Source organism: Pollicipes pollicipes, unplaced genomic scaffold (genome assembly GCF_011947565.3).
Source record: "Pollicipes pollicipes isolate AB1234 unplaced genomic scaffold, Ppol_2.1 Scaffold_3216;HRSCAF=3773_pilon_pilon_pilon, whole genome shotgun sequence".
Lineage (NCBI taxonomy): Eukaryota > Metazoa > Arthropoda > Thecostraca > Pollicipedomorpha > Pollicipedidae > Pollicipes > Pollicipes pollicipes.
This window is the reverse complement of record NW_023596251.1, coordinates 2,502,884-2,574,644: the sequence shown is the minus strand read 5'-3', so window position 1 is coordinate 2,574,644 and position 71,761 is coordinate 2,502,884. Positions and strand designations below refer to the sequence as shown.

Here is a 71,761-nt window from a genome sequence, read left to right as displayed (position 1 = left end):
TCGCTACATCCGGCTGCCTCCCGACCAGGCTGCTAGCTCTTCGTGGGGCCAGCGAAGACGCAGTAGGACTTCCATGGCTTCACCTGACTGACGAGCGTACAGACACTGAACAAGGGACACACAGGGTTGCACGGCGGCAGGCAGACGTCGCCCACGAAGGTCGGACAACACCTCCAGGTGCCTTTGTGGTGACTGAGGTTGCAGTCGCAGTCGGTGCTGCACAGAGTTCTTGGGAGAGAAAACGGCGAGATGAATGTGGGACACTGGCCTGGCCTGTTGAGGCCTGAAACAGAGACACGTTAGAGGTCGGCACCAATGAGTCACCACGTCGACGAGAGCTAGAGGAGGTCATCAACCAATGCTTCGATGACGTCATGCCACGTCACGTCATCAATGCCAATGTGTCGTCAAGGAGGTTATCAACAAATACGTCACGTGCTGAGCGACATTTTCTTTTGGATGCGTCAGAACAGCATTACAAAGCTTAAAGCAAGGGTGATGCATTTCGAATGATCTGCAAGAGACAGCTGCAAGGTCTTGACCAGCTGGCATATGAAAATGATCATTTTGAGATGCCTGGAAGACATGATACACGAAAGGAACGATACAGGAAAACAATGGTCTAGAGGGGGCGCTATTTCGACTTATATAACTGGCCAGAAGTGCACCATCACACGTTTGGTGCCATATTAAGCTGGATTCGCAGAGTAAAGCTTTGTAGGTAACTTAAATCTATGGGGGTCCAAAATACCCGAAACGGACTCTTGAGGCCAGCATGTAGTCAACCTGAAGTATAGAACGTCTCGTTGTCTTTTGGTGTCATGAGGTCAGCATCCAGTCTGGAGTATTCGTAATGTTTGGGGGTGAGGAGCAAAGGCAAACTTGAAGGAGCCAAAAAAATAAGTTTTTCCAAGCAGTAGACATAAAGCCTTGTACAACTCACTCAGCGCAAGGCAATAACTGGGGATGGATGAAAGGTCATACAAGGTCATCATAAGTCACTAACGCAGGTTGACATTTGTTTTGTCACTGGTCCATCGAAAGTAATCTTTGTGAATATAGACTATGATTATATACGTAGGTCGTGCCTCATAGTCCATACGCCATCCGCTGATGAGAGTGATGTGAGACAGGTCATGCGTGGTTGTTGCAGCGATAGCTACGTACGAATTCACATCGCTGTCTTAACGAGTCCGCCGTTATGCCCTAAACGTCACGCTAGGCTTGCGGCCCTCTTTTATATTATTGCGGCCCTTAGTTTATATTTCAAAATAGACAGCTGTATCTGTGAGAGAAATATGTGACTATGGCCGAACTGAGTTACCAGAAAAGGCTTGAATATCATTTCGAACCGCGTGGCAGGTAGGATTTTCAGTAAAACCTGATGTTAAAAGGAAAGAGATTTTTGACATACAGAAAACGGAGTGCAAGTATGACCGGCGATGAGTGAACTTTCCAGACTTACAAACTTTTGCAAATACGGCCAGACTGAGGGCTACCACTCCCAGCAGCACGAGCATGGACTTCATGCTGAATGTGCCGCTCCGCTGTGCGGGGCGCGCTTTATACAGTCCGCCTGTACAGACAGGCAACACCAGCGACACCTCGATTCAGGTCAGCTGTCACATTCCTGCGGCTCAGACGCGAACGACATGACCATGTTGTCGTGGAAAGCAAAGGTCAGCATGATGTCATGCCGGAACGGAGCGTCCGTCGGTGGCGGGTGTTGCGCTAGACGGTTTAAATGTCACTGGGCAGATCGATTGCTGCTCATCACGCTTTGGGGGCCCTTCCAATTCAGCATTTCATGCATCGCCTAAGAACAGGCCGTTTGGCACATTTATCGTGAGCATATATGTATATATACACATATATACATATAAATGCATATATATATATATATATATATATATATACATATCAATGATAACATTTCATTTTTTGGAACAAGTAATGGCTTCCTCTCTAACCCCAGTGAAAGTACTATCAACAAATTACACTTTTCGATAGATGAAATCCAGATGCAATCTTGGCTTTTTAAGGTTCAAAAAAGCTGGTGATAACGGTTACTTATGGAACTTTCTTCGAGATGGCGGCGACCTGGTGACAGCAGTTAAGGCATGGAAGGTTTTTGGCTTGGCACATAAAAGACGCTTGGCACATAACGGATCTGGCACATAGCACGTAAAAAATCAAATGTCATTTTCATGTGCAGCGGTGTTGGGCGCTCTGTTGCAGGACGTTGGCGATACGTGCGAGGCTTCTTGTATTGACCGTGGAGATTCTTGCGAGCCATATGGCGCTCGTGGAGCTGAAAACATGGATCATAGGTGGAAATATGGCAAGTGCGTTGTTTTTGGTTGCAAAACACGAAAGCCGTTGACGCAGATACCATCTTCTTTTGACTTCCGCGGAATCCAAGCCGGTTTGCGGAAATCTGTGCGATAAAAATCAGGATGAATGCTACAAAATTGGGCGAAAAGTTGTTTTACGTATTCATAATGTAAGCTTTGTACCCAGCTCTGCCACCGGATTTGCACCGGTACGGCTTGATGCAGCCAATTGCTCACCTGGTGGATATAAGTACGTTGTTATCTTTGTAAAGAAACTTTGGTTGTGACAACAACATTATGTTTTTTTTTCTTGTAACATACATAACTCAAAATTACAATGTGGTTAATCGGGCACCTGACCATGAAATAAGCTATCGCTAAAGTTTGTTCCATGGCGGAATGCAGTTGTAGCTTGCATAGCACTTATAGTCCGGGCAGTTGATGATGTCATGGTACGAGCAATGGCTTATGGTATGTTTGATTGTCTGTCATGCTCCTACCACAAATTGCTCGCTTTGTATTTATGTGTTTCTTCAGTCTCGGCCCACGGTTTTGGTGCAGCAGCCGGCAGGGGCTTGGATGAGACATGACTTGGAATTACAATACATGAGGGCTTCGTCCATGTTCGCTTTGATGGACTGATGATCCTGATGAGCTATTGCAATGTAACGCGTCTTTTAAGGGGCATGGTCCTCGTTGCCGTGAAACGTCCCAGATATTTCGATAGGTGGGGTTAAATTCGTTGTTTTGGGGACGGTGCTTTTTTGGTGGCGTATTTATTGTAATGAAAATGCACTGTCAACTAAATTTGCGGATTTGGGGGCTGTCCATACAAATGTACCAACATGTTTCCTTTATTATTCACTCAGCAGGCCAGGTGAAAGTGGCTCCGGTTCAAAGTGGCTCCGGTTCAAAGTGGCTCCGGTTCAAAGTGGCTCCGGTTCAAAGTGGCTCCGCTTCAAAGTGGCTCCGGTTCAAAGCTAGCTTCTGTTTCAGGATTTTTGAATGGGGCGAAAAATGTCCCCGCATTCGTCGGGGGGGGGGACATTGGGTCATCCCAGTAACAAATCCGATCCCTAATATGGATTCACCTCCCCCGAAATTCCACTTTCTTCTGGGACTTATGGCACTTGGTATTGGCACTCAAGGCACTTATGGCATTTCGTGACCAGATGGAAAGTAACAGAAAATGTATGGCCATTTGGCTGCGATATACGATGGGCAAGAACGGGGTCAGAACAGCCTCGAGTGAGTGGGGATGGTGGCGATTGGGTGGAGGGTTCGAGCGGTACCTCGCCGTTTTGGGAGGGAATGCGGCCGGGTGCGGGGGGGGGGCATCTTCTGCACTACATTTAAAGTTATGAAAAGGCCATCGGCTATAACTGCGTTGCCATTGCGAGGGTAGATTCAGTGCATTCACGCAACCTTTGGAGAAGAACGACAGGCATCGCTTCTGGATTTAAACCCCTGACAAGCTTCTTGGACGCTGATAGGCTTTCTTGAAAAGCTGAGAAGTTTAATGAGCTCCGTGTCAGATATCGTATAAATAAATATAAGTTAAAAAGTTAATCCGCAGGAGCGCATCAGGTGACCTTAGCATTAACAGTTTATCTAAAGCACTACACCAACATAACACGCAAATATGGAAATGAACAACATCGTTTTGTGGCGTGTACACTAGGTCAGTATGCAAAATCATTTTGTCATGCAAAAAGGTGGAACAAATCAATATTTTTCGTACCAAAAGACAGCTCTTTTTATTTAAGTAACCTGTATTTGTTCTGAGGCTAGTTCTTAACTATCTTCGGAGTAAAAGACCAATCATCAACTGAAGCGGAATCCTTTTCATAGAACCGGAGCAAAATAATCCCTTTGGGAAACCGAGAAAACCATGTGAAGCCCGGCTGGCCGCCAAACAAGCGGAGTATGCCCCTTGCGTTGACTAGACAGTTTGTCGCTGGGTCGTTGTGACAGATATGCGACGCTTCCAACAGTTGGAGCTTCCACACGACAGAGCAAAAGGCGAGGATGATGGTGTTGTAAACCATCAGTTGTCTGTTCAATTGGCTGTCGTGAGCCTCGTTGCGATGAAGATGAAAGTCACATTTTGTCACGCGCCTGCCAAGGTCGTGTGACCTATGTTACCATTACCGTTACCGTTACCGTTATCGTTACCGTTACCGCTGGTAAGGCACCGCTGGGACGACACTCACAGTTGCCGGTAGTACGTCTGAAAGGTCGATTCACAATGAAACCGTGCGATGGACATTCAGTAGAGGAGGGGAGGGGGATCTGTCGTGAGCATTATGCGCGAGTGCGTCGCCGGCGACATCGGCCGAGCATAGAGGGCGCTGGCGAGCTATCACGCCTGACAAAGATCACGAACCTAATGGCTCCTCTGTTAGTCACCAGCTGGAGCGACACCTGTCCGATTACGCACCAAGTGGCGTTTCTCTTCCCGACTGTGCTAGATTGTATATGATTATGATGTTTGGTATGGAGTGACGGCGGGCGTGTGTAGCCTGGATGGCAGCCGCTGCCACCTCGCACGCTGATCAAGTTTCAGTCTTATCTCGACGACTTCCAGGATCGTGTAATAGCGTATTGTATGGATGTTCGATGGCAGGGAGCTCATTTCTGTAGTTAGTTCTTATGTTTGTGGTCAGAATTAAGGTAAAGCGAAATTCGTAGGTCAAACTTGATCCTCAACCATCAAAACCCCCTCGACTACGCCACGACTATGATCAAATTCCCCTCGGTTCTACTCGCAACAGCTGTATGTGTTATAAACTATAACAATCTAAACATGTGTTTTACCTATGACGCACGAATTTTGAAGACTAAAATGCATACATAGACATGTTCTATCGGATGTACTTAAGTGTCCGTCCATAAACCCATCGCTGTGAAGCGATACGCTGTGAGTAGCACGGTAACCGGACAGGAAGTCAAAAGTCAAGAAGTCAAAGGGCAAAAAGTGGCATGAGATAAAGTCAAATGGCAAAAAGTCAAAGAGGAAAAATTGAAATGCCTAAAAGGCAAGAACCCAAAAATTCAAAGGGCCAAAAAAGTCAAATGGCAACAAGCCAAAAAGATAAAAGTCAAACGCAAAAAGTCAGTCAGGCCAAAAGTCAATAGGGGTGAAATCAAATGGATTAAAGTCAAACGGCAAAAGCCCAGTGAATAACTAGCCAAAGGATAGCAAGACAAAAAGTGAAATGCTTAAACTAAAAATAGAAGCCCAATGTAGCAGGTCAAAAGATAAAAATCAAATGCAAAATGTGACAGGGGTGAAAGCCAAAAGGGATAAGGACTACCACAATAATAGACTTACCACTTGCCTCCCACACCCCTGTAGCCCTCCTCACCTGTATGTAAAAAAGTAAAAGACAAGTCTCAAAGATCCAAGTCAGAATGAAAGAAGTGCCTGGGAGCCCTGATGCAAGCGAGCTAAAAGAGCTCTCGTCCATTGCGAAGGGCATTTTCGACTCAACTCCAGGGTACTCCATGACCTCTGCACATCCATGAGACCTGTGCGTCTCATTTACCTTCAGGCTGGGCCTCCTTATATGTCAGTATGGCCCTTTGCACGCCTGCAGAGATCCTTTGTTGTGGGTGTAGTAAGTGACGGCCCAACAGGGAGGGAGCAAGGGGGCAGTTATCCAACCCCATAACTGAGCTAGTACATTCAAATTCGTGTTTCTGACCCTTTCTGCAACAGGTCGTAAATTGGACTGAGGCTTCTACAATAAATGTGTCCACATACAGAGCCCATGGAAAACCAAGTAGCTAATCCCAGGCCAATATCTGCCCACACAATTCTTAAAACTTTATCGCTTTATCGGACAGCTTCATAAAACCAGCCGAACGCCTTTAATAGACGCTGTTGCTTTTTACGACTTAAACCTGTTCAATCACGACTGACTGTTCACCCTGTTCCTGTACCCTGTTCAAGTGACTGCCTACAAAGCAACGAGGTCCGTTTACAAATTTTAGTAGGCACGTTACGTCTAACATTGCTTTCTGTTTCTTTCGCTAGTCTCAGTCACCCCACAAATGGGGTTATCTATACCTTCCCAAAGCCCGAGATGACCGAGAAACGTGACATGTACTTTCTCCGAATTAGAAAGGTATGGTACCGTTCAGAGGAGTTTGAATAGAGAAGGGCGATAAGGTTATTGTGCGGGTTTCCTTTTCGTCTTCCCACCAAAGCGCAAGAGACCCATTACATAGCCTCGCCCAAGAGGATCCTCTGAAGAGGCTCCATTTCGTCTAGAGCGTTCGAAACTACCTGAAAAGGTCTTCCGTAGCTCAGACTCCGTGGCACTACTCGTCGGAGGAATGTCTTTTTAAGGTCACGGTTTCCTGTGTTTGAAGGGATCTGAAACGGATAAGCTAAAAGACATGATGTCGCGAAAAATCATCGTGATTTAGAACACTTACCCAGTGGGGCGGTTTTCTATGCAGTTGGGGAAGGGGGACTTCAGCCCCTCAAACTATTTGTTGACGCATTTTGTGGTAGGCGGGTTATTTTTTACTGTTCAGCTCCAACCCTGTTGAGAAACGATTCCCCTGCTCTTTCATCACGCAAAAAGGCCTTTTCGATCCGAAGCTGGGGCCGGCCCGTGCTCCTTTTGGGGAGCTACAGAGACGATAACTAGTTTATACGAACTGGCTGAGCGAGGCGAGCTTTTCATTGCCTTCCCCCCTTCCCCCCCCCCCCCCAGTTTAGCCTTCCACGCGAACGCCTGACCAAAGGCCTTTGGCGTGATTTGAAATCTTGTTAAATCCAGGGAAGTGATTTTTATAGCATGTGCCGCCGTTCTCCATTTTGCATTTATCCCCTTTGACCTTTTGTTTTTTGACTTCTTTTTCTTTTTACTTTTATCATTTTTAACTTGCATTCATTTTACTTTTGGCCCGTTCTCTTTTCGCCTTTTGCTTTTTAGCTTTTTAATTTTATCGTTTTTGACCTTTTGTCTCTTTCACTTTTTGCAGTTGACTTTTATTCTGCTTAAATTTTTGCCATTTGACTTTTTGTCATTCGACTTTTTGTCCTCTGACGTTTTGGTCCGGTACTGAGGGTCGTCGGACTAGACCAGGCCTGCGGTCTGATACAAGTGGAGGTGGCCTATGGGATGGGTGTACTGCATCCCGGAAGCAGTCCTTTCAAGACCCCCAGGCAGGGGTGTCACTTACAAAATTCGGTTGGGGAGGGGTCTGAGCCAATTTAGTTGACATTTCCTTTCCCTAATGCATCTACATGCACGTGAATGATATGCCTCTTTACTGGCGCTCGTGCTCCTGCGTGGATGACGTAACGACGGCTTCCCTCTTCAGTAGCAATGTCTCAAGACAATACCGATGTATTCCTTCGTGGCTGGTAACCACTATTGTGCTCGCTAACTGACATGACATGTGAGCACAGATGAAGCACCCTCCCCACCGTTCCAGGGAGCCGTTACTGGCGGGCGTGTACGTCTGCTGACAGACAGCGAAACAGGCCCACGGTGCTTCTTGAAACGTCCGCTTTCTTTCGGCCTCATACTGACCGCAACTGCCGGTTCTTCAGCCAGCAGCTTGATGCTGGCAGCAGGCAGCATCTGCCAAGCAGCAGGAGCAGCAGCAGCGGCAATGGCAGTAGCAGCCAAAGTGGAAGTAGGGGTATTAGCAGCAGCGGGTAGAGCCGACGGACCCTTTCGAGGGGCCGGTGGACCCCCCATGGCAGGTTGCTCTCCTAATGACCCAACGAGGAGACCAACAGACTGAGGCAGTGAGCTAGAATTGCTTTTGAGCTAGTGTGGGAGTGAAAAATTGCATTGCAAAAAGACCGTACAGGAGTGAAAAATTCAATTCACAAAAGTTGGAGTTTATAAGTCAGTGAGAGATGCTCCAGCAAACAAACACATGCATTTCAAGTTGGCATGGATGTAATATCACAGATATGACAAATTCGATTTTTTGTTTCTTTACATCTTAGGTCATTACACTGAAGCAGAATGCGTTAGAGAATTGTTATTTCATAATGGTGGGACGAGCACCAAAATATATGCAACACCAATGTTTCGATGCTGCACTTTGCACTTCCCTTTCACAGGATTTCTTAACATCAAACAAACCAATTGAATTCAACATACAGAACAACAACCAAAACTTCAAGAAGCATAAAGCATTCCAACGAAAAAGTATTGAACTCCTGCACATCAACTCATCACCAAATCAAACAAACGACATACTTTTGGCTTCTGTTAAGATGGAATCAGGAAATGCAAATATAATGTCACTGTTTTTTGCACAATACCTATGCTTATTTCAATGAAAGTAACCTAACTAAGCCTAACCCGAAAAAGCCTTAACTCATCTCATCCTGTTATCAACACTGTGGGCTGATAATTTCTTTGGTTAAATGTCATACTAGGTGTATACCCAACATTGCATCGTAACACATGATTCCGTTATCTTAAAGTATCATTCATTTCTCGGTAAATACATCTAATGCGGTCGTGCAGCTGTGCCGAATTGATATAATTGCTTCTTGGCTGATTTTATGGGTGGTACCACCTCTGCAGATAATGGTGCAAGGTTATCATTGCATATGTTGAATATCCAAAAGCCAATCGGACAACAATCCCAGTATTCATACCTTTAAAAATAACAAGATTTCCAGCTCCAACATAAATATACCTGAGAACACCTTAACCAGGCACTTCGCATGCAGCACTCAACAGTCGGTAGCCTATGCCACAATATTCATAACTGATTCGCTGTGCGGTAACAGAGTCATTACGTAGTCAGGTATGATGCAGAACGTTTAAAGTGAGTCACAGTATGTAAACCGAGACATAATGTGACTTGGCAAAGAACAGGATACATCGGATTAGTCTGAAGGCAATCTTAAACACAAACTAATCCTACAACCACAAGCCCCAGTACCACGCCGCACTTCAAGCGTTTTGCGACTGATAAACACGATTACACTTGATCGTCACAAGCAAACAAGGTATGCCGCTAGCATAGCACTGCCAACTTTTCGCACAACGTACTAAACCTGATGTTACTGGCATACTTATAATATGCGTCGATACCTTCTAGTCAAAACTTTTGAGTACCCAGTGTTCTATTGCTCTGGGTGTCCAGGTTCTGTGGAGCCTTGTTTATGCTTGATGGTTTCAAGCGAGCTCTTTTTGTATGCCATTTTGAAATATCTGAAAGTGAAATAGGGGTTTGGTATGTGTGGTTAGACAATATCAGGCAGGAGTGAAAATTCACATGAGATATGGGAAAAGGAGTGAAAAATTCTGCTCATAGAGAGTTGCTTGACACCCAAAGTCGGTAATTATAGGACACTGGACTGAGGTCCAAGCCAGGTTTACCTTGTGGTCCGCATTGGGTGGGTGAGTCCATGCCCATCTTTATCATGAATGTCATGTAAAAACAGGACAATGGATCGAGCTACCGAGAGGCAAAGGTTAGAAAGAACTATTAATTGAGCATTCATCATGTGTAACGTACAATATCTCGTGATTATATTGTTTTTTGACACTGCATAAAAGCAGTGGCTGGTGCACCAGCTGACACTTGAATGTTTCTGCCCGCAGGCTAAGCGTGGCATCGTGCATGTCTGTTGCCATGTTTATCTATACAGTTGTTGGCCATTTAATAGCACTGGTAGGTCTCTGCTCATGTGGCGCGAGGCGTATCTATCCGCCTCGGGCAACGTGCTTTTCCAATGTGCGAGTACGGTTTTTGTTTGTTACGTTTGGCCGGGGTGCGCGTCCCGTGCATGCACGCCGGGACGATCAACAGGGGGGGGGGGGGGGGGGGGGGGTCCGTTAAAAACACCGACCCCGCCGGGTAAGGAGGCGTTCAAACAGTACATGGGCAGGTTCAGACGGTACAGCAGCAGTGACAGTCGGCTGTCGGAGGGACATTGACACGGCGGCGGTGGAGGGAGACCGTATCGGCCTGGCGCGCCGACGGCCGGGCGCTCGGCGCCTACACCTCTGTGAAGCGTACGCCCGGTGGAGCAAACGCCGACCCTTCGGCGATTCTGAGATCCCCGGCGCTTTTCCCATCTTTAGACAACCAAGAAGCGTTCTCTGGAGATGTTGAGCTCGCGTACTCGCACATTAAGTCTGACCTGTTATACGTTGAGCTCGCGTACTCGCACATTAAGCCTGACCTGTTATATGTTGAGCTCGCGTACTCGCACATTAAGCCTGACCTGTTATATGTTGAGCTCACGTATTCGCAAATTAAGTCTGATCCGTTGTATGTCGTGCGCTGTTTTCGTGCTTACGTCGTGTCGCAATAATTAGCATGTCTAATATATAAATATGTCGCTCTTGATGTTGTTATATGTCGTGCCGACCCCAACCTGGTATTTTTCTATGCGCTTAAATGGACTGTCTGTAGTAAAATAGCAGATCAATGAATTATGTGCGGCCGGAATTTGGAGCCATGGGGAGGGGGGGGGGGGGAGGACGTCCCCCCCATGGGGAGGGAAGACGCGTCGCTGTTACGTCCATGTTTATACGTCAACTTAAATATCTTGTACAGCTGGTGTAACGCGTCCAGCTTGGGTCGGCTGTGAGTTTTCCACGAGTGTAGTGATTTTTTGTTGTTGTCACAGCGGGCTAAATGCGTCACATGCTTTGCGTTTTGATTCCTCGCGGGGAGCGATGGAAAAAGTCCTATACGGTACGCAGGCAGTTGTCCAGCCGTGGGTTGAAAGGTCCCACTCCCTGCAGAAATTAGTGGGTTGGCTGTTGGTTGATCTCTCCGTGACTCAAAGATGAGGGGAAGGCATTTTTGCACGTCGCTGTTCGCTAGTGCAGCGGCATTAGCACGTGTAACATACCGTTAACGAATTCGCGACTCGCAGAACGTGAGATTCGCTTTTCAGCTGCCTTCTTGCGACTCCCGAAGGTGGAAGTCGGAAAAGGGCGTTGGGCCGTCGGAAAAATTGGCTGATTTTCTCCGTTGGTGGATCGACATGCGGCCGCAGAACGGGGTTTGCTGAGATGACCATGAGTAACTGACCTCAATTAGCGGCAGTGAATCCGGTCACTCAGGGCACCGTTGTTAGAGTCATTACAGCGATTCTGGGAGACGAGGTTCGCACATATGATCGAATGAGGGATTCCGGTGTGCCGACGTGTGATTCGGGCGACAAAATATTAAGAGCCGATGGGGACTCCGGCCACTGAGCCGTCGTGAGCTGACGAGGAATTCCGACATTATTCAGTGACGACAGAGGGTGGGGGCTATGTGGTGATGCCGCGGTGAGCCTTGCACCAGGTGGCAACTATTTACTGGGGATAAATCCCGAGGTCTGTGCGGTGTACGACAGCACGGTTCCGTTAATAATTGAGGGAGTCTGGTCCTTGCATACAACCTGCGCAGACTGTGTGCAGCGACCACACTATGGGCTTCCCTTTAATATGACCGGTAGCAAGCATGCATGAGATGGTGGGAATGTATGAATGTTGGTTGAGGAGTCGCAGTAAAGCGACGTTTGCTGCCCATGTTCGGACGAAAGCGCTTGTTTCGTAATGTTTTTGCCATCATTTGCAGTCGTCCCAGTTAGTCGGTTTATTACACAGAATTGCCTCGATGGTAATTACCTGCGGATCAATACAGTGGGCCAGCTAGCCAACAGCCACCATTAACAATGACATACATGATTAATCTGAGGAAATATGGCTGTTGCTGGTAGACGGCTTACACCCAGGGAGATTTTTTCGTGAGGTTATTATTAGTGAGTACAGCCACTATTTCTAAAAAGGCATTTATGACATTATGCATTACACAAGGTCATGCGCGGGTACGTAACTTCAAACACCATACAGAAACCTCATCTAAATCATTGAGTCAGCCACGGCGCTTGATAGTTTTATGAAAGCTTTGAGGATCGCGTGATTGCCGTTTGGTGTCGGTGGGAGATACATCGGGTGAGCATGACAATATTGCAGAAAAATGAGGAGCCCTTGCTCCGAGTTACACGGACGGCGAAGAAGAAATCATCGAGAATCTAAAGTTACGATAACTGCAAAATCCCCACTCATATTAATTTCTTTTTTAAATCCCCACCCACATAAAACTAAATCCCCACTCATATAAACACGCATAAATACGAGTGGGGGATCACGCAGCCAACGACTGCTTTGCCCTGACATCTAGCGGTTTTACGTCATACACAGGCTACAAGCTAGCTAGGTAGGTGGCGACTCTGTGTTGAGGGTGTGGTGGCATCGCATTTGCTTCAATGTAGATTGATCGCATCAGAAACTTGTCGACGATGTTGTTCTCTGTTGACAGCATGTGTTCAAGCATGTCTACCTTACTATCCACCCTGCTTTGTACCTTGGTGCCTTATACGCCTGACTTATACCGATGTCTGACGCCTCCGTGTCAGAATCGCGACACAGGATTTTATCCGGCGGAGGTTCTTCGTCCGAAATTTCTGCTCTCATTCGTTTTCCGTATTCCTTTCGTGAATATTTTGTGTCTGATGTCTCATCCTTAGAGTTTGATTCTGGATGACGTTTCGTCAGTGGTTCCAGTTCGTTTCGGATTCGAATCTGTTTTGCCAGTTCGGCAAAAAAACATTTTCTTCCTCATTTTTTTGGCCGACGGGAAAATTCTGAGATAGGATATCATCCTCTTTCGTTTGCACTTCAACAATCTGCCATGTGACTTCTAGTTCTTGGAGACATTTCACAATTGGGGTTGAATTGCAACTGGGAGCTGATGCCTTGAGAGAGCTCACTTGCAACTCACATGTCTCTTCAAAAACAGCAAGTTTTCAACTTGCTGTTTTTGGTAGAGATGTATGAAAAATGCACCTTTGGAAGTTCGGAAGAAGGGTCCAGAACGATCTTTTGATTACCTAGGTCATCTATTTCTACGCTACGGATTTCAGCTTCTTCTAACGTTTCAGCAGTGCCTATAACGTGTCGGGCTGGCAACTACTTGTGATATTAAACAGGATAGTCGGGACGAGTCCATTTTTATTCGGACATCCAACTGGCTGTTCACTAAGATACGGGGACATTATCAGAGGTCCAATAAAACAGATTTTCTTTATAAGCTGTGCACGGTTGATGTAAGCTGGCCATGCGATGTAAGACTGTGCGGGAATTGCCGTTTTCGGAGAGAACCGAACTAAAGATGTCTCTGATTGACAACTAAGTTGTTGAAGGCATAGAGAAAGGATGCTATCATGAATGTTAAGATATTTTTTGCAGAAATCCAATTTTGCACCAAACCTACCGAGAAAATCAGGTCCCAAAATGCAGTGGTTTTTCAGACCTTCAGTAATTTGTGGCCTTGTGACCAATTTCAGACCTTCGCACATAAGTGTGGCCCATTTCTGTGCGAATGGCGCATATGGGACGACCATCACTTGTCATACGTGAGCGTGCATCATATTGCTTGTTCTGCAAGTTTGGGGTTTGGCGCGGGCACTGAAATGAATGTGGGCCGAAATTTTGGAGATTCCGTTGCGGGAAGCTGTTATTTCCCGGCCGTTGACACAGCTGAAACGGACGTGATTGGGCAAAATTTTGTGATTGTCCTCCGCGACCACCCGTTTTTAGGGTATACATCCTCGATTTAGCGGATGACCTTGACCCTCTGGTAGTATGGATGTGAAGTCTGTCTTGAACCTGAAACCTGTTTCGAGACTCTGTCCAACTTTGAGCCTAGTTCTTTGAGTCATCTATTATTTTTCAACTTTTTTCAGAATCGGGTACATTACGGGCTGTCGATATCCATGGGTTCCTCAGTAGGACCTATGGTTCCTCTACACATTTCGAATGTGCGGCCAGTTTCTTGTCCGCGCATGCAGAAGTGACGTCTTCTTGAAGTGTTGATAATTGTTTACGAAATTGGACCGTGGACTAATCCTATCGCCAAGTGCCTCTTTTTTACACTTCCACTTGAAAACGTTTAAATTCGGGACTAGATACATCATCAAAAGCCTCGGATGTTGTGACATCCAGCGACTGACGTCACTCCAAAGGTCCCACATACCCACCAACATGAAGTCGATGTGTACGTCAAGAACTACCTATCTTCGGCTAAGCTGAAAAGTCTTCTGAAGGCAACCGATGCCACCCCTAACATGTATTTGCATTTGCGATCTTTGCCTTCCCTGCGAATTGCCAAATGCAACAAACCTGTCAGTGATATACTGGTCAAGTTTGCCGATAGCTGCTCATTGCTAGCAACTGCGACTCTCACTTAAATTGGCAGCTGCTTTCGTGTGGGACTGGCAGCTGCCTGGTTCTTTCATTAACCTTTAGAGATTGTTTTCCCAAAACGTGCGGTCGATCTGAAGGCATGTATTTCACATCAGAAGACATCTAGATATGAACAAGGCTGAACAGCATTCATGTTTTGTTATTCAGATCACACACAGGTGTAGCAGCAAAGCTAGGCGCGGACAACAGGGCATTGCGACATTATGAAAACTGACCTTAGTGCCGTAATACACAAACTACCTTGAAGCTCCCAGCTGTAACAGCTGTGCCACGACAACTGACACTATCTACCAAACGTTGATCCCTGCTCTCCAACTGCAGGAATCCGAATGCCTCTGATCGCCGTTGCTCCTGCAATTCTAAATGCAGCAGCTAGCCCTCCCTTTGGTGATGGGGAATGCTAGAAGGAATGCTACGGAATCGTGTGGGCAATCTTCTTCTCCATCCGGGAGAAGAAGCAGCCGGGATGGCACGGCGACAAACACAGTTTGAAATTCCTGCCTCTTTCAAAAATTCGTCATCGGGTCGGCTTGAACTAAGATGTATCTTACTCGGCTTAATACCGAACGTTGATAATGTGAAAACATGCATGTTTTGTTTTTCTGGGAATAATCCCATGTAAGGAAGGAAACAATCAATTGCTTTTCTCACTCAGACATGGGCCCAAAACATGGTGTATTATTTCGGTGATATTATGTATATCATTTGCAGAGCGTTCGTTTGTTAATAAGCATACGTAACATGCGTTTCCGGTAAGCAATGAACACGACCTTAAGGATAACTACGATACAAAGCTGAAATGTCGACTCAAACCATGTAGTTGGATGACATTTTCACATATAAGCTCTTTTTAGGAAAGTGCAAATACACATATAAAAAACGGAATTGTATGCATGGCCAGCAGTGAAAATAAAGTTAATCCGGACTCACAGGTTTGGGCGGTTACGGCAGGACTGATGACCACTGCCCCCAGGAGCACGACGATGAGGGTCATGTTGACTGGTGTGCTCCTCCGCTATGCTAACCCTGCTTTATACCTGCGCAGACAGAGACCAGCACTGACAGCCTGATCCGTGACTCAGACTATTGCGTTCTGTCCGTACGAAGGTGACAGGGGCGTCGACAACCCGCCAACGCAGGAGGCGCGGGACCGCCAAACGTCAAAGGTGGGCGGTGTCAGCCGGGAAGCCAGCGCTGACCGGCGGCGTAGTGTCACTAGACGGCTCAAACGTCACAGGGCTGATCGGTATTAGTCACGATCGGATCGCCCTGTCACCCGTCGGAGGTGGTGCCGCCTCTGTGACCCATGCAAAAGGTCAACTACGGAAGCTACTACAATAACCAGAAGGTCCAAGTAGGAACAGTGTCAAGTTACAAACATGTAAGATGACAATCAAAACATGTAGGTAGATATAGATATATACATATATACATACATACATATATATATATATATATATATATATATATATATATATATATATATATATATATATATATGTGTGTGTGTGTGTGTGTGTGGTGTGTGTGTGGTGTGTGTGTGTGTGTGTGTGTGTGTGTGTGTGTGTGTGTGTGTGTGTGTGTGTGTGTGTGGTGTGTGTGTGTGTTGTGTGTGTGTGTGTGTGTGTGTGTGTGTGTGTGTGTGTGTGTGTGTGTGTGTGTGTGTGTGTGTGTGTGTGTGTGTGTGTGTGTGTGTGTGTGTGTGTGTGTGTGTGTGTGTGTGTGTGTGTGTGTGTGTGTGTGTGTGTGCATTTGCGTGTGTCAAATAAGGTCAAACTCCAGATCGACATCCAAGATGCCTCCAGACCCACCCATCCAACCGCTTTGATCATAGACCTGCTGCAAGTAAAGTAGTCACTGGTGTTCACTTCAGGGACGGTGATCTAATTTAAATTTAAGAGCGGTCAGGGTGATGATATCTATTAAATACCTATCTAAATATTTGAGTAAAGTGCGTCTGTTTGTCGTCTTTTTGTTTCGCCCTATGTGCAGGTCAAACGACATGACGTATAAAAGTGCCAATTTGACACGGTGCACGTGCACACATGACCGCGTGCCATGGCAAGTTTGGTGCTGGTGGTGTCAACGAGTGGCGCGTGGCGCGTGTTGGAAATTGCACTTTTTCCATTGGTCTAGCATAGGCGGCGCGAAAAATCGACCGAGTCGAGGCCCGCGAGCGGCCGTTTGAAACTGCTGCCGCATCTCGTCAACTGCGGTTCGGAAGCGATGCAAAATCAACACGGTTCGACAGGGCTTTAAGTAGAGAGTCGCGTGACGCCGCGTGTGACGCCGCACACGCCGCGTGCCACGTGCACAGCGCTGGTGAAAATAATTTTTCTGTTTCTGACCGTTTTCCACGCTTAATGCCACATCTCGGCAGCCAAAGCCGGAGGAGGGGTGAATCCAACTTAAAAGCGTCGGCCCATGCACCGTCTGCAATTCTTACGGCCAACACGAGACTGGGCGACGTAACGATGCGCCGGTAATCGTCGTCCATGCCGGGCTTGTCGGGATTCGGGAAAATGGTGCCAAATGCAACACGTTGTACTCGAAAACATCGCTATGTTAGCAGCAAAATTAACAACACCGCATGCGCGGAATCATCGACCGTAAGAACCGGCCATTTTTTAATAATTTTGAAGGCCTATTTAGTTTCCCAAAGGGGCTACAATTTCACTTTTTCGCGACGTCGAAATGCCACGAATTGACCGCCAGTCACCACCGCCGACTAATTCAGGTAAAACGTGTGAAAACGCGCGTGTTTTTTTCATCTGCCGTTCATTCACTTGGCGCGGGCGAGAGAACTGAAATAATCGTGCCGTGATCTCTGACGGTCAGCGGTATTCCATTCATTTTCCGTTCATTCTTTCGGTGCGGGCGGAAGGGTTGGGGAAGGATCTGTAGTAGGGGCCGCTCCGCAGATGGAGGACAGCACAGGAGGAGGATCTGGAGTCGGGGCTGCCCGCAGATGGAGGACGGCGCAGGAGGAGGATCTGGAACAGGAGCTGCCCGCAGATGGAGGACGGTGCAGGAAAAGGGACAGGAGGATGAGCTTCACCGCGGCTGGAGGACGGATCAGGAGGACGGAGCAGGAGGAAGAGGAGTTCCACAGATAGTAGGTCGTCTGAAACATAGAGCATGGGTAGGTCTAGGAGGAGGAGCTACCGGATTTCCTTTTCCAGGTGTTCTTGTGCAGCGAGAGACCAAATGTAACAACACATTTGCAGATGTAGAAGTGTCAAAGTGGCAGTCAGCACACCGTAAAATAATCATAACAGCCGCCAAGCGGAAGCGGGCGGGCCTCACGCGCACAACATATAAGCGTATGTACGAGTGTTGAGATTTTTTAATGACACAAGCATGAAAGACTAAGTTAGGTAGTGTGTTCATAAGTTTGGTTGATATAGGACATTTAGGGTCAGTGCCCTCCTCTGAGCTGCAAGAAGTCCCCAAAATGCGTGTTGACGTCCCTGTTGATTAAGAGACTCGAAAGGAGTGTTCAAAAACTATCCATTAAAATTCGTTCTTTATTGACAAAGAACTATGGTTTTGACCTCGGTATTCCTACCCAAGCTCAATGGCATTGTCTTTACCCTAATCTCAATTGGCTAGTTGCTTAAGAAACTATTTCAGAGATTATTGCTTCGTTCAACATTCCGCTGCCGCACCGGATTGCACGATTCCCCAGGAACTGCCTTTGCTGACAGTCATCACCTGATATTGGCCTGCCATAGGTCAGCAACCTGGCCATGTACATGCAATTCGATGTACCTAAAGCTCCGTTATTCAATCGCCCACAGCTACGCAAAGTTTGGCCAAAACTTGATCGTTAGTGTGGCCGGATGTTTACATCTCTATAGAAACGCACGCTTGTTGTTCCCCGTTTTGAGCGCGCGGTCGCCCCCTTCAGGCGCCTCTGCAATATATGTGTATTCGACATCGAGTACATGCCGCTAACAAACAAAAATCAATCATATAAACAAGCATGCAAAGATTTCAGCGCCACAACCAAAATCGATTAATCATGGCTTTCGTTGTCTTAACAAAAAAAGGATAGCTATCAAATGCAAATTAAATACAGCTGTAAGTTAGTTAGGCTCCTTTCTCCACTTACCTACACGAGTGACGATTTGTATTCGTGTGTGAGGGCCCTGGCCCCGCTAACTCTGAGTTACTTCTCCCCTTCATAAGCTGGCTTGGGCACCCATTATTTTCTACTGGGGTGCTATAAGAGCGTAAGCAAAAGCCGACTATCTCAGAAAACTATCTCTGTTTGACTCCTGCTTAACCCGGTCAGATTGTCCTCGGAGATCAGATAAGCAAGCCAAACAGCACCAGGCACAACTGAAAGCTTCTGGTAAAAGAAATACCCATATGGAAGCCACGGATACATTCCAATGAAAGACGGCGAAAAACTTCCAAGGTCCACTTCCAAAGTTATAATCAACGTTTAAAGACGTTGTACGGTATGGGGTTTATCGACGTTTGTGCCGCTGTATGGGGCTGATCTGCACAAATGAGGTTTCATTAGAAAGCCCGTTTTCAATTCCAGCCAAGGCTCCCAAACACCAGAGGCAACGCCAAAATCGGAGCTCAAATTCAAGGTCAAAGGACGAAGCAGCGCTGTACTGTCGCTGTATTGGACCGATCTGCACCAATCAAGCGTTATTAGAAAGCCCGTTGTTGATTCCAGCCTGAGCTATAAGAACGCCAAACGTTAACATCAGTTGTGGTAAAAGGCTAAAAAAAACAGCCTTTTAAGGTCAATGCACGACGTAGCGCTGCACTGTCGCTACACCGGACCATTGATGATCAATATGTTGTCATTTGAGAGACACATACTTTTTCACATACCGGGCTAGAAAAACGCGTAAAATAGTGGCAATATTCAAAGTCGCGTTTAAAGTTAAAGGACGGAATAGCGCCGTACCACTGCTGCCCTGTCCTGATGTCCTTTAACAGGGTATTATGTGAACGCCAGTCATCAGTTCCAGCCTGGGCTCCCAAAAGCATCAGAGTCAAAGCCAAAATTTAAGGTCAAATTCAAGATTCGGGACGGAATTGGACCGTACTGCCGCTGCATGTGACCGATGTGTGCCAATCAGGCGTCACTAGAGAGCCTGTTGTCGATGATTGCATGGACTATCAAAACGTCAAACTCAACTTCTGATGAATAGGGCTGAAACTACTTGAGAAGTAAATCTTTAAGACCATGCACAGACGTTATTTGTGACCATAGTAATAAATACGGTGGCCTCTGAGAGACACGCGTCCATTTCACCCGGGGCTGGAAAAAACGCGCGAATTGGCGCCAATTTTCAAAGTGGAAGGACCGGGTAGCGCCGTACCACTACTGTCTATTTTTGATATCTTTTGATAGGATGCCATCTAAACGCCAGTCATTAATTCCAGCGTGGGCAACCAAAAGCACCGGAGTCAAGTCAAAATTTAAGGTCAAGTTTGGGGTCACGAAAACACCACATTCAAAGTCAACATTCACGGCTTAATTCAAGGCCCAGTGACGGGGAAGTTCCCGACTGCTACTGTATGTGACCGATGCATACAGATGAGACCAAGCCAAAGATAAGAAGACAAAGGTCAAAAACTAAATCCAAAGGTCAATGCCAAAGGACGGTGAATGGCAACGGTTTAAGGACGGGGTAGCCCGGCGTCATAAGAAAGCCCGTTGTCGATTCCAGCTTGGGCCCCCAACAGCATCAGTTTCGAAGTCAAAATCCAAGGTCCGTTTAAAGGAAAAAGGATGGGGTACCGAAGACGCACCGCCGCTGTATGGTACCGATCAGTCCCAATCAAGCACCCTTAGAAAGCCCGTTGTCGATTTCAGCCTGGGCTATCAAAATATCAGGTTTCATGGTCGGTTGCGTTGGTATAGAAGTAATGCTTCTCCGTTCTTTGGCCCCGAAAATCAGTTCTTGCTTTTTTTGCCACCACAATCGACCTTGAAGTTATGTGCTTTGATTACTCAGGTTGAAATTAACTGCAGCTTTTCTATTAACGCCTGCTTTCCCTTACGGCACCATGACGGTGCTGCCCCCTCCTTTGACCTTTAATTTCACCTTCATTTGGACTTTGGCTCTGGTGCTTTTGGGAGCCCAGGCTGAAATTGACAGCGGGCGTTCTAATAACGCCTCATTTGAACAGATCAGTCCCCGCAACGGCAGTTCGGCGGTTCCCAGTTCTTTGATTTTTTATTTGACCTTACATTTTTACTTTACCTTTGGTGCTTTCAAAGCCCAGGCTCAGAACCACACAACTGCGATACAGTCCTTCCTAGAATACAACTTTTGAAGATTGGCATCAAGTTGCGTAAAATTGCCAACCCAGGCTGGAATGGCTACTTGTCTCCCGGTCGACGTTATATTTTCATTACTACACGCCCGCGAAGATGTGCAGGCTATTTCAAGGTCAACCAGGTATCCTTGACATCAAAAAACGTCATTCAAATTCCGCTTGGCCATTGACCACGCGGCAATGAATGCAAAGAAAATCAAAATTATCGAGTCCTTCATATCTAGCGTTCGTGAGCACGATTTCCAGATATAGCGTCCGTCAATTGGCTCTCAATCATTGTGGTGTAAGGTACGATGACGCAACCAGACAATGACGCCTTTAAAAACCTATTTACTAAATAGAGAAACTGAGTTGTCTAGAACCGTCTTTTCCGCTCAAAAGTATACCAGAAGCTGTAAATGTGCTTATTTCATCGGACAAGGGGTCCCTTTTATATTGCTTATTGGAGTGGTCGAGCCGAAGTCGCAACAACCTGCCCCTCCCTCATTTTGGCCTCACCGGATGTAGCTCACATCATTTTGATTGTCGGCTACATGTTTCAATTTTTGTATATCTGTAAACAAAGTCTTTACTTTATGCATAACATGTTCATGCAGTGGAGATACAGGGAGCAGGCACGGGACCATGTGCTTCTTCTGATCGGCAAGTGAGGGCGTCCGGCTGGAGTGTCAAAGGCGATCTTATATGGCGACCATGCGAGGTCGCCTTATTAACCTAAACCTTAAGGTTAAGCTAACCCACGGATAACGAAGCCCTTAACCGTGTTTTGGTTGCGGGGGCGGGGATTAGCTTTAGTTCTTAGTTCATAGAATCTAGTTCATCCCCGTGCTCCAGAGCTTTCACCCTAATCTTATAAACCTTTGCATGTCTTATGGCCCCAAGTGTGTAAAGTTTATTGCCCCGTTTATCCGCTCAGCTGTTACGATCTGATCCGGTGGGAAGAGCGACCACGGTCTTTTCATTATGAGGGGAGGGAGTGTCTAGTGTTAAGATAGGTGCACAGCTACATACGAGAAACAATCGTTTATATGTGGAGGTAAACATCTGGCTACGCTAACAAATTTAGTTGCCGGGTTTGGGGGGCAAACCATCCGTCCGAACTACACGGCCTACTCAAATGTTGGTTTTTGTGCTTGATCACAACGTGTCCATCCCCCTGCAGAACGGTGCTGCTTTATTCAACTTAATATTTTCTGTGCCGTGCGAGGGGTGCGCGAAAATTTTGGTTTCAATGTGGCGCCGTACCCATTTTTCAACTTAACCTTTTGCTATGAAATCAATGGGCTACATCGATCAATATTTGTATTGGAGCGATACTAAGAATTAGCTACTTGCCTTACATATATAAAAGTGCGCTGTGAAAATGATGAAGATGAGTTCACTGTAGCTGTGGTGTAGAAAACGCAGATATCATTAATAGCACTGCACCATGTCTGCTTATGCTTAACACGCGCTCGGGCTGGAGGTCAATTTAGCTCTGTTCCCCCCCCCCCTCCACCCAAAGGTTTTACAGAATATTTTCGACCGGCGCGGCGAAGCCGTTCTAGTGTTGGTGGGTGCCTTATTTATTCCAATTGGATGTACGTGGTCACGTTACTGACATATCACAGACCAAAGTCAGGCCTCGAATGTCAGCAAGGGCAATTCCTGAGGAGTCGTTTAATACGATGCGACAAAGAAATATTAGACAAAGCCATGCATCTCTGAGATAGTTTTTTAACAAACAGCGAATGGACGTAAGCTGCTAAGTGCATTTCCGAAGAACATTATGCATATAGATAAGTGAATCTATTATATATGAATGTTATATGTGATTATTATTAAATGTATTAAACTAGTATTAAATGCATTATGTATGATATGCGCATATCAAGTGAGTTTTTTTTTACAAAAATATGATATTATATGCATTATGTATAATATGCACACATCAAATGAATCTATTTGTATAAAACGTCGGCGATCAAACCATAACTTGCAGGGCTCATCATGGCCGATTATGCGAACATGATATGTGCCCTGATGTGTGATGTGTGCTAGCTTAAAATCGCTCACATGTATAAGTGATGCATGATGCGTGATGGGCGATTCATATTTATTTGAAATCGTTTACATGTATAATTAATGTGTAATTATGATACCTGTTTGCTTGAACTCGCTTGCATGTTTGAATTAAGCGTGATATGTGATGCCTGTTACTTTAGTTCACTTGCAGGTTCGCGTATTTCTTGCCCACTCTAATTCTTGGTTAGACATGCACTGTATCGTACTAATAGTTGGTAATTGCTCGTAGTATAACCCCTGAATGTTAGTGTTGTATGAAAACTGTGGCTCGCTGTCCCAAAGAAAAATTGAAAAATCGAGTAGGATCATCGGCGGCAATTTTCAATGCACTTCTGCCATTCGTTTTGATGGCGGCATGTTGCCAAAACATCAATGTATCCAAATCTCCGTTCTCCTGGTTGTTCTCCGAGGTATAAGGCCATTACTACTGCTCTATCTAAACAGCCAATTGAGATTAGGGTTATGACCAATGTCATTGAACTTGGGTAGGTATACTGAGGTCAAAACTAAAGTTATTTGTCAATAAAGAATGTGCTCTAATGGATAGTTTTTTATGCTCTTTTCGAATTTTTTAATTGGCGTGGACGTCAACAAACATTTGTTTACTTCTCTGAGTTCAGAGAAGGTCACTGACCTGAAGCGACCCGTATGTTTTTATGAAGATACTGCCTACCGTATTATTTCGTGATTATATCACTAAAAAAGACAAAGCATTCTTACATGGGCTTATTGGTTCCAAAGGTTTTCAATAGATTGTATCACTCTGGCCGTCTTCGAGTGAAATGAGGTCACTGACCTGAAAGGAACACCAGCGAGATTTTGCTTAGGGTAAGTTTCTATAGTTGGTTGGGTAAGGTCTGGAGGCACTTCGGATACCATCTGGAGTTTGACCTTATTTGGCCCAAAGGTCAAAGGCATTTTAACCTAGTCTCTCTCAAAGTTTGGCACAAGTGAGCTCATATAAACCTCACTACCTTGCGAATTTAGTGATTCTGGTTCCCAGAGATTTTGGTGCACCGCCTCCCACCCCCGCAGCTTCACACATCTGACCCTTTGTTGTTGGCGTCTTTGCGATGGTGCCTCCACCCTTCTGTCCTAATTGTTGCTTCATTCTTTATCCTCGTGACAGTTCGTGTACCGGGGACAGGCTGCACGCACCAGCCATGAGTAGGCCTGGGCCCCCCCTCCCCCGCTGGTGAGAGCCCCCGCGAGCGACGAGCACAAACTCCGACGAGAGGTCCTTATGCGGGCTCAGTCCCAGCGATGGACCCTCAGGTCCGTGAAGATCTGCCCACCGTTATCTATTTTCCCTCATCCCATAGCTCTGAAATTGTCGGACTGGCCGAAAGTGCTTGAATCCAAACAACCAAGCAACCAAACTTGGTAGTGATGTAATATTGGAGTCAGGCGCGTTTTCGGGTCTCACTTGGTCAGCATGTGTTCCGTGACCACACGCAGACGAAACGATTTTTGTGTGACCAAGCGCCAGCAGATTTGTACAACGTGCCTTCTGTTTATCCGTATTAGTACATTTGGAATTAATTGCGCTTTAGGTTATCTCGTTATGCCAAAAAGAAGTCGGCGTTTCCTCCGCATATGTTGCGTGGCAAACGTGCACGAAGCTCCAATGAAATCTTCCTGCATGTGGTGCTCATCAAAATTATGTTCGACACAGATCGCTCGCTGGCCCAAGACATCTGTCCACGAGCTTAGAACGGCCCCTAACAGCCCGTGTTGGCTTATGTCGATGCTGTAGCGCTGATGGTGACATCTAACGGCGAGAACCGATACTGTCAGGCCAAGCGTCACGACATGCCACCGTTGCATCCACTTCACGCAGGCCCCAACTGCCATGTGCGCGGAGAGGTATCCTGAATCATACCTGATGTTTTATAGAGACAATGTTCTGTTTGCCTCCAAGTATGCTCCGCTAAGGGCTGATGTTACGTCGTTATTTGCATAGTTGGATATCAAGTGGCTGCTGATGTGATTATGACCTGGGTGGCCATTCCAATATGGCTGCCGACGACCTGCGTACTTGGGTGGTGTGTCTGCCCCATCAATAGATTGTAACAGGACAGGTAGATATACTCACTATGTGTGCTGTGCACTGATATAACATATTCCCGGGTTTGTGCAGACCTACCGGACCGGACACGGCTGCAGCTGGTGGGTCGGCCACTCGGCCTGCCCAGCGTGTAGGGCTGCGGGAGCGGGCCGTCCCCGCCACCGCCGCCGCCTCCTGGACAACGGCCACGGCGTGCCGGTGGCGTGCCAGCGCCGGCAGGCAGGCGCCGCGCCGTCACCACCTGCAGGGCCGAGTGGTGCGGCCGCAGGCAGCCGGTCGGGGTCACTGGTCAACCGGGCGCGAGGTGGTGCGGCCCTCTGCCACTCGGCCGCGGCTTGAGCGGCCGCTGCGAGCTCGACCTGCCGGACGGTACGGCGGTCAGCGGTGGCGGTAGCGACGCGGACGGTGAGCGAAGCAGCTCGTGCGTCGGCCCAGTGTCTCAGAGCTGCGCCGACCGGCAGAGAAACGCCATCGACTCGCCCAGCACCTTTATCACAGACGCAGTAGCGCGACACGGAGACGGACACGATGAGCGCCGGCGAGGCGGGCGAGTCGGCAGCGGCGGCGGCGGCGCCGGGCGAGCTGCAGGTGTTTGCCGCCTACGAGACGGGCCTGGTGGCGGCACGTCGGTGCGGCTGCACGTGACGCCGCGCACTAGCGCGCGCGAGGTGGTGGATCAGATGGTGAAGCAGCTTAACATGGCCGTCGTGCTGAAGGGCCGCCAGGGCCCCGTGTACGCGGCCGAGTAGCTGCGCGCCTTCTGTCTGGTGGCTGTGATCGGCGCCCGAGAGCGCTGCCTGCGAGACGACTTCCGGCCGCTCCAGCTGCAGAACCCATGGCGGCGCGGCAAGCTGTTTGTGCGCCGCCGCGCCGGCGCGCTCGCCGCCATCCAGCAGAACGCTACTCGCGGCGCGCCGCTCGTCTGAACAGTGACGTCATGTCGCGACGACCCGTGACGTCATGACCTGCTGTGATCTGCGATCGGAGGATTGCGCGATGCGTCGGCTTGTGAGTTGCCGGTATGAGGACTCGAGGTTACGTCAGCATTTCAAGCGCATTGCAGCAGGTCACTTGTGCTGTCATCTGTGGGACGCAGGGTGATACTGCGCTTACCAATGGAAATTAGAGAGGCCGTGATGCTTCGGTGCGCGGATCCACGACACAAGCGCTTTAAAAAGTGTGTTTTCGGATGTCGATTTGTATTCTTTTGGGTGGGCCACTGCCACCCCCCCCCCCCCCAACGATGAGCTTGGCCCCGAACTCTTTGGCGCCGAAGTAAAGCAGGGTATGAACGATGAGTGATCAACATCATATCAGTTGTAAACAAGGTTTCTACTGTTTTACGGGTAAAGGAATAAAGAAAGTGAAAATTGCAAGGTGATGTTCAGTTGATAACTATCTGTTTTTCGGCATGATGCATAATTTTAAGGTACACAATTAGTATGCCTTGTTGACTTTCGCCCACTTCTGTGCTATTGTCTGTTTCGGTATTGATAAGCGATGTTTCATATTCGACAGACTACAGCAAGTTGCTTGATTTTGTTCCGAAATTGTAAGATGAAAACAAACTGGTCGAAATTAGAACTAAAAAACGCGACCCAGTTACTAGCCGCATCATTCGGAAGAACCATTGAAATGTGCTGACCTCCACTTGGACGTGAATACTCGATCGGACAGTTTGGGGAAGATCGACGCCAGCCGGCTAAAGTGATAGCGGCAATCGCCCGACAACATGCCTAACGCGAGCATTGAGTTACTGCCTGCACTCCGCCTTGCAGCTATCAGCCGGGGTTTCCGTGGCAGCTTTTAAAAGTCTCACACATCAACTTGCACTCTTTACTCCCGGGGCCGCGCGCGTTTAAGAACGTCTGAAGCCACCTAACAGCGACCTTCCGTCGATTACCGGAATCTGGTTCCGGCGATCGGCGCCAAGCAGACTGATAATGATGCCCAACGTCTGCAGCTTCCCCCAAGAGTGAGGAAACGTACCAGAGCTGGGATGTAGTTTCCCTTTTCGGTTGGAGGGCAAGACTCCAACTTGATAACACCGAGAGAAAAGTGGGTCGAATCTGGGGAGAAACTTCCTGTTTAGTGTATTTATGGTCAGTTTTTCCCCTCTTAGCTCCCAAGGCCTATTTTGTGCAGTTACACCCCGGTAGTGGAGCCGGATTCGCCGCCAGACTACTCCAGCGTTCGGTATAGGGCCTGGGCCCATTTCCCAGGCAGAGGTAAGGTCGGGCCCGCGATTTACATCGACGGGCCTGGAGTCAACACGGGGCCCGTGTCGGTCTTGGAGTCACAGTGTCTCACGCGCTTCCTGTGTTGGCAAGGGACCCCAAAGCGGTCAGGAGAAGTGTTCGCGGGGTCCGGTAGGTCCGTAGCTCACATTAAGGGCCCGATCCACAGGGCGGGGTCCTCAATATCAGTCAGAGGGCCTTTTGCACTGATGTGGAATACCCTGGGACAATGCAGGACTCCGTACGGGTCAAACGTCAGTTAGTGGTGACGCACGATTTTGTACAAGTCAAATTGATTAAAAAGTCATAATGTAGTGCTCGTCATGGAACGAATTGATGATGAATTCGCAACAGACGAGGAGCGCTTTCCACTTCATACGGCATTCCCAAGTCCCATGTAAGTGTACCGAAACATCCGAAACTGTGCGTATTATCGGATGTGTTCTTATGCTGAGCTTTTGACCTTTAATTCTAGCCGAAGTTCAGATGTAGCAACACTGTAGCTAAATCACTGCTACTACTTACAGTGCCGATGTTTGAAGATGGGCTCATGATCCCGTTTGGAAACAAAATATTTTTAGCTGGACGCCTACGCAGTCATCTTTGCACGGAAACTTTCTAGCGTTTGCCAAAACTATAGAGATTGCATTGCAGTGATTTGTCAGATGAGGTTTTAATGGCAGTGTATGAGATTTTTCGCCTGAAATTGCTTTCTTGACATGGCAGTACGGTAATTCTTGACTCTTTGCAAGTGTTGTATGCTATCAGTGTAAAGCAATTTCACAAAAGCGTGTTATTTTTTGCTCAGGTAGACGTCAAAATGAATCAGATCAATAATGAATTCGCAGCGTCTTAGCCATCGCTGGGTTTTAGTCTGGCTTTCGTATGTCTTGCTCCTTTTAGGTAGTTTTATGATGAGCTCTCTGATTATCTCCCGTTCACATTCTGTGGTTATTTCTTCACAGCTGTGGGTTTGCCTTGTTGCTACTGAATTCAAACATTAATTGACTCTCTGCTGGTGTGTGTTAATAATCTGGCTGATGACCACGCTTAATGTGTCCTGATTGCGAGCCAGAATGCAAAAGTTGTAACTTCGAAACTTGCAAACTTTTCGTATTTGTGCTTGATAGGTCTTATATCGACTCCCTACAGTACATTTTGGAATGTCTGCCCGCCCGTAACCTGCAACAGGGAAGTAATTTGGGAACTGGTCCGGGTAAATTTTGATTGGAACACCCGCCACCTATTTGCGCTTAAGGCAAACGTCAGTTCTGTCACCCTCCGCATGGTGACAGGTGAAGTGATTCGGATGCACTGGGAAGTGTCAGCGATGTTGGTCTGATCGCGCTACCAAGCGGTTGGCTTACGAAGTCTCCCAAAAAATCTCCGCCTTCTTTCTTAAGAAACTCCGTCTTGTCCACAGGTCACCGGAGACGAAGCACGGTTTACTGAAGACCGGCCCTGGAGTCGGTCTTCAAGGTGGACGACGAGATCATCTTCCTGCCGCATGCGATGCGACACTACTCTAAGAGTGAAGGCGGTGTCGTCACCACCTGGCCGAAGGGGTGCTGTGTGGCGAAGGAAGAGCTCGGCGCTGCCGTGGGGCCCAGGCGGCCATCGGCGAAGAGGACGTGCCTTACGCTCAGCGATCGCCCATGGGGAAATGCTGAATACACGTGGAGTGAGACGGGAAAAACAGGACTGCCTCTGTCCGGTCCGGCGCCGGCAGCTACGAAGGTGGGTCGGCTGTGCGCCGCGCGTGCGGAGCTGTCACTGCACGTGTCACACCGCAGGTCTGACCATGGCATCACAGCAGAAGACCTGGTGTACCTGGCGCTATGGTGACCAGTCTAACGCTGTCTTTCCCTGCTGCAGTGATAATAAGATGACGGGAGATAAGATCACGAGCTTTCGTTTCGCTGATGTGTGCGGGATGCTTATGTCCGGCACCGATTGGGTCGAGGAGCCAGCGCCCGTCGTCACCCGCGGCGACGCGCCGGCCGCGTGGAGCACCTCTGGCTGTATTTCTGCCGCTCTTGTTGTGGTCGTAACTGTGGCTGTGTCGCTGGAAAGCATCCTGTGCAGGCCTCAGCCTGCTGTACCTGGTAAACTGGTAGGGCAGGTGCCCTGGCAACCAGCCGCGGCGGTATTGATGCAGATAAGGAAAGGTTGCGCTCCGTTTCGGACTCAGCCACGAACCGCGAATGGTTCGTTTCGAGTGCAGTGTTTGGTCTGTGGGGTTTTCGGGAGGAGACTGTGTTGACCCAGTGTATGTATGGTCATCATCGAAGTGTTTTATCTCAGCAGACGTAATGGTACATGCGATGCAGAGTTCCGTAGTATCTTTCTAAACGTACGAGTTGACAGCGTTGAAAGCTATTCATTTTAACACTATGAAATGGTCTGGTAATTCGTCTGGAGCGTGCTGTGTTTCCTCAGGTTACCATATCCATTTCAGCGTGATAACTCACTGACACGACATTGTTTAGAAATGATCGGTCCCCATTTCAGTTCGTGAAAGCTACAAAGAGAGTGATTTAGCTCATCACACAAAGTGGCGTTTTTCCTAGCGAGCCGGCTCAGCTCGCGACTCGCCACAAAGCGATTGATTCGTGAACCGACGCATTATTCAGCTCGAGTCGAACACAAGTCTGCACAGCGGGCAGCAAAAAGCCGCCAGATCGTGTAGCTGGCGCCGCACCATCATAACGCGGAGGAAGTGTTCACACGACTGTGGCTCGTTGACTGTGCCTTCGGGATCGCCTGACATCTGGCCTCCAACGCAAGTGATGGGCGAGGCACGCCGGCGGCTCGCTGACGTCCAGCGCACGTCCAGTCAAAGCAGAAGAGCGTGCTGACCATCGGAGAGGGTTTGCCAACGATCGCCGGCGCTCGGTCCCGCGACGCCACGACGACGAATTCGTCATGGATGATGACGTCACGGATGGGCGACCCTGCGGGGTCAGGCACCCACAGAAGACAAAGAAGAAGTTGGCCGATTCCTAAGGGGCGGGTCCACGGCCGCTTGGATGTGCCTTGACCAACGCCACTGTCCAGGCAGATCTGAATCTGGATCCGTTGCTGTCTCTCGCACCTGCAAAGGGCTCACTATCACACTGCACGATATAGACGGTACCGTCGTGTAACATGGCTTGCTTGCCGTTGTGTAAAATAATTGGATGATGACTGATTATGGTTTGAAGAAGTTGTGCGAACGGTGGGATGATTGATATTGTCGAATCTGGTCGCGTTGTTGCCATTTTTAATATTGCTTTCATACCATCTTTGTGCTTGTACCGAATCAAATAATAAGCCACCCGTCGGGATGATTCGTGAATAAAATGAACTTGGATTTTCTTGTTTGTTTCGTTGTAATCATATGATCACTATAGACACGTTAAAGAAAATGTTCTGTGTTTTTGTATGTTGTTGTAATGAATATGTTGTAAATGTTAACAAATAAATACATAAAAATGTTGTAAAAAATAAAGAAGTGTTCCACATTTGAAGATATGGAAACAAACATCATGTGTGATGAAATAAGCTCATTTTTCATTGCTGGTATACTTAAAGTGGAAAAGTCTGCCTTAGACAAAAAATGATCATCTGTGTAGTATATGTGCTCTTCAGCACGTCATTGCTTGATTATATCATTGTACCTTGCACACTATTGGCTAAGAGCCAATCGAAGGCCGTTATATCTGAAAATCGTGCTCACAAACGCCAGATATGAGGCTACTCGACAATTATATTTTCGTTGGCGTTGATGCCGCATCGCTAATGGAATGCCAGCACTTAAATCACGCTATCATGACGCCATGGTTAATAGTCTCCTCTTAGTAGTCTGCACATCTTCGCGGGCGTGCAGCGCACAAGCTAGACAGGGTTAGGTCATAAGAAGAGCACGGCTGTGTGCTGCACAGCATAACTTTCGATACGGCTATTTCATCTCAAAACCCCATACAAATGTAGACCACTCCCTTTAAGTTATTCTCAGTTGTTTAGCCAAAGTTACACTTAACGAAAGATTGAATAGCCAGAAAACCAGTTCCACGATTTAGCTGTCACCACAACATGTTAAGGTTAAAAAAGAAAAAGGTAAGCTTAAACTATCGTTACATTTCATTTGCCCACCTTCACTATCAATTACCCGCATCACACCAACATTAAATTCCTCATTACCGCGCTAACACCCGGTCATTGCATGTCCCGTTTCTTTCAATATCTTTTATTTTCTGTCGTCCTTGTGTTATGTGTTCATTATATCACACCCCCAATGAGTCTACTTACGCATCGTTGACCACTTGGTCACTGACGCGCTAATTCAAGTATTATACAGCTCCTGCTCACATTCGCACTCTTATCTCCCTTCTTTTTGCCTCCCATCTCCTCTCTCCCCGCCCATTCATCTCAACATCTCCCCTTGCTGTTGTGGAGATATTATCAGCCGAGGGGGCACTCCATCCTAGGTAGGTAACTCTGGCCAACTGCCCAGGATTTACCTAAGGAGTGCCTCCCTCCCCCTGCTCACCCTCTCCGTCATTCTGCTCCCCACAGAATCGCGTTTAGTTTCGAGCTGCGAAATGTCTCAGCCATTCATATCACGGTTGCGAAAGCTCAGAGGCTGTAGAGCCTGCAGATTCGCGGTGTGAATGCCTCTGACAGGTTTGTGCGCTAAACTGTTTACCAACATGGTCAAGTAATGCTGTGGTTCTCAAACTGTGGGTCTCAAACCGAACATCGTAGTAGGTGTTGCAATTTGATAGCTAGGTTGTGGGCTATCTAGACTTTCCTCAGACCTTTTTCACCCAATTATGAGTGGCATAAGTATGAATGCAAGTATTACAGTTTAGACTATTAGTACCGATTGTTCAGCTACATTGCCGGCTGAACTCATGAATAGTCCGCTATATGGCACGTTTAGGTTGCATGCTTTCTGGCTTCCGATGCACATAACCAAACCGCGGCAAAACGCATGCAATGCAAATAAGCGCGTGCTCCTGATCACCGAGAGCACCTGATGAACGTGAGGGACGATTAGCATTGCTATAGAAGACTGTTCATTATCACATTGCATCCACCAGATCACCACACAGACTTGCCGGCATTCATATTCCCCGACAGCCCAGCCACTCCCCTCTCCGCGTCGCGCCGTCCACGCGCCGCTCGCTGGCCGTCTGATGGATCTGTGACCGCGCGCGCCGCCTCCGCCGCCGCCGCCGCCGCCGCCGCGGGCACAGTCTCGGCGCGAGGCCCGCCGCGGCTGCCGCCATGTCCCAGCCGCGTCGCTGAGGCGCTCACCTGCCACCGCCATGCTGCTGGCGCTGGTGCTGGCGCTGCGGGCGCTGGCCGCTGCCGGCTGGCAGGCGACGGCGGCGCTGGGCGACGCGGCGCTGCTCTCCTGGACGGCCGACGTCGGCAAGCGGGTCATCATGTTCGAGGTCAGCGCGAGGACTGACGGCTGGCTGGGGCTCGGCCTCAGCCCCACCGGCACCATGGCCGGCGCCGACATCGTCATCGGCTGGGTCGACGACGACAACCAGCAGTACTTTCAGGTAACGGCGCCGGCGGCCCCCGGGGGATGGCAGCTGACGAGCTGCTGGGGCTGGGGTGTCGGTGACGAAATGGCGTCGGTCGTGGACGTGGTCGTTCACCCACACCCAGCCGGCAGCTCCCGCGGGATGGCAGCTGACGAGCTGCTGGGAGCTGGGGTGCCGGTGACGAAATGGCGTCGGTCGTGGACGTGGTCGTTCACCCACATCCAGCCGGCGGCTCCCGGCACTCCTCCGTTGTTCGGACAAATAGAGCGGTGGATCCACGAAACTTTAAGTTTCCTCTTGATCGTCATTTAGATGCTTCGCTAACTGCTTGTTGTTTTTCCTCATTAGGTTACTGACATGTGACGGTGTGAAGTGGGCCATAGTCTAGGAAGTTCGAAGTACCACCACTTCCGGTAATTGTGGTAGATTAAACCAAGTTCATAGTTGACGCATTTCAATGACTTAACAATCAAATGGCTTCAGAAGTCAGATGTATGTCCTAGTCTTCTTCACCGCCACTTTTCCGTTTGTTATTTTTAAACTGAACCCTCTCCAAATTCTGAAGTTTTCCTCGATCACTTGGTCTGAATTCTCTCCATTCATGTAGCATGCTGTGTGTTGAAAAGGCGTCATGTTACGTCATCTGCCTTCACTTTTAAGTGTCTATAATGGCCAAGGGCGCCGCAATGAATTTTGAGTTTTGGGAGGCATAATTTTCCAGTGGGCTGCCGAAAAAATGAGGCCTTCTAACAGGAGGACCTCCTGGGTGGTGTCGCACCTACGGGTCAGCAGCGCCGAGGGCATTTTCCTCTTTATCAAGCTGGCACATGCATTATATTCCAGTAACTAACTGCGGACAATTTATAAAAAAAAAACAGAATGGGACTTTCCGTATAGGGCCTCCTGTTCCAGAAAAGGGTATCCTGTTCCAAAGGGAGCCACTAGAACAATAATATCAATATAATCTAGCATATCACAACAATACAATAATCTAGGACAAGGTGCTTCCAGTTAACAAAGGGGCCTCCAAACGAGCCAAAGGGCCTTGCTATAAAACAGGGCGTCCTGATCTGGAACCACGCCCATCTGATGCATGAAAGGGACCTTTTGCTCCAGATCGCTGCCCCCTAAATAGAGAGGGTGCCTCCTCATCCAAAACAAGGGCCTCCAAGTTCGTAATGGTGTCCCGAGCCAACAAAGGGCCTCTCTAACACAACACTAGGCCTACTTATCTAGAGCATGGGCTACCTTATTCGTAGAGGTGGCCTCGTGATCCAGAAACCGGCCCTTCCATGTAGACAAGTGTCTTCTGAGTCCGATCAATTCCTCTCTAGCTCAGTTAAGGGGGCCTCCTTGACTTGAATTTTGTTAATCCACGGATAGCTTCAATCTCTTCAGCTTGAAAAAGAGCCTTCCAAAACCTCTTTAGGTTGCAAAAAACATACTCTAATCTGTCACTACGTCACCACCGACGTCGCCACCGACGTCGCCACCGACATACTCTGCTACATCGCCAGCGGTCATGGCCTGGTTTGGGGTGACACTCTGAACAGAACATGCTCACCTGTTTTGGTGTCATAGAGCATGCCAGTGTGGATACCAGCAGTTTTTGCGTGCTAGCATGGCCAACATTCGCGATGCTGACCCGGCGTCACTTGAGGCTGGACTAGGTGGGCGGGTCAGCACAACTCAATTGTTCCATTGCGTTGCACAGCAAATCACGTGCCTTTCGCACGACCAGACATGCCGTACGTTATGGAATTTCACTTAGATTTTTCGTTTTATTTTGATAGAGATTGTTTCGTTGATGCATTGGTGGATGCACGGGGTGCTACAAGACCATCACCTCCCTCCTCCCTCATTGGGCTCCGAAGCCGCCATGGGCCCTGAATGTCCAGTAACCGGCGGAACAGACGCAGCTTTTTAAACACAAAACGTGACGAAATTGAACGGCTCTGAGCCTCCAGGCGACCAAGTACAGTCGCATGCGGTAGTGAATGGCTTACGAGCAGAAAACAATAAGTCTTCGCTGATTGAGAGGTTGGTGATTGGAGAGATTTAAGGCTGATCAAGTCAGTCCAATCACTAAAATCCATCAACGTTGTCTTCCCTTGATTTCCTTGCATTTGCTCAGAGGGCTCTATGCTGCTGTCTGGCCATATCTGGCAACATAACGCGACACTCTTGATCCAGGGACCGTTCACAGATTTTTCTGATTTGCACGAAAAGTTCTACATGTTATTGTCCTGGGCCCGCTATGGTAACTTGATAACCTGCCGCGGCACTCCCGGCTGCTCGGCGACCCTTCATGTTGATCGCGGGCTCTTTTCACTTATGTGGAGAGCCCTGCGCTGTTGCTGGAGCCCATCGCAGTTTACGCACCAAGGCACTCCATGCTCAGCGACCCTTCACGTTGATCTCGGGCTCTTTTCACTGGCGTGGAGAGCCCTGCGCTGTTCCTGGGTCCCATAGCAGTTCACGCACCAAGGCATTCGGTGCTCAGGGCCCTCTGCGCTTGTCTAGGGCTCTTCTCGTTTTATCTCAGTTGCGCAGAACCATTCACTCTTCTCAGGTCCCTTTTTGTTAATCTTCCCGGGCACTCTATATCGCATTGGGGCCCACGACAACGGTATTGGGCACCTCATATGGTCTGGAGAAAATGAACGCCCCCCCCCCCCCCCCTCCCCCGATGCATGTCCAGAATGAGCCCGGACTCCGGGTCTTCACCACGTGGCGTGCCCGTCCCCGGGTCGAATTCCTGGATCCGCCACTGGGTTAGTCTTTATTTTCTATAAACGCCGGAAGGCTGGTCCATGATCAGCTTCAAAAACTCCTAAGCACCGCCTTTCCTATCAGACACATTAAAGCCTAGCAAGGCTTCCAGAACCAGCGAGTAACTTCCAATCTTAGATTTTACTGTACAACCTAAAATACCTTACATCGCTTGCGTAACCAAATTCGACCTGCGAAACCGTAAGCAGTGATGCCAGCTGAGTTCCAGCGCCTGGAATTTGTCAAAACTATTCGATGCTCCACCCCCCCCCCCTCGATTCGCCGTTTTTATAACGTGGATCGTTAGACATGTTGATGCGCCCCCCCCCCCCCTTGCCAACCAGGCGTTTCCAAGCTAATGAAGATAGTGCAGAGCGCAAAGACCAGTGGATCACTCTCAAGGAGATTTTGCGATTGCTTTAGTTTTATGTTGTTAGATGAATACATGGTCCATTATGCCAGGTCAAAGGTGAAATTTTCCGGAAATCGCATCCCTTCAGCTTTACAACATCATACATACGAGAGCATGCCTGGTGGCGACACAAAACATACACAGGCGTGTTTTTTCGTTTTGTTTAATGCTGAGTACAGTGTTGGATATTTTATGTATTTTGATCATGTCTTTATGGTATACTTCTCCGTTAATGTAACGATGTCGGCCCGCCGCGCGCGTTCCACGTTTTCGTCGGTTGCCGCCTGCCGCCCGCACCGGCCGTGGATCGCCGTGCAGTGTTCCTAAAAAACAACGGCTTCTCCGAAAGAAGAAACGCTGGAAACACGTTTTTGGCGTCAAAACACGCTCAGTGAATGCCCCATAGAATATTGAGCATTTGAGTCAGACTGTATAACATGTCTGAGAGGCATTTTTCGGAAAACTAAGGAGGGTCGCATCACTCACACATATACTACCCCCGCCCCCTGTCAGGGCAAGGGTTTATGCCAGATCAGGTATTCTTTTACCTCGAGTAACCTTAATCAGAAAAGCTAGCAAGACTTTTTTGGTGTCAAAACACGCGTAGTGGATGTCGATAGATAGACTGCTGAAAGTTCGGGCCCAATTGCACAACATACCGGAGAGGTATCTTCAAAACGCCCTAAGGGGCGCGTCCCCCCTATCAGGGCGAAGGTTTATGCCAAATCGGGTAACTTCTTTTGGCCTCGAGTAACCTTGCATAGCCTTAAATATGGCTTGCTTTATCCAGACCCACCAATTCAATTATAAAGCAAAAGAACAAGGCCGCAGAAAAAAATGCAACCCCACTGATATCGCACAATGACAGCCACGTTATCTGGTCTCGTGACATAGTTCTCGTCTTCATGAGGAGTATTTTGAGAACGTCCCAACCGCAAAAGGCATCGGTATTTGGTAGGAATGAATAGAAATTGACTCTACTAATGAGGCTCTAGAGCCCAAAGTTTTCGAGTTGATGCCATGAAAATTACCGCAAATAAACGCTAGGAAAGCGTTTGTTTTACCCAACGCCAGCTATCATGAGGAGGGCTGGAAAGGGTATCTTCTTGACCTGATACTTGACTTGACTTGACTTGACCTGATCTGATCTTTTTTGCATCCACTTGAGCTGAATAACATACAATGGTGAAGCATTTCGTTGAACGATATCAAAAGCGCCACGCACATTGACCCTGCACTGACGAGCGTGTTCGCACTTCCATTGGCGAGGGACGTTTGATACTCGCCGCCGAATCTCCGCCGCTGAATACTTCATGAACCAATAAACGTAACCGCTGATTGGCAGATACAAATGGCAAAGGACATTTTTGCATTGCGCTTCTTGGCATATATGAAAACCACAAACTGTAACACTCTTTGTACCTGTTTTTTTCGTCGAAACTACTTGCAATTTATGGCTTACTGCAGTTCTGTGGGATAAATCAGGGCACACGCTTCATTTCAGATGGGCAATTAATGTGTGTCCCTGAGCCCAGGACCCTCTCTAGCAAGTTGTACCGAAATAGGTGGACGTCGCCAAGGGCGCATGCCAATGCTTCCTTGACAACGTCGTTTAACCAGTACTATGGCGCCTTGAAGAACGATTTGTATCAGCGATAGGAACTGCAACTCATTATCTCGACTGTTGTGTTACAGAATTACATATTGAATTGGTGCGGTCAGGGACGGGATACAGCTTGAGTTGCCCTACCGTAAACCTATTTATGGCACACTTTTACGTGCTGGCGCGCTGCACTCCCAAGTCGTCTTTCTCAAGCACAAACTTTTCGCATTGGTTGCATGAGAAAAGGTTAGAAGGAAGCAATGTCCACGGTGTTCTTTTGAAACGAAATCAATACCTTAGAGTTCTGAAACAAAAAAGGGGATGGACCGCATTGGGTCGCTCGCGTACTCCAAGCAACCTTGTGGTGGGCCCTGCCGCAATTAGCTCTTCAGATTCTCTACACTGGAGCACAGCTTGGACGAATGTTCGCCGGACAGTGCGGCGGCTGGCCGCGTGCCGGGCGTCCGTCCGCCGGCCCGGTGAGGCACGGATGGGGGAATCAGTCACCATCCATCCCGGGTGGCAAGCAGGGCTCGTGCCGGGGCTGGATGGGCCGCCCAGCCAGGCCTCACGGTAGTGGTATTGCCCAGCCAAGCCTCTCGGAAGTGGTATTGCCCAGCCAAGCCTCTCGGTAGTGGTATGGCGCTCAGAAGGGTAGCCAAGCGTTTGGTTGGTGCGGGTATTGGCGTATGCGCCTGCCGAGGGACATTGCGTTGCCAGGCGGATGGTAGTATTTCTACACTTATCCGACCACGCTAGATATCTTCATTTTCGTGTGTTTTGCGCATTATTCAGCGTGTAGCAGGAGTCGTTGTACGTTGTCACCATGGAGTGTCAATCAGCCAGCATCACTCAGTGGGGATCACTTGGCTGACAGGATGGCTACTGCAACCCCACTGGCTGGCATTGCACTGCTTTTCCACACCACGATTCTGCTTCTGTCTTGAACTGCGCATTGCAAGCCACGATGGGTGTGAGAGGCTTCGCTTTTTACAGCAACTTCTGGCTTCTCTTCTGGGACTTCCCAAAGCAAAGAAACTAAGCCCTAGACATGCATGTTAAGAAACCATACATGAGCGACCAGATCTGCCAATAACCCGAATATTATCCAGGCTCAATAATGTATGTACGTAATATTATAAGTCAAACAAAATAGACGGTTTCCGTATAAACAGGCTTCTATTTGGTGCCACCCGGCAGGAATGCTAAATCCCCTGATTTAGAACTGGCACGGAGCTTGCATCCTCCGATTCAGAAACATGGTCATTTGGCTTGACCCTGAATCGCTTGCAATTTCTGAAATATCCAGCCCATTCAATGCTGGGTGAATTTTGTTTGTTTATCTGACTCCGGCTCAAGAAATTTGGCAAAATTAGGAATAAACCCCGGTCCGAATTCGTCGTTTTTATGACGCGAATAAGCAGGAACGGGAGTTGATGCGACTCCTTTCGTGTTTCCAAGCTACGGGACATAGAGTTCCGCCGGCAAACAATGGACAGCAATGGACAACAAGACCTTATTGAGATCCCCAAATTGGCCTCATTGACATCCACGGGTTGATTACGAGTCTAATGTTCCCAGGTCAATATCGGATCTCTTTAGACCACTTAGAATGCCAGTTTGTCCTAAAATCAAACTATTTCAGCTTTGCATGCTCATGTTTACCAACCTGTTCCGCCTCAGAGCATGAAACACGTGCATGCGGGTTCATTATTTGGTTGTGTATACACTTCGATGTGCGATGAGGTACATTTTTAGCAATTTTTGATGATGCATGGCTCCGTTAATGTACCAGTGTCGTCCCGCCGCCCGCAATCAGCTGATTTGTCAGGTGCCGCCCGGCGCCCGCGCGGGTGCCAGTTTATTTTCCAGTACTCCTAAAAAACGCTGCCAAATGCTGGTAAAAACTACTCAGAAATGTGCTCTAGATGCGCGTTTTAAAGTCAAAACATGCACAGTAAATTCCTCAGGGGTCACTGAAAATTCGGGCGCGATTCCAATATAAGCCGAAAAGATCGTCGTCAACTTTTAGGAAGTGTCGTCTCGCCTTACCCCCCCCCCCCCTCCCATCTGGGTCAAGGATCTACACGCACTCGGGTGGGAGGCGGCAACTTGACCCCCCTGCCCCCCGAAGGTTTTTTCAGAATGATTCCCAAAGGGTGCAGCGTAGCCGTGCCAAACTTTGCTTAATTATACAGAATTGGACAGCACATCCTTATGCAATAAATATGATGTGCCTCATAAGTTCACTGACCTATGGCATGTCAAATTCAGCCCGTGGCTGTCAGTGAAGGGCATTTCTGGGGAATCGTCCAATGAGATGCGAAAAATGAGTGTTAGACGAAGCCATGCATATCTGATATAGTTTCTTAGGCAATAAGCCAATTGAATTAAGAATTAAAACAAATTCCATTGACCTGGGGTCATGTATGAAGGTCAGACCAAGGTCAAAACTAATCTGTTTTTTATTCAAAAGCTAGTTTTTCAGGCATTTTGTGGTGCTTATTTCGAACTCGTCAGTAACAAGGAACAAAGTATAATGTTGCATTGACTTTTTGAAGGTCACATAAGGTCATTGCTCTGGAATGTTACTTCACCGCGTTTACATGAGGAGGTCTGGAGGCATTTGCGATACAATCTGGAGTTTGAGTTGTTTCCCCTTATTTAATCTCAAGGTCATGACCTGGGAACCTCACATTTGGACACAAGTGAGGTCACATACAGGCCAATCCACCATGTGAATTTGGCGTCTCTAGCTATCTTTTTTGAGATATCAGGAGAGTCAACTTGCCCTCCACCCCCACACCCCACCCCCGAATGAAGGGTATGCAACCGGCCACCCGGGCGCGAGGTAATGTTGGTGGCGTCGACTCAGCCCAACAAAAGGTGTGAAAATCACTCACTATCAGAGGAGGGTGATTGCGGTGTGACATGATAGTGTAGGTAGGTTGCCAGACACATACTGTACACCTTATTATACATAAGGTAACTGAAATAACGGCAATGTGAGCTACCTTTTGCCGACACGTGACCATTATTTCCACAACGTAACGCTAACGCAATACCGGCCCACGCATAGCATAGCACGAAAGGCTGAGCTGTAACATAGCAGGTAGACCTGACACGGGAGGCGGGCTGATCTGGGTCGCCCCTGCAGTAGCTCGAGGTGCAAAGGCAGCGCACTCAAGATGCTCTAACATTCTGTATATTTGAGTGTTGGTTGTCAATAAAGTGAAATGTTTCACACATTTATAAGGGAATAGTTCAGCTTTGATGTCCTAAATTTCAGCTGATGAAGTCCAATTTTGCACTTATCCTAACATATTTGATGACGTTCGATATGACTTCAGGGGAGCAGGCTGCCGCAAGGACTGTTTTTAACAAGGACTGTTTTTAACGAAGGACTGTTTTTAACAAGGACTGTTTTTAACAAGGACTGTTTTAACAAGGACTGTTTTTAACAAGAACTGTTTTTAACAAGGACTGTTTTTCATTAAATTGTTGCAAGTGTCCAATGGAGTATCCACCAAGAGTTATGCCCATGTAAGCCAGTGTCCAACGTCAGCATACAGAAAGCAGTGATGCTGAGTACGTTCGTCATCTACATGAGTTTATAGAGGGCCGAAAATGGTCATTTGTCGGCTGATTTCTGCAGAATCGATGCGTGGAGAGGGGAGCATCTAAACAATCTGGGCATTTAAAGTTGAAACTATTCACGATAGCTTTGTGCGTGGTTCCCGAATGATGGAAGACGTGAACAATTGCAACCTTCTGGTCAGGGAGAATGAAAGCGGCAGCGTCCAACAAGGCTCTCACAACAATGGTGTTTGTGTGGGTCCTGACCGCACCATTCGTTCATGAAATTTCGGTTTAACGGGAGAGCTTTGCGGCGACAGTCGAGCGTACTCCTTAGTCTAGCGCGAATCTGGTGGCCCTCTGATGTCACGTGACTTTTAGCACGGCCGGTGCCATCGGCCCCAGGTCATACCAGCCAGTGGCAAATGGCGAGCACCTGAAGCGACTGGCGCCCTTTCTGCGACAAGCGAACGAATTGGAAGGCGGGCGCTATAATCAACTGATTTTTCTTCTTTTTGAAGACTCGAGGTTTCCTAAATATCCATGGACACAACAATATGGTAAACGTAAGTCGTATAGCCCGTGACAAATTATTATACCCCACCCTTGCGGTGACATAAAATACCCCATGCATCAACTTTGTCTTATCTGGTGTTTCTGTCAGCACAAACGTAGAAATGTCGATACAAACGTCGGTATAGCCTGCGCTCAAGCTTCTGCTTGGCCTGGACACACGGCCACGCGGCCAAAACAGCTGACTAAATGTGCCAAACAAGCTATTAAAAGTAACCGGTTTCCAAGGAACTTAATTGAATGTATCGGGCTCGAGAGCCAAACTGGAAACAAAGCTGAGGCTGTCGGCTGTCACGTCCCCAGCTTGCACACTTTTGTCAGGTCTGTCAAGTGGTGTCTTGCTGGCTAGTCTACCGACTCAGGGGGCCTCAGCACCGCCCTTCCGCAGGGCGGGCCTGGGCCCGGACGTTTGCCCCCCCCCCCCCCCCAAATGGCCTCGGTGCGGTGGCGACGGGCTCCAGGAACAGCTGGCGCTTTGAAAGCGTTGGCATCCCGCCGTCGCATTCTACGCTGGTGCGTGGTGTTCTGCGACCAGCTTTTGACTCGGTTGATTGATATGCGGCTTGGCCAATTTGTCCCTGTCAGCCATAAACTCTACTTTGTGGTTTGTCGGCCGTGATAGTATTGCAGTATTTAGGCTCTATCTTTAAGCCGCGCCCAGTCTGGGAGGGGAAGGCTGACTTTGTCCCTGGACGGTTTTTCGAACAAAGGGCAAAAATGAACGCTCGCAGAAACACGAAATTATCGGTACTTGTTTATCCACCAATTATAGATCACATTCAGTTGTCTGCGGGTCATTTGTCATTGTTCAAAATTGGCATAGTGATAAAGCATGATATTATCTATAGTTTGCATGTTTATGTTTTTTTAATGCGAGGTTAGTGACCTGAAGTCAGGTAAGTGTTGATATGTTTCCGTAAATGATGCCATTTTTTTCGCATTTTTGTGCTGCTTTGGTGCTTATATATTAGGAACAGAGTTCTGACCTGCATGCGCAACCATCACATGGCCACAGAGCACATGACCTTGGCCCAGGTTGTGACGTATACCTGTGGGTACCCTCTGCAAAACACATGCTGAGCTCAAAATAGGCAGTTGTAATAGGTGACTTTGGCTGTAACGTTTGTTAGCTTCGATGAAAAATATGCTATGATATCATTATATCGCATAATGAGGATGTAATAGGTCGCATAAGGGCATTCAAGGTCATATGAGCTCATCGAAGGTCAACGACTTATGTTGCCAGTAGCGGAGAGGCTAGATGAACGGCTTACCATGTTTGTGAACCTGATGACGCCTCATTTCATGCACCAGTTTACCTGTCCTCAGTTGGCTACGAACAAGCTGACAAGCGTCGAAGGGACTATGTATAATGTAGGCAACAGCTGTGAGATCTTGAGGACCTGAAGAAGTGCAATACACTATTTCTGGTCAGAGAAAAGCATTGTACTGGTCACATAAACCCGGTAAGCACTTTAGGGCTTTTCATTACGATGGTTTATGAATTTGACCTAAGCTGGCCCCAGACGACCTCTCAGTCACCCTAGAATGCTATCTTTGTGTCTGGAATGCTTTCCTCCCACAGCTGCATCTAATAAAACAAACAGTCTGAAGGACATTGTGAAACGTATCGCACTTGTAGGCTACTGGCAAAACGATTTCAAATGGTGACCTGATCTGACCTGATCCGTGTGGGCAGCCATAAATGGTTGTAATGCGCTTCCCACAGTCGCCGTAACGCCGTAAACCTGTGCTTTCGATATCTACCTTGACGTGTTAACGTGGGCTTCAACTGCATCCGTCGGAACAACCGCTTTTGAACTTGCGTAACCTTTGGTGACCTCACATTACACCTAACGTGAAACAAAATTCGGTGCACATTCTTCATAATCCAACGAAATCTTCAAAGCGCTATCTTTGTTTTTTTCTTACACGGTGCCTAGGAGTTTGGACCCCAGGGGAAAAGCCAACTTGCCCTCCCCCTCGGCAGGGGGCGGTTGTCTCCGATCGCCGGCGGGGTGCGGGTTATTCGACGTGGCTACCACTATTGAGATAAAGTACGGGTAACTGAGACTGGATCGCCCATTGATAACTTGAAGCTGGTTTCAGCAAGAGAGTTTCCGGGAAAGAGAACTTGAGAGTAGGGTTGTGTTGTGTTGAACTTACTTTATTTTCAGAATGCCACGTGCCTAGCTCCGAAGAGCTGCTGCAACCAGGAAGGACCGGAGTTTTTAAGCCGATCTCGCAAATGCGGAATGACTTGATTGTGTCCGACCCGAGCACCGCACTCAGAACCGCAGCAGTTTGTCATTCAAGCACGACAGGAGCTAAATCATTTCATGAGCGAGCTCCAACATTCGCTTGGCCTGCAATAAAGCAGAAGCCGTTTATCTTCGCCACTGTCGCATGGTGTCAGCATGCAATCCCAAAACAGAGCTTAAGAATATAACCACCCGGTTGCAGCGGCTTTTATCATGTGAATTATTAGAAACTGATCAGATAGTCAATGAAAGCGCAGTTTGATGTCAATCCTCGTAGAATAGACGCATTCTAATGTTAGTCAAGCACGGTGAATCTCCCAACATATCAGATATTTATGATGCTCGTTTTTAAAAGTTCCAGGGCACTGACGAACTGCATGACAGACGCTTGTCGTGTTATCCCTTAACTCCGAGAAAGACACGGGTGGCGAAAGAAGGGAGGATTTAAGATCGGTGTGACCAAACAGATTTGTTTATATCATTAAAATATAGAAGATGGGTGGAAAACGGTCGGTGTTGTTGTAAAAAACATGTAAAGACCATGTTCATGTAAAGACCATGTTCTTGTAAAGATCATGACCAAAGACCAAATGGCTATATAAGACCATGTCGTATAGAGAATTTGGATGTTTCAAACTTTGCGTTAAGACTTTTGATGGTTGTGCGTACTTACGTTCAACAAAGCAACTAGGAAAATACAAATAATGCAGAAAACAACAGGTGAGGAGACATCAGCTATAATGAGGAGTGTTCGTCACCGACGTGTTCCTGCGTGGTTGGTCAGGTCAGGCCTTGCTAGGGCCTGGCCTCAGGTCAGGTCAAGTCAGGTCTTGCTCAGGCCAGGGGTGGCAAAGGTTAGGTCAGGTCAAGGTCAGGTCAGGTCCCTTGCTAGGGCCTGGCCTCAGGTCAGGTCAGGTCAGGTCTTGCTCAGGCCAGGGGTTGCAAAGGTTAGGTCAGGTCAAGCCTTTTTCAGGTCAGGTCAGGTCGGGTCTTCCTCAAGTCAGTCGCGGTGAAGATCAGGTCAGGCGCGGAAGTCCAGGTAAGGCCAGGCCTTCCTCATGGTCAGGTCAGGTCAGGTCAGGCCAGGTGTGGTCAAGATCAGGTCGGGCCATGCCAGGTTAGGTTAGGCCTTGCTTGGGTCAGCTGTGATGAAGGTCGGACCTTCCGCTTGACATTGAGGCGCCGGATAGCGCACGCTTGAAGCCACCGCCGTGGATTCAGCGCGTCTCGAAAAGCCAGATCTGGAGTGTAATGTCGCTGGTACTCGTAGGAGTCGGTATGTCATCAGTAACTGGGTATCTAATCGAGTCGCAACAGCTTCACCAGCGTATTCCTACTCTTTCGCGGATCCCACCATCACGCATCGCATGTTCAGCTGATGGTGGGCGCTGGGACATGACCGTTATCGTTCGACGGCAGAAGCGTTTGGCGGCATGGTGCGGACGTGGTAGCACTTAACCTTAAACTGTTTTACTGATCACATTATTCTTGGCGACTGGAGGCTTGGGTCTCGCAGGTCAAGTCTTAGTGCGTTTGCAAATGTTAGCTGCCCCCTCCCCTTAAATTCAATGCCGTCTCTGCGTATATACGGAAATGGAGAATAGCCCCTCCGATAATTCGCAACGTCATTCACGGTATTCAATGCACGCGCACATAACTGCACTTACATCGTGTCCGCTATCGCCTGGATAGTGACGGATTTCAACAGCATTCAGAATGCTGAAGAACGTTATTTGGACGATTGGCGGGATCCAGCTCTACTGCTGACTCTGTCGTTTCTTAAATTCGCTGCATACGTGTGTCAAATTCAACAGACTGCATTGGCTGTGCCGGAGGCCATGTTTTTCATCTGAGTTGTTTTTCTCAATCGAGAAACATATTGCCTCATCGGTGGCAGCTGTCGCTTAAATGTCGGTCCAATGTGAAGGTCACTCGTACAAATAAACCATAACACAGGCCTGGGTCACGCATATGTTGCAGTGGAAGTGGCTAAAATGACATTTACTGAAAAAGCTGACTAAACAACAGCGTTCATTCAGTGTATAGAGATTTCCGTCCCTTTTTGGGAATCGGCACTATTGTAGACGATAATACAAAATGAAAAAGAGCGACCGTGTGCTCCACGCCTCTCCCTGTCCACGAGCGCCCCTGGCCGTACCAAATCACCAGGATGAACAGACACCAGGCGGCCGCTCACGCCCGCGTCTCTACCCGGCGCCCGGCGCCACGGAAGCCGCCCACGCGCCACCGGAAGCTGTTCTGCTCTCAGGCAGAAATGATCTCTTCCGTTGGCCGGTGGACGGGCTTCCTTCGACCGGCCAGAAGGCAGCGGCGGCTGCAGGGCGCCGGCCTGGGGCGGTGGAGAGGGGGGGGGGGGGACTAACCGCAACCCGACATGGTGACAGAGACGGTCTATCATGACGGGTGTTGCAGCACGGTGTGGCAACGTGGTGTATTGATCGACACCAACGATATCCCCTAATGGAGATACAAAACTTGGTGCTTTGCTTTAGCCTGGCTCCACATTGTGATATCAAACAATAAAACAGTCTGTACACAGCCGGCGCTCGTGAATGCACCTATCAAACGCACTACTTTCCAAGTAGAGCTTTATCCTTAGCGTGTTGGTAATATATTCTTTGGAACAACTCCTCGACGCTGTCTTAGCTGGCAATGGTCGCCATTTGGCGTCGCCGTGGCTAACCATGCGCGGTTCGAAATAAAGCCGAGATTCCCAAGTCAATTACAGGGATATTCGATACACATGATATTCGTGTAGATCCAGCAACTCACAGTATATGGCAATAGTGGTGCTCGGATGAAAAAGCCCATACCGAAGTTGAAGCATCTAAGGCGCTGAGCTCATGATGTTGATACCCAGAGGGTCCTATTCCCAACACAAAGATCTTGTACTGGCTCACAGTTTTCGTAAAGTCATGATAACATCAGCATGAGTCTTGTTTTATACTGTCGTATCTTTCGGAAAGCGTAGAAGTTGTGCCTTTATGAGATGTCAGGGGACGTTCAAACCATGTTGAGCTGACGGGACATATTTAGGTGAGTTCTGTTTCAGCGATGCTTAACTCCACCCTCATCTTGACCTCTCTCGTGTCCTTGGACGGTGTCTTAGGGATGGTCGTCTCGTCTCGCACGCGCTGGTGCTTCTAGCTCGTAAGATTGCTCTTGGAGTATTCCGATGCATCTGTCCAGTCTAATGTGGCCCACAAGTATGAGTCCCAGAAAAGTCCGATCCGCTGAGTGAACGGCTGATGGTGCACTGTCTTCCGGCTAAAGACGCGGGCCCTGAAGTGGTTCTTAAGCCACTCGCTCATGTTCCGTGTGCGCGAGGCGGCGCCACCTGGTCGGAACCAGGTACGCCACTGACGTGAGGAGAGGCCCGCACCGGGGATCCTGTCCCAGAGCCTTGGCTGGCGATCCCTGGCGATGACAGCTGTGATGCTGTCCTTGTTTTTGGGTCCGAAGGATCCAGTGAACCCTCGGCGGTTATCTTGGTCTGTGTCTCCAAATTAATGCTGCGTTCTTCCGCAGGACTGCTGGGCGGCTCAGAACGGCCGGCCATCTGTTGACAAAAAGCAGAACTGGCAGCTGCACACGGCGCGCAGGAATGAGTCGCACACCATGCTACGGTTTCGCCGCGACCTCTTCACGGGCGACCCCGATGACGTGTACATATCGGTAAGCAAGTCGCCGTGGCCTCAGGGGAACAGACACTAGGGGTTACTTTATCAGCGAGTTCAGATAACTTTTCTGGAGGGTTCAGAAATGTGTGGCAGGGGCAATGGAAGGTGATTGCTAGCATTTGTGCCCGGGTACACTGGCTACTTTATGGCCATTTAATTTCTCCTCGGTGGAAGGAAAGCAAAATTAAGCGTGTGAGGGGGCGTGAGGGGGCGAGGGGACACATCCATCCATGATTGTGAGGGTTGTACTTTTTAAAATCTTACATCGGGTTGAATATGTGTCGTGGAAGAAGAATATAATTGTGCTACATCTCTACCAATGATAATAACTAGGTCCACTAGTGGATGTATGAGCCGTTCAATCCTTCGTCCTTGTCACTGTGTTTGCTATTGTGGCTTGCCACAGGCTCAGGTGAGACCCAGATATGCCGAGAACACCACTGAGGTGTTTGATCAGCTGTAATGGTCACGCAGTTGACGCGTCTTTAAACACCCCAAGCCTTCTACGGTAGATATTGACAAATGCCTGGTGACATCAGCCACTTCAGTCTCCTGCATTTGTAAGTCTGATCCCATGAGACCGACTTAGCATATCCAACTTAGCACGGCCCAACGCGCCCGGTCTTATCTGCCCGAAGTCTGGGACCCCTCCGGCCAGAAAACACACCCGGCCGTGCTCGGTCTTCTCTGCCCGAAGTCTGGAACCCTCCGGCCAGAAAACGCGACCTCGGCCAGGTCACGTGGTCAGTGAACCGAAAGCATGACCACGGTCGGCCTGGGGTGACCACCCGGCCATGACCACGTCTGTTAAACGCAGACCGAGCCGACGTCACGTTCGTCCGAAAGCCCATCGTCTCCCTACTGCTATTACTGCCTGCTACCCCACCACGATATTCGGGGCGGCATGTGCTGTCGCTTCGTGCTTAAACTTCCTCGGATTGCCGCAATCTGAGGCCAAAAGTTGTGTTCATTGCTGGCGATCTATGCTCGAGGCTTGCTTCGGTGTCTTACCGTGTACCAGATGGGGCATGTTTTGCACTGTCTGATAAGTGCCAAAACACTCCAGCAAGTGCCAAAACACTCAAGCAAAATATTCGCACCTGATCGGGGTATTCTTCAACATAGCATTTCGACTGTTGCCAGATAAGTTCTATCTTGAAAAAGCCCACGTGACGATGCGGGAGAAAGGCGCAGTTCTTGACCATCATTTTATTCCCGTCGTGGAGGCGCCGACTTCTCTCAGCACCATAACTCTGTCGGAGAACGTAGCTAATGAAGTTGCGGACACTAGAAGTACAAATGAATCGCGAACATCAATCGCCTTACTCTTTCAAACGCTAATCTAGCTAACTTCGCTCTACCATCGCCCTGCGGTCACGTCCTTACGTCACTCGCACGTGTCCTGAGACCCCTTACCCTGCGACCGGGCCCTTCCATCGCTCGCACGTGTCCTGAGACTATCATCTCTCTATCGAGGCCGTGGACGGGCAGGGGGCTCCGTCCCCACCTCTAGCACCATCCCCTCTCCCTGTTGAGGCCACGGACGGACAGGGGGCTCCGTGTCCACCTCCGGCACCATCCCCTCTCCCTGTCGAGGCCACGGACGGACAGGGGGCTCCGTCCCCACCTCCAGCACCATCCCATCTCCCTGTCGAGGCCACGGACGGACAGGGGGCTCCGTGTCCACCTCCAGCACCATCCCCTCTCCCTGTCGAGGCCACGGACGGCAGGGGCCCCGTCCTCACCTCCAGCACCATCCCCTCTCCCTGTCGAGGCCGTGGACGGACAGGGGGCTCCGTCCTCACCTCCAGCACCATCCCCTCTCCCTGTCGAGGCCACGGACGGACAGGGGGCTCCGTCCCCACCTCCAGCACCATCCCCTCTCCCTGTCGAGGCCACGGACGGACAGGGGCCCCGTCCTCACCTCCAGCACCATCCCCTCTCCCTGTCGAGGCCACGGACGGACAGGGGCCCCGTCCTCACCTCCAGCACCATCCCCTCTCCCTGTCGAGGCCACGGACGGACAGGGGCCCCGTCCTCAACTCCAGCACCATCCCCTCTCCCTGTCGAGGCCACGGACGGACAGAGGCCCCGTCCTCAACTCCAGCGCTTCCACCGTACACGAGCGTCATCGCTGCCTCGGCCAGTGACGGATCGGCAGTGGCGCCTCCCCGCCCCGCCTCTGTCGTTGGGCGTCGGTGCCATCCGACCGGCACGTAATGACGCGCGCGACAAATGCCCTTCGCTTGTCGTCCGTCTGTGTCACGCCCCACCCCCGCACGGCCGCCCGGCCCTCTTGCCAGCGATTACTGTGGACTGAAGACGGATCGATGTGGCGATCGCCAGTTCCTGGATCGCCACATCGATAGTGCAAGAGAGTAGAAAAAGACTTAGAAAGAGCCGCTGAAGGCACTGACCAGTCCGGTGTTCAAGACTTGTTGGCGGGTGGATACGCGAAGATTGGAAGAAGCGTTGGGGCGCGAATTCTCGATATTCGCCATCAGGCTGGTAGAGGGAGAGAAAAGGAGGAAAGGGAGGCGACACAAATATTCTACCTTAGCCACTGCCGGCGCTGGACGCCAGTTTGACGCCGGCACTGCCGGCAGTGGTGACATGGTGGTTGAAGGGAGTATCGTCCATGATGCGTAGGTGAAGGGAGCCATAGAGCGTGGGACAGCTGTCAATGACCGAGGCCGAGCTTTCATCTATTTTTGAAATCAGATGCCGCAGTGAAATTATATCGCCTGTTGTCAGCTTATTGCTTTGTGCGTGCTTGCACGTTTCTACCATAATGAATAAATAACTTTACACGGCAGTAAATTATTTGTTAAAAAGGTTTCGGCATATTGTCCCTGTCCTCTTCTTTTAAAGGAGTTGGACTCAAGCAATAAAAAATATTTTGTGAGACTTTAAAACTGGGTATTAGCTGTCATGAACTACCCCCGGTTCAAAAACACACTCAGACATGCGCGGAACGTAGATCCATCATCAAAACAATGAAAACTTAGCAAAGATCCTCAAAACGTAAGGAAACTACCAGCATGCCTTTCTATGTCAAACCAGCGGTATTCACAAAACTTTTAAATGTGCGTTATGTGTTGTGCATAGTATATTCCAATGAATGTTCCATGCATCTTCGTTTAATCGCACAGGCTGATATATCGAAGACCGGTTGCCCTCGGCATTAAAACTCGCAACGCATCTTGAGCGGCGTCGGCATCACCATCGCTGTTCCGTAGTAAACACCCACAGACGGATAGTAAACACCCATAGGCGGATATGTGTGATTGACAATTGCATTGCTCATTTAGAGCACTTTCTTCCTACCACGTTTTGTTTTATCGTGGAACGTCTCATATGCCAATGGGTTCTCTACCCTTTTCATCGGATGGATTTCTGGAAGCAGCGGCAACACTAAGCTGCGTTCGCCGCGGGGGTTCTGACCCCACAATCCGGGGATGGACGCCGGGCCAGCGGCCGCGGCGAAAGGACAGCGTGCCGCCGCAGTGTTCGGCACGGCCAGTCACGTCCTCCGGCGCTGTCTGACATTTGGCGCGGCTGCTTTCACCGGTGACGAGCCATACCTGGCAGGAAGAAAAAACGAGCGCCTGTAGGGGCTCGAACCCACTCCGCCACGGCAGATGGATCACAGCACCGCCATGGCAGGCGGTACAACTGGCTGAGCTAGCGGAACGTCTTACATCTGGACGTCCCTCTTAGAAGAAAGTATGCTACCAAGTTTTCAGATCCAGCTTTGTGCCTCAGAAAAATTAAGCTAAACCGGCCAATATGTACCCCACAGCTTAAGATAGCACAATGAACAAGATTTTGCTGCTATCAAGGAACAAAGACAAATTTCCATCCTGTTGCAGTTACTTGGTCGATGTGAATCATTATCTGCGCACTGCACAAAATACAACCTATTGCACACAAGTGACTTTTCCTCGTTCACTTTCACTTCACTCGTGCTATCAAAACACGTACGGAAATTCGTCGTCAACAGTGCAGCTGCCAAGTCTTTTTTCTTGTTATTGTGTGCAAGACTTGGCGCAGATGCTAGAGGAGACCAGGACGTTAGACGCATGAGTAATGGTCCCATTTCGAGCAATGCATTCAAATTTCTCAAGTGAAACTTTGGCAAGCATTGGAGTAGCTTTTGCGATCACGGGATACCTTGATACGTTGCCAATACGACCCCGAGATGCCGAAGGACACTCGTGGCAGACGTCATGGCATCCGACATTTTTAGAATATTAAAGAGCCCCACATGGACCTCGTAGGCGATGACATTTGGTGGCATGGTGATCCCCCACGGCGTAAGAGACGTTTTAAATGAGTGGCGTACGTCGTACCACTGAAACGCCGTGCTATGTGATAATCTGATTTCTGAATAAATCTTCTCCGGAAATGGATAAGGTGCGCCGTATGCGTCTTACGGTGCACTGATCATAATAAAAAGAAAAAAGATCTACGCGCCGCGGTCAACAAATCTGGGACAAATAAGCATGAGCGGTATGCATGGCAATTTACGCGGCTGTACGACGCGCTGTTGAGCTCATAAATATTGATATTTTCTTCTGCCGTTGGTCATAAGCAAAAAAGGCAATCTGGCAGCACGTGGCCTTCTACCAGTGGGGTTAAAATGCAGGAGATGTTGTATTCACGACCTGCTCGCTCGTTCGTTCGTTCGATGAGTCGTTTTGGAGGTACGCATACCCTGTTTGCCACGTGATGTCGGTGCGCGGGAGTCGTATACCAACGGATAAAAATGCTGCTGAGACTGTTCAGTGGCATGTGCAGGCGTTTAACCAGCGCTCATCTGGCTGTATTATTTGGTGACGCAGCACGCGCACGTTTTCCTGTTCCACGTGACTGAAACAATACTCTAAGGATGGTAGGTTCGTATCTCTTACCTACTGTAAGCAAAAAGCTCTTGAACTTGAGGCAAGTAGGCGTTACTGGCGTCAGAGTCCTGAAACTATATGCGAGTCACCTAAATAGGGGGGGGGGGGGCAAGACCCCGGTACCGACGTATCCACCTCTTAGCTGCCCTTCTGCTTCTGATTCATTCTAGCAAGAGGCTATGAGACCGCCTTGATCAAGTCCACGTTTTATTGTACATTTGTCAGATGAACCTCTGTCGGTAAGAACCAGCGCAACCGATGGATGTGTAGGATGTTCAGTTTTTCAGACCCCCAAAAATGGCTACACTATCACCTGTTTCGTGCGTTAGCAGTTTACACTGTCTTAAGCTTTTATCTCGTCGTAGACCAAGAAAGCATCTTCCTAAAGCTTTGCTATAATCTAAGGCGGCCACAGTCAGTCCTACGCTGTCACAGATGAATCTTTGTTATGTAAACCTCGTCTGATCTTCATTTACAACGGTTTTGAATATTCGTGACGCCCTATTCGCAATAAGCTATAAAATGATTTCATAGAGTGTGTTTACCAGAAAAAATTGATATCATGTTCGTGTATCTTTTCTTTTCTTCCACAGAAGATAAGCAAATTTTCTTAAGATTAGGCGGCATTTTTCCTGTTTCAGTTATTTTGTCACAAGCGAGTAAAAACACATTTTCTTAGCTCTACCTCACCAAAATTGTCAAGCGCCATTAGTGTCCAGATAGACAAAGTGGCGCGTTTTCTGTCGATCCTTGAAGTGGTCTTGTGAGGTCATCTTTGCCTGGTTGTCGGTCGCACTAAGCCCTGACCCTTGCTGATAACTTTGCTAAACATTTTGGTAACACTTCTAGAGGCACTGAAGGCCTCGCTACTTTCGTACGGTCATTGATCTTTCAGGGCGCGCCAACTGCATCGGTTGTTCACGGCTACTTTTGCAGCGATAGTTGCAAAACTTCTGCTTTCATAGTGAGACATTTATTCAGTATTACTAAATACACCACGCTTGATTGTCACTTTGTTTCATTAATGGGTAAAATCTTGCGCACCTCTTTAGCTTCATTGCGTGGACAGAGATTGTGTAAGTAGGTGGGTGAAGTCTTGCGCACCTACTTAGCTTCATTGCCTCGACAGAGATTGTGTAAGTGCCTACTTCAATTCCCCGCTAGCTGTCGCCAGCGAACACGTGCAAGCAAATTTCCTTTTTTGGTAATAGTTGGACGATGCTCTCCGTCCTCTGCAGGAAGGTGTTAGCTTCAACGTATAGGCGGGTATTTTATTTTACAATTTGTTTTCTTTCTTCCCCAAGATGTTTGAGCTCATTTTCAGCAGTAAGAGTTTTAGACGCTAGCACTTTTGTCGGCGGCTTAACCCGAGCCTTTTGGATGGATGGATATCTAGGATCATAGCGATCACAGCTCGCACTGAGCAGTGCTTGTTGTGTGAGGCCTGATCCCTACCATCCGGTGACGCGATCCCAGGTCAACGGCAGATTTGGCGGCGAAAGTTTAACGTGATGCTCGGCACGGTCCGCCATGCCTTCTGACGTCACCAAGCCTTTAGCGTGGCCGCTACCACGCACCGCAGGCCATACCTGCCAAGGGGCAAGCAGAGAGCACGTAAGGCGACTCGAACCGGCCCTGGCACGGGTGGGTGGGCCGCATGGCGGGCTGCTCCAACCAACTGAGGTGTCTGGACGGAATGTGTCGCGTACCTCCTAATCTCGTAAAACGGTGTTTCCCGCAGTGTCTGCGGTGTTGGTCTAGTTTATTCATATCAGTGACTGCGGGTTCATCGGTGATTGTGGGAAGCTAGAAAAGCAACACAACAAATCATCCTTTGAAAGCATGTTACTAGATTTTGAATACGATGTTTATGTCGTAATCGCCTATATCTAGACGGCATAGCAATTAATGCAGTAATTAATGACGCATGTAGTAATTAATTTATGATCGTCTAGGTAGCTGTCGCTTGCACCAGCTGTCTAGCGTTTTATGCGTTGTAGCAGATCAACCAGAAAGTATGCAAGATTTGTTGATTGGATTTAGCGGATAAAAATTTATCGTGTTAGTTCTCACACATTGTTGGCAGCTGGTGGGATGTTTTCGCCCAATAAAAATTAATAAATAAGACAACTGATTGTTTTTTAATCCACCAAAATTATGTGAATTGCTTACGTTGAAATGCGGAAGCGGATCAGCCCAGATTCCTGTCTAAGTCTTTTGCTGGTGAGCCGGATCGGATCGGACGATCTGTCTTGTCATCTGACGTCGTTTAACCTCTGGCGTCCCAGCCGCCACCGTCCACAGGCCATATCTGTCAAGGGCAAACATCGAGCGCCTAAGGCGACCCGAACCCACCCCGCCACGAGTGGGTGGATCGGAAGGAAGGTGCCTTAACCAACTGAGCTACTGGGACGGACAAGATTTAGTTTTGATACTGCTCCCAAAACTAAATCCGCGAAAAGCTTTAGTTGATGGCAGTTCACCCTGTGGACATGTGTAGAATAGCACACATGATACAAGCGTAAACCTAATCACACAAATTCGTGTTTGTGATATCGGGGCTTTGCGACGCATTCAGCTGCTGAGGCCACAGGGCGTCGCCTGCCTCTCGCCCTGGCAAGAAAGGTGGAAGCAGCGGGCAATCGAACACCGTACCTCCGGTCTCCCCGATCCGCGACTTAACCACTACGCGAGCGGCACCCTCAAACAAGGGCTGAGGGATGAAATCGACGATGGGATCCTCTCAATATTGAGCGGTTTCTGTGAGGTGGAGACAAAATTCAGCATGGTTTCAGCGGGTCGGACGTAGAATCGATTTCGCTTAAGGGCAGTTGGGATCGAGTGTTAACCTGGACATACGGCCTATTCTTGCAGAAATTTCTCGTTCTTTGCAGAGTTTGAAAACGGTGACATCGTGCAAACCTAAATCATTTTGGGGATCTTGTTTTACCTCGTCTTTGGTTCCGGCTCAATATTTCACAACTTTAGACGTTTTAGCGCAGAGCAAAGGACGGCTCACGCCATATGAAGTGCATGCTGACGAGGAGGTAAGCTGACTTAAGCCTTTATTTCATTTAACCAAATACTTTTTCCCTGTTCTTTATAATTCGTTGTAGTTTCATAGCATTCATTGGCTCGCAGCTTCACAGTTATCTATTCAATGTTACGTTCCTTAGCACTGCCGGCTGCTCGCATCGCTCCGGATGTCCTCCAACTCTCGTGTTCCTGCCCTCCCTCCTCTAGTCTTGCTGCCCTCCCTCCTCTAGTCTTGCTGCCCTCCCTCCTCTAGTCTTGCTGCCCTCCCTCCTCTAGTCTTGCTGCCCTCCCTCCTCTAGTCTTGCTGCTCTCCTTCCTCTAGTCTTGCTGCCCTCCCCCTCTGGTCTCGCTGCCCTCCTTCCTCTAGTCTCGCCGCCCTCCCATCCCTGGTCTCGCCGCCCTTCCTCCTCTGATCTCGCCGCCCCTTCCTCCTCTGATCTCGCCGCCCTCTCTCCTCTGGTCTCGCCGCCCTCCCTCCTCTGATCTCGCTGTCCTCCCACCTCCGGTCTCGCCGCCCTCCCCTCCCACCTCCGGTCTCGCCACCCTCCCACCTCCGGTCTCGCCGCCCTCCCCTCCCACCTCCGGTCTCGCTGCCCTCCCTCCTCCAGTCTGGGTGCGCTCCCCCGGGATCGGTCGAGCGGGCGTGACTTCCCGCCCCTTGGCGCGGCTCGGGCGCGAACTTGGCAGCGCCGCGGCCGGCCGGCGGTCCGCTCTAATCCGCAGCAGCGATCGGGGCCGGGCGGCGCGCCGACCGGACCGATTTTGCCGCCATATCGACCAGCGGCGCCAGCTGCTCCCGACGAGCGCTGGCCCGCCGCTCTGTCCTCCTCCCGCCCTCTTACCCCCTCACTCTCTCGCTCCCTCGCTTTACGCGCTCTCACTCTCTGGCTCCCCCGTTTTCATCGCCTGCTCGCTCCCACGCTTCACTGCCTCCTTGCTCTCGCGCTCTGTCACTCTCTTCCTCTTGCTCTCTCGCCTGCTTACTCACCCCTTTCCCCGCCGTTTCTGTCATTCTCTTCTCGTTCTCTCATTCGTGCTTCCTTCGCTCCCGCTTCACTCTCTCGCCTTCGTGCTCTCGCATTCTTTTTCTCTCCCTTCGCCCGCGCCTCCTTCGCTGTCGCTCTTTGTGTCCCCAATGTCTGTCGATATCCGCTCGGGTTCAGTTTTGTCTCGCCCTCTGGATTAGCTCACCACGTCATCTTTTACTATTTTACCACGGCTTTAGAAGGCAAAGACGGTATGTGGCTGAACCATCATCCATGGCATTAGTAATCAACTGAGAGGTACTGCAGATGGGCGGGAGCAGCGAGATTGCGTCTTTCCTGTCTTGATCGCCCCGCTTCAGCTGTTCAGATCGATCGCCCTGCCCTGCTGTTCAAAGTGCGATGTGGAGACGATGCGGTGTGGAGGCGACTATCCACATGCCATGTGGGAGACGGCCGCCCACATGCGAAGTGAAGACGGATGTCCACATGCGATCTGGGGACGGCCGTCCACATGCGGTGTGGGGACAGCTGCTCACATGTGATGTAGGGACGGCTGTCCACATGTGATGTAGGGACAGCTGCTCACATGTGATGTAGGGACAGCTGCTCACATGTGATGTAGGGACAGCTGCTCACATGTGATGTAGGGACGGCTGTCCACATGTGATGTAGGGACAGCTGCTCACATGTGATGTAGGGACAGCTGCTCACATGTGATGTAGGGACAGCTGCTCACATGTGATGTAGGGACGGCTGTCCACATGTGATGTAGGGACAGCTGCTCACATGTGATGTAGGGACAGCTGCTCACATGTGATGTAGGGACAGCTGCTCACATGTGATGTAGGGACAGCTGCTCACATGTGATGTAGGGACGGCTGTCCACATGTGATGTAGGGACAGCTGCTCACATGTGATGTAGGGACGGCTATCCACATGTGATGTAGGGACAGCTGCTCACATGTGATGTAGGGACGGCTGTCCACATGTGATGTAGGGACAGCTGCTCACATGTGATGTAGGGACGGCTATCCACATGTGATGCAGGGACAGCTGCTCACATGTGATGTAGGGACAGCTGCTCACATGTGATGTAGGGACAGCTGCTCACATGTGATGTAGGGACGGCTGTCCACATGTGATGTAGGGACAGCTGCTCACATGTGATGTAGGGACGGCTGTCCACATGTGATGCAGGGACAGCTGCTCACATGTGATGTAGGGACAGCTGCTCACATGTGATGTAGGGACGGCCGTTCTCATGCGAAGTAGGGCGCGGACACTGTGGCGAACCCAGACCGCACACTTCTAGGGGACGTTTTGGGGTATCTGTTGGTCAGTATGTGAGTCGTGGATAAATCATCAATGGGATAAGGCGGCACCAAAAGGACCAAATGATTTGGTTGGAGCTGAATTAAACACTGCAAATTAACCGCCTAATGACACGAGATGCATCAAAGACTCAACAGGTACCAAACGATTTTGACTCTCGCCCTGCCAGAGCGTCTTACTAATGCGGACTTCTGTCGCATTCATGGGCAATTGAAAATCACGTCGGCTGATTTTGACCCAGTATTTCACGTTGGTATGTGTGCGGAGTCAATTCATGCCAAGCGTGTGAAAAGGTCAACTTTGTTACGGTTGTTGGATGAATGGACTCAGCCTATTCGTGATGGCTGGGATAACATAATGGGTTCACTTATTGAGCTACGACCGCTATCGCCTAGATCAAACCACGCGACCGATCCAATGTCTGGTCAAATTCATGAAAAAGATCAGACCAAGATTCGGAGAAGCTAAGAAAGCTCAGTGAATGCATACCCGGCTGGCTGGTTGGATATCCTCGTGACCATTATGCCATGTTAGAACGGTAGAGCATGACCGTTAATCGGTCAACAGAAGTGAAGTCGTTCTTTAAAAAATCGCCGTTCGGTTCTACCGCCATAATTGTGTCAACAAGACATTTCTCCTGCTTGTTGTCGATTTTTCAAAACCTGTAAACATCTTTGGCCGAGCGACAGTCATGTCTTGTTTTGGAGATATGCGGTTGTTTCCCTCAGCCTATGCCATGTTCAACATGTTGTGAATGCCCAAAATCATCTGAAGCGAAATTATTTTTCAAACTGAATGATGTGTAAGCAAGCGCAGGTATGCTCAGACGTAGACTCGTTCGCAGAGTGTAAGGCATGCAATCATTCGTTTTTTCATCATTTTCAATCTTGAACGAAAACAACAAGGTTGCAAAAGCCACGCTGGCGTGTTTAACGCGAATACACCGATTGAACTATAATGTATGCAAGAAGATGAAAACAGACTTATTTCCCTCACCTCCTTTCCCCTGCCTCTGAAAGGTAGACACGAATGCCGCTCCGCGGTCATGTAACCCGATTGTGTTGCCTACCAGAGGGTTTTAGCAGATGTGGCGGCGCTCCACGTCGGCCGGCGGCGACACGCGGCACGTAGTGTGCAATGCCAGTGGATTGTTGCAGACACACCCCTCAGCACAGGCCCTGGCCGCAGGCGGGCGTCAAGCTTCCGCCGCTGCTGTTGACGCCTCATAGAATCTTTTGAAGTGATACACTTAAGGAACTGTAGCCTATCCACACCACTTAAAAGGTGTTGTTTTGCCGCGATAGCTATACAGTCCTTATTTTATGAAGTGCTTTCCAAACGCCAACAAATTATGGGCAACCAAAATAGTGCATTTATTTGACTTCACTCTTGCGTTTTCACTTTTAGATTGCCATGCTCGCGAGTAAAAGCCCGCCTCTTACGTAACCGCATCCCATGGGCCCATGCCAACGCCAACATTCTGTAAAATTATTATAACGTAATTGGAAAACTGCTGGCAGAGGAGAACACTCAATGGATCAAAAGGATGTACCTCGACGCTCGTATTTAAGCGGGAGGCGGCTTTGTTCTGCAGCCCCGGCTCCTCTAGAAGCGGCGTCATCGCTGCCACACGTTGCCTGCACCGGATGGAGTGGTGCTGCCTCTTCGGCCCGTCTAGAAATGGCCAGAACGAGCCCCTGGCTGGCCGTCGGTGCCGGGACGTCTCCGCGCGTGGCCGTCGGTCTGGCCGGGCCCAGCCAGCGGGGTTGGTCCGCCTGGCAGTGCGCCGCTGGTCTGAGCTCCCTCTGGCGGTCGAAGGCATAGTCATTCTGTGTGGGCGTTGTGTTCGATTGTTATTCAAAGACTCCTTCGGCACTGCGGTAGGTTGTTACTCAAAGACTTCTGTGAGATTGTGTTCGGTTGCCGTGCATAGGAGGTGCTTATTTCGGAGAGTATCTCGACGCCCTTGCCTATGCATCCCTTTTCATTGCAACAGACTTTCTTGATGCCACACTAGTCACGTAAACGCGCCCGTTCAACCCTGCTGAGGTTTGACGTCACCAGCGACATACAGAGCCCGAGCCCCGAGCCCGACGGTTTGGTCGCCCCCCCCCCCTCCCCCCCTCCCCGTCGGCCTTCTCATCGACATGCAAATACGAAGTCGGCACCTCGTGCCAGCAATCGCTGTTCATACGGCGGGGTTGTTAGAGCAGACCATCCTGCCTGCCATCGTGTCCTAGCCGCCGCTCAAAACACGCACTGCACTCGACAGACTCCTTCACCGCTGACCACAGATCTGTCTTTTCTTTTGTCCGAGTAGGTAGCATCGCTGCTCGCCGCCGCCGCCGCCGGGCCGGTCCCTCAGCAGACATCAGTGTGTCATAAACCAAACCAAGAGCCTCCTCACACGAAACAATGCCGGAAATCTCATTCTTTTCGTCCGAGTACCAGATTTGTCTCTACCTCCCAGTCGTTCGCCCGTCAGTTATGTGGTCTCCTTGAAGTTCTCATTTTTCTTTCACTCATTCTCTCTCTCTCTCTCTCTCTCTCTTCTTCTCCTTTCTCTCTCCTCTTTATCTCTTTCCTCTCTCTCTCTCTCTTCCATCTTCTCTCCTCTCTTCTTCTCCTTCTCCTCTCTCTCCTCTCTCTCTGCTCTCTCTCCTCTCTGCCAGAATCACTCTCTCTAGCTCTCTCTCTCTCTCCCTCTCTCTCTTCTCTCTCCTGAGAGATAGAGCTTTTCTCTCTTAGATCTTCTAGAGCGTCCTCTATCTCTCCCCTCTCCCCGATCTCTCGCTCTCTATATCTCTACTCTCTCTCTTTCTCTCTCTCTACTCTCTCTCTCTTCTCTCTCTCTCTCTCTCTCTCGTCTTTTCCTCACCCGCTTTGTCCAGGCGAACCCTCCTTATTTTTAGAAGCAATGTTGTCCGCCATGGTTTGTGCATCATCTGACCTGTGTGCCCGGCGATCAGCCTGTGCACCGTCTGACCTCTGTGTGTCCGGCAGGGTCAGCCTGTGCACGTCATTTACGCCTGGCGGGACACGCCGCCGGTGAGCCCGGACCGACTGCAGTACCACGGCCGCCAAGGCCGCGGCGTGGTCACGCTCTGCCTCCTGCACCCCGACTGCTTCCCCCCGGCCAGTGGTGCGCCACCGCCGGTCGGGACTAACCTGGCACCACTGGTGCTGCTGCTGCTGCTGCAGCGCTGGCCCGACTTCTAACGGGCACCATGATTGCTGTGAGGCGGACGTGTGTTGAGGTGCACCAGCTGATGCTGGTGGCTCGCGGACTCTGGCGCTGCTGGCAGTAGCACTATCCCTGAGCAGCGACCTGCGATGAAATCCGGCGTGTGGTCGAGCTGCGCCGGTCGGGTGCGGTGCTGAGGGTGGCCCGCTGACCTGGGCCGGCCCCAGAGACCCCTCCCACCCCGACCCTTTCCAGCGGTGCGGGATTGCCGATGGCTCCCAGCCACCTGCCGGCGGTCAGCATGACCACCCGTGGCCGAGGCTGTCGCTGACATTGCGGAGTCAAGACACAGGCACGTCGCAGGCGTGTCGCAGGCACTTCGCAGGTGTGTCGCAGGCACGTCGCAGGCACGTCGCAGGCACGTCACAGGCACGTCGCAGGTGTGCCGCAGGCGTGTCGCAGGTTTACGGGAGGCATGACGCGACACACTGGTATACGATGGGCTGAGACAGGCCGCCATTGACACGGGGTTGGTGTAACATCGCATGTCTTGCTTTTGTGCATTGCCGCTTCAGGAATCACACTTAGGACACTCCTGAGCACTTCCTTAGCCTCATTTAACAATCGGCGTCTAAGTCAAACTGCTTGCAAATATCACGTCCTGGTACACGCCCAATGAATGAGCATGATGGAGGACCGGAAATAGAAGGGCCCTAAGTTTTTCGGGAGAGAGCATTCCGATCTTAAATTTATCGCAGAGTGTTACCCATGTTGTCTAGGGCGTTCCAGGAAGCAAAAACTAGGGGGATTGCGATAGTTATTTTTCCATTTTTAAGCAGCGCCGTTTCTACTAATCTAATGCTTTTGGTGGGCTTGTCATGAAACAGAAAAAAGGAAAAACGTTTGTGAGCGATTGGCGAGCGTCTGGTACTGTATCGGTTACGTGTGGTACTGTACCGGTTACGCCACCACACCTGAGAAAAATGGGAACAAGGCTATCCTCAAGGAAGAGGTGTTTAGGAGCAAGTTTGAACAGATGCTAGCGGTCTGCTGAGAGCAGGAGTGGGGTATATACAGTGCGCGTGTCTAATGTTGAGGTTCGGTGGCGTTTGCCGCAGGCCCGCGCATCATCTCAGTTCATTAATTTTCGCTTAACATGCATTGTAAGGAATCTGACTATCAAAATATTTCTTCACATAAGTACCCAATTCTACTCATATAGTGTAACAAAAAAGGAGCTACAAAACGCACGCCTGCGCAAGGTTTCCACCGCAGGCCCGTCTGAAGATTACTAGGGACAAATTTGAACAAGCTCCCTGGCCTGTAGCAGCACTGGTAGTGTGGCCCTTTTCAAGGAAACTACTTTTGCAATTTCTGATACCGAGGTCCTGATACGGGAACCCTAAAAATGCTGAACTAATAGTTTCACGTTAGAAGAAATGCGTCTTTCCTGCTTAGGTTTCACCGAAGCGTGGCTTGTTCACTTACGCAGGACTGAAACTATAACACCTATTCTCAATTCAGCCGTCTCCGTCCCTTGACATTGTGCTTAGGCAAAATTATCACTAGGAGGGAAAGATGATGAAAAAGTATGAGAAACCCTGCAAATTGATCTTAAACAATAACTCCAAACATTTCAATTTTTCATTGAGACCTTTCATTGAGACCTTCATGTCAAAATGAGCGGCATTGCAAGAGTACCGCCGCGAAGCACATTAACGGTACCAGGAGCTCGTGCTGCTCCGGACCAGTGTCGATACCAGGGGCCGGTGCTGCTTCGGAGCGCAGTGTCAATACCAGGAGCTGGTGCTGTTCCGGGGCAGTGTCGATACCAGGGGCCGGTGCTTCTCCGGAGCACAGTGTCGATACTAGGGGCTGGTGTTGCTCCGCAGCAGTGTCGATGCCAGGGGCCGGTGCTGCTCCGGAGCACAGTGTTGATACCAGGGGCCGGTGTTGCTCCAGAGCACAGTGTCAATACCAGGGGCCGCTGCTGCTCCGGAGCACAGTGTCGATACCAGGGGCCGGTGCTGCTCCGGAGCACAGTGTCGACACCAGGGACCGGTGCTGCTCCGTAGCACAGTGTTGATACCAGGAGCTGGTGCTGCTCCGGAGCACAGTGTCGATACCAGGGGCCGGTGCTGCTTTGGAGCACAGTGTTGATACCAGGGGCCGGTGCTGCTTCGGAGCACAGTGTCGGTACCAGGAGCCGGTGCTCTGCTAAGGCCTTTGGTGAAGCATGTGCAAGCGCTTAGAAGCGTTTCGTCATCATGAAGCACCCTTTGCTTTCGGCGCTGCGTCTATGCTTATTGATGATCTAAGAGTATACAGGGTGTCTACAAATACTGCATCCATACTTCTTACAATAACTGTTGTGTTATGCATCGCATGATTAACATGCAGGTCTTCCTTTGACCCACCATACGTTGCCATCACACAATTATCAACAGTGTCGACCGTCGGCCCTCAGGCCATCCCTCAGCAGGATACTGTTCTCAGCATGCTGTAGATGCGCGCCTGGGCACCACAGGACGGCGGGCAGTCGGACCTCCTGCAGGCGGGTGAGGGTGCCACCCACCGTCTGGACGCAGTGACGCGGCCCCTCGGACGAACACCCATGCCCTCAGCTCCGCTGGTGTAATAGGTGTTTTGGCATGTACCACTCGATCGCTGAGCTGATCTCAACCAAAAACAAACAGCTAGACGGAGATCTGGTGAGTTGGAGTCCATGGGATGCTCGCCTCGTGGCAGGATGCGGCGGCACAGAAATGGGCTGGTAGTCAGTGGAGTGAGCCCGTGAGCGGTGTGAGGCGTTGCACGTTCCGCTGCAGTCACTCCCGATCCCGGCGGAGGTCATGTCCTAGGCCATCCTCTGCCCTGAAGGCCCTCAGCGCAGTGTTGATGCAGCGCCTGTGGTTAGTGGTGGCGGCTTCACCTCTCACGTCTTCAGGAGCGAAGTGGCCAGTTGCTACGTCATCGATCGGCTGCACGTCGGGTGTTTGTCAGCAATTGTCGCACAGCAGGGGAGCTGAAGGTCGCGATCGTCCATGAAGCGGGCTGCACCACGGCGCCGGTGAAGCACGTCACTCTCAAGCCCACCTGTAGTACGTACGCCTGCGGGGGACCCGGGGTTCTCAGACGGGATCCTGGGGTTCTCAGGCGGGATCCTGGGGTTCTCAGACGAGATCCTGGGGTTCTCAAACGGGGTCCTGGGGTTCTTCGACGAGGTCCCTGGGCTCTCAGACGTGGTCTTGGGGTTCTCAGACGGGGTCCTGGGGCTCTCAAGAGTTTTCCAGACGTTTATCCGGCGTGTTTCGCTCAAGATGCTGCATAGCCGATGCAGGACGCAGAATGCTGATGGCCGATGTTTGACGCTGCTGAAAACTGTGCATGGCAAATTTAGTAATAGTTGGATGCTGACCATGTGGTGCTAAACCAGAACGTTATGAAGAAAGTCTGAGTAAAGTGAATTTGCAGACACCCCGCACCCTATACGCACCGTTGATATTCGACCTTAGGCGCTACCGTAGGTTTAGGGTCACGGTGGCCTTTCAACATCAGTGGCTCTGGTGGCACTCGCAACTTTGTTTGCCTAAGCGTGGGCAGTTGACAGTGCATAAGACGTATTGATGGGGCTCCAAGCGTGCGCAGAAGTGTGCTCCACCAGCTTAGGACGTGCGAGTAGCATTTAACGGGCCCACACGTTGTACAGTTTACGGGCGCCGCGTGCTCTGAGATGGAGCCTACGCTATGGTGCGCGACGGGTGCGCGGCCAGGGGTGGGGACCTTGTGACGGGGCATGAACTCTGTACGGCCCGGCCAGGGGCGGAGACGTTGTGACGGGCGTGAGCTTTGTACCGTTCAGACGCGTTGGCAAGCTGTGAGCGTAACAGTTGTGAGCGCACTCGGCTCAGAGAGAGAGAGGGAGAGAGAGAGACGGGCGGCGTGGAGAATGGCATGTGGACGGAGATACGGGCTGGATGTGGACGCAGCGGTGATCAGTTTGGTGGACTCATGACAAGTGTAGACATGCCCTTCGCATGAGATCCGCCTTGTGCTGTGGGACGGCCGGCCAGGGGCGTGTTTTTTTCAGGCCCTTTGGCGCCCGTGCCGAAGCTGGCTCCAGGCGCCCTGGGGCCCACCTCAAGTGCTTGCTCACCAGCGCGACTGTGCACAGCGATAGTTGGCGTGCGCCGTGTGAGTTACGTGTCCTGCTCAGCTACGTGCACTGATTAACACTATAGTTACACCGACCATATAAGAAACGCAGGCAATACATTGTAGCGTCCAATGCGAGTTTGAATTCTCAGTGAAAGAGAATGTGAGATGAACGGTCTATGACGGAGTGTCATCGATGCTGTGTTAAATATTAAAAAGTAATATTTTCTAGTAGACATGGTGACAGCACGCTTATCCAGGCCAACAGAAATAAAAGATCATTGTTTGATACACAACATATGATCAAATCAATTTCCGTTCACTCGTCGCATAGGCAAATCGTGTATCAGTAGAAACCCACCACACATTCTACCAGCAGACAACGCTGCTATACCTGTCTACGAATCACAACATGACTGCATGAGTACTTTGGCTCTAGCTCTCGGTGCCAATAGCCGCACAGTCGTTACTACGCCCAGGCATGGCCCTCGACGGCAATAGCCGCGCAGTCGTTATTACGCCTAGGTATAGCTCTCGGCTGGCAAGTGCCGAGCAGTCGTCACCACGCCCAGGCATAGCTCTCGTTGGCAAGTGCCGAGCAGTCGTCACCATGCCCAGGTATAGCTCTCGGTGACAGTAGCCACGCAGCCGTTAGCACGTCCAGGCATAGCTCTCGGTGGCAAGTGCCGAGCAGTCGTCACCACGCCCAGGTATAGCTCTCGGTGGCGCGCGTTCGGCGTCACCCCCAGCTCAGCAGCACTTCGGTGCGGGAGCGGGCCGTTGACGAGACGAGAGCCTGACGAGAGCTGACGCGATCGATGCCTGCCTGCGGCGGCTCGGCCAGCGCGCCCGGCCGCATGCCAAACTGCAGCACGTTCCGGCGTGGGGAGGCCGGCGGCGGCAGCCCTCCCGGCGTCCGCCCTCCGGCGCCGTGCTGCCCCCGTTTCGGCCGGTTACACTCGTCGGCATGATTTTCACCACAGACGCGGCGGTTTATGGGGCCGGCGGCTTTGAATTCAGAATTTGGTCGCGATGAAATGGTCCCGCTCGCACCGCACATGAATCCATGGACGACAGTGTTTCACAACATCCCAGGCTGAATGGCGGATGAGCATGCTTCTGTATAGTCAGCTTACCAGTACACGCGGTCTGAACAACAAGCTCAATACGTGGAGTTCAGTGTATATTCGGACAAAGCTCCCTTTCACACGTTTGTGTCGCGTCTTCCCAGCATATTGCGCACGTGTATTTTCCCCTTTCACCAGATGCATACCGACACGGTCATACATAGCTGACCACCGGGCTCGGTCCCCCGATCAACAGATCACGCTTTCTCTGCATCAGCAGCGTTGACCTCTCCCCAGGGGCGCAGTTTCGCAAAATTAGTTAGGGGGGACTGAACAGTGAAGGATGACCCAAACGGCTCCCAAAATGTGCCAACAAGCAGGTCTCTCCCCAGAGTTTGTCCACTTTCTGCCAACGTTGGGGAGAGGGCTGAGGTACAAGTTTTGAGGGAGGGGGGGGGGGGGGGCCGAAGCCACCTCCAACTGAATAGGCAGCTTCACTCCTGCTTCTCCCACAACGAGTGGTTACGACGACATGGCCCTTGGAGATGAAGTGGTGTGATGACGAATCGACGCGTGGTCTCCTCATATCAAAACGTCCTGACGACTACTCCTACTCACCTACTAACCCACAGGACACAGCAGGCAGCAGGTGCCAAGATGTAATCGCCAACGTATAATTTTATGATAAATGCATACCAGCCGTACATGCATTCATTGCGTACATCCAGCCGGCCACCCGATCAGGAATGGGCGCGCCAGCGATCGTCGGTGACTGCCCGATGGAGACATGCCGTCGGTGGCTAGCCGATGGAGGTGATGTGCCGTCGGAGACTCTCCGACGGGGGAGTTGTGCCGTCGGTGACTGGCCGATGGAGGGGATGTGCCGTCGGTGACTGGCCGATGGAGGGGATGCGCCGTCGGTGGCTGGCCGATGGAGGGATGTGCCGTCGGTGGCCGATGAGGGGATGTCCCGCCGGTGACTAGCCGATGGAGGGGATGTGCCGTCGGTGACCAGCTGATGGAGGGGTGTGCCGTCGGTGACTGACCGATGGAAGGGATGTGCGTCGGTGGCTGGGAGGGATTGCCGCGGTGAGATGACACGGTGCGACCGATGGCGACCATCGGTGGCGATGGAAATGTGCCATCGGTGGCTGGCCGATGGAGATGTGCCATCGGTGGCTGGTCGATAGAGATGCACCACCGGTGACTGGCCAATGGAGGAGATGTACCGTCGGTGACTTTCCGACGGAGGAGATGAGCCGTCGGTGACTGGCCAATAGAGGGGATGTGCCGTCGGTGGCTGGCCGATGGAGGGGATGTGCCGTCGGTAACTGTCCAGTGGAGATGTGCCATCGGTGACTGACCGATGGAGAGGATGTGCTATGTGAGATGACGGTCCCAATCTTATCTTTCGTAAACTAATGACACTTGTAGCAATTATCCACAGCAGCAAATGGCAGGCGCACGATGTTTAGTCACGTTTTGCCCCGGCTAGTCCTTAAAAGTGTGGCATTCTCCTTAAAGGACCACGGGGTGCACGCACTACATTGCACTACATTTTCGTTAGTCAGTCTAGCTGACCTTCGTTCGGATGACGCGCAGAGGTCTTTGAGGAATCCAAATAGATCGAGGGGAGGTAAGTCAACCAGTGGTCGAAACCGAGCCGAAACCTTCGATAACATTCATCAGGAGATTGCGTGTCGTTTTGCATTGGTTTCACTGATCAAAAGAGCTCAAGAGTCTACCATGATGTTTCAGTCTCTGACATGGACTGAGTTCCCACACATGATCCTTGACACCACGCAAAGCCGAACGGAGATGCCCTCTGAAAACGATACCTGCATCTGACTGCCGCAAAAATCGCTGGCCTTGATGCAACCCATGCAGTCAATAGCCTTGACATATTCGACCCCTCAGAAGACCTGCGGGGCTTCTGAGGCTTCTGGCAAGACTAACAGGGCTTCTAAAACGGTGAGCGGTCGCCATGCGCCCACGGCAACAGCGAATCTGCGCTCAGAATGTTACCATGTGTAAAACGCAGGTACCACGTGACACCTAGGATGACCGACGATCTGTCATGGCATGATGCGTCCCGGCGGTGGGAGCATTTACGCATCTCAGCCCACCCCAAGCCATTATCTATTCAATACCCACGATCTGTGGTCCTTAGATGAAAGAAGTTTATGCATAACACGCTGAAACGGTGTGCATCTTTGGAGACTCAAACGAAGCGATGCAGCTTGTCAGCATATATGTATCCATCACGCAACGGAATCCACGATAGGTGTGTCTTGTCTGCAGCGTTTATGGAGGGCATGTGATAAAGCTATAGTTCGGGGTGAATTTAATTGATGTGTGCTTATCAGAATGTGTTGCACATTTCAGGAGATCGTGTACTGTTAAGCAGCGCTGAGTACTGGTGACTTTAAATCCTCGACGACACTGTTTGGAACCTTGTGCACAACTAATGAGATATAGCCATCACTGAAACATCAGCTTTCCTCCCTGGGTGCGGCACATATGTTTTGGAAGAAAAAATATATTTGCTCTCTTCAGGATCACGGAAATGAGACGTTCAGAAATGTAGCGACCACTACAAATACATGAGATCCTAAAGCTGCCTCGACCGATAAAGACACGTGCCTTTCTCTACCGCTTACCATCCTCAAGCCTTACCGATGCCGCTTGATAGTAGTAAGCTCCCACACAAGCCCCAATGGGGTCAAAAGTTTGGGTAAATATTGCAGTGTATGTATCAAATGGCTAGGAAAGAAAAAGTAGATGAGAGAAAGATGCTGCAAGTGTCTACGTGTATCGCCACATCATATTTTGGTGCATGAGATGCGATTCCCCGTGGCGTCCATCCTTCCTGCCAGGGTAGGAGGCAGGCTTTGGTTGGCCCGCATACCGTCAACAGACGACTAGCCTCTCAATGCGTACGATGTTTACGATATCTTTGCCTAGAAGCAAAGGCATTGCAAAATCATGTCGTGAGACACCAGAAATCAAGACACATAGCTCAAAATAATGATGTGGCAAATTATGTGCCAGAAGTGTGACTACCTGCGCGGCTACAATGGTTTTTCCGTGCTGCCTGAGTAAGAACAACAGTATCAGGTAAGCCTGTAGGTAGAAGACTCACTCGTCCTTGGCGGGCGTCTCCAAACCCGCCACTTCTTCACGATGTGTCGGCCGCAGCCGAGCCATAGTAGGGCCCCACGCCCCCGTATAACGGGGCCCCGCCGGACGCCGGGGCCTCCTAGAAGGTGGGCCGCCACCGCCGGCGGCTGGCGGCGGCACGGCTGCCCCGTCCGCCCGCCCTCGTGCCGCCGTGCGGACAGGCGTCACGATCCCAGCGTCATCTAGAGGCGCGCTGCTGCTGCCACCTGGAAGGACAGCGCAGTTCCCTTTCACCACGGAGTCGCTGGTGCCTGAAATGCACCGACAATGGTACAAGGTAGCACGGTGCGGTAAGAGGCGTTTGGGGACTCATAAGGGACGAAAGGTGAGAGAACGATGCAATGCCAACATCAATATTAATGCACCTGAAAAGTTCTTCTGGGTGGCTTTCGTACCTCCACGTCAGAAATATTCAGGTACACGTCAATCGTAAAATACGACCAACATGTTGGACGTAGCCAGCGGGCACGTGGGTGTGTTTCCCCTCCCCCTCTTTGAGCAAGAGGCTTATGCCAGAGAGTGAGCGATTTCACAGGATTTCAGCCTCCATTCACAACAGGTCGGAGACAATTTCCCCTCCCTTATACACATTTTGGCTGCATACGTGATGGCAGCATACAGTGGTTTATAAAGAATAGAATATGCATACAAAAGCGTCCGTTAAATGGTCGAATACCCGAACAAACAGGGTGTGTGAAGGCTGGACCTAGGATTGCAAGCCGTGGGCAGTTGTTTTGGAAGCAGACGGAGCAGCGGCAGGCGCCAGGTCGGCACCCGTTCCACGCAGTCGCTGAATGGCATGATAACACTCCCTGAGCGGCGGCAGACGCTAAGTCACCACCCGTTCCACGCAGCTGCGGAATGGCATGAGAACGCTTTTTGAGTGTCGGCTGGTCTGCGTTTGTAAAGCCGCACTTTTTCGTGACATGTGGGGCGCGTCACACGTTAGATAGAGCTGTGCGAGAAGTAGACAATGTGCGGATTGCGGGAGATGTGCTTGCCTCTCCCATTATCCTCAATGATTTCACCGCATGTCGACGTACCGCTGGTACTTCAACATTTGGATACACAGGGAAATGCAATGCAGCGGTAAATTGGAAACTTATGTCTGAGGTATAAGTAATAATCAATTCCGCTAAATAAGTTACTTTGTAACTCTACAAGCCTGCACTTGGCATTTCCATCAAAAACGCACAGAATATACGGCATGCTAGGGAACACGTACGACTGACAGAAAATGCTGAGTACTTCATTCGCATGTGTTACCAGAATCTACCGAGCGATCATGAAAGGACGGTGCCCGGCATGACACCGATACGTTTGGAGTTTCTCAAGGTGCACATGGCCAAGCTCATGGATGTGAAAATCGAAGTTTGCAGCAGCTTTTAAATCTTGTTTGGCATCATCGATCAGAACATTAGTCTCATTTCCATTCATGTTAAGAGAGTCAGCACTGAACCAGTTCTTAAAACGGTAGCAAAGTCCTGGTGCGTAGCACCATCGGTGCATAAAATGAGACGCCGTAGGTCACGTGTCCACAAATACAAATCGCGAAAACTGAGAACAAAATACAGCCAATAACTCCAATAACCGATATGGTGCCAGGACAGCTTCGGGAGGAGGACGCCGTGGTCCACGTAGTCGAGCCCCTCAGACACGATCGTTGCACGGACAACAGATGTCCGTGGCTGGTGCTCCCAGTGATCCGCGCGACGGCGGTGAGCGCGGCCTCCTCCGCCGATAGCCACCGTCTGCAGCGGGCTCGGCGGCGGTGAGCACGGCCTCCTCCGTCGATAGCCACCGTCTGCAGCGGGCTCGGCGGCGGTGAGCACGGCCTCCTCCGCCGATAGCCACCGCCTGCAGCGGGCTGATGTAAGGTACAGGTGACGGTTTGTATGTGTACCGCTCTCAGTGCAGCGGGCTGGTCTACAGCAGGTGGAAATACAGCTTGGTGCATGCAGCTTTTCCGCGGATTTTCGAGAGCCCGCTCAGCACCGAAATCAGGCTATCATTGACCAAACGACAGAATTACCTGATTTAACAACTGAATGAGGCATGCTATTCTGCATTGCTTTTGCAGCGTTAAATTCACAACAACAAAACATATTTAATGCTGGAATATGTACTTTTAAATGCGTTAAGTCACAACATTTTGATTCAATGGACTTCTGGGACCAGTGTCCACGCAACGCACCGATT

General features: G+C 49.9%; 2 protein-coding genes across 3 annotated transcripts in view; one reads left to right on the top strand and one right to left on the bottom strand.

The window, feature by feature from the left end:
- LOC119091077 (uncharacterized) overlaps positions 1-15,613 on the bottom strand; it is a 15,733-nt gene extending 120 nt beyond the window's left edge. The window contains exons 1-2 of one of the 2 annotated variants that reach the window (XR_005093355.1): positions 1,466-1,549; positions 1-283 (exon numbers count right to left, since the gene is read on the bottom strand). The exon at positions 1-283 is cut by the window's left edge and continues 120 nt beyond it. Coding sequence is in view for 1 of the 2 variants with exons in the window: in XM_037213794.1 (XP_037069689.1) it covers positions 33-283; positions 15,530-15,593 (315 nt within the window). In the remaining variant the exon portion in view is untranslated. Of the gene's footprint in view, positions 284-1,465; positions 1,550-15,529 lie in introns of those variants that run through there. The other variant, XM_037213794.1, reaches the window with a different exon arrangement.
- A 17,099-nt stretch (positions 15,614-32,712) lies between these two features.
- On the top strand, positions 32,713-61,195 carry LOC119091014 (DBH-like monooxygenase protein 2 homolog). The gene is made up of 3 exons (XM_037213736.1): positions 32,713-32,835; positions 47,567-47,713; positions 60,980-61,195. Exons 1-3 carry the CDS (start codon positions 32,713-32,715, stop codon positions 61,193-61,195), a joined length of 486 nt encoding a protein of 161 aa, XP_037069631.1.
- Positions 61,196-71,761: the final 10,566 nt, after the last annotated feature.

Coding starts and splice junctions, on each gene's coding strand:
- LOC119091014 (XM_037213736.1), top strand. CDS start 32,713: ATGTTCGAGGTCAGCGCGAGGACTGACGGCTGGCTGGGGCTCGGCCTC. Junction 32,836..47,566: donor ACAACCAGCAGTACTTTCAG/GTAACGGCGCCG, acceptor GTTCTTCCGCAG/GACTGCTGGGCGGCTCAGAA. Junction 47,714..60,979: donor CCGATGACGTGTACATATCG/GTAAGCAAGTCG, acceptor TGTGTCCGGCAG/GGTCAGCCTGTGCACGTCAT.